Source organism: Meriones unguiculatus, chromosome 1 (assembly GCF_030254825.1).
Source record: "Meriones unguiculatus strain TT.TT164.6M chromosome 1, Bangor_MerUng_6.1, whole genome shotgun sequence".
In the NCBI taxonomy this organism is placed as follows: Eukaryota; Metazoa; Chordata; class Mammalia; order Rodentia; family Muridae; genus Meriones; species Meriones unguiculatus.
In genome coordinates, this window is record NC_083349.1 from 152,177,535 (window position 1) to 152,249,623 (window position 72,089).

Consider the following 72,089-nt stretch of genomic DNA (forward strand, 5'->3'; position numbering starts at 1 on the left):
GGGAGATTGGTGATGGTGGGTGGGGCACTGGAAATAGTATAGGAGATCTATGAGTAAGCCACCTATCTGATGTTCTGGTACCCGGTTTGGCCTATGGTCCAGCACTGAGTTGCTGCTTGAGTTTGTCTGCCTGCTCTTTTAACTGGCATGGCTTCTCTTTCAGTGTTTTGGAATAATAGTCTTTCCCCTCCCCCACCACATAGCTACTCAGTTTCTGAATTCTTTCTCTTTGTTAAACTTACCAGCAAGCTAAATAACCAAACTACATGTAGCCCAATTTGTGTTGGCTGAGTCCTGACATGGATCCTGCCCCAGGGTGCAGTACGTACAAACAGTGTTACTCTGCTGAAGAAAGCTGATTACTCTCTCCCAGCAGTTATAAATTGCCAATAGAAAGAAGAAAACAGAGCTTTCAAAAACACAGCTTTTCAGTTAAGGATCTTCCCCATACCTATACACTGTGGTTTTCTTGCTAATGTTCATCCACACTTTCAATCCTTATATTTTTACATTTATACCTTTTCTTCTTCTAATCCAGGATCTGTCCCCAATTCTCTGCTGAAATGACAGTTCTGGAATTGGTTTCTACATTACAGTTGGATTTTTTTTTAATGATTATGTGATATCTGGTAGCATTGCAAGGCAGTAATTCTATATTGTGAAATGTAAAATATAAACCTACGGAAAATTATTTGGTTTGTGAATAAATGATTCACCATCTATAAGAATAATGTAGTTCGAGGATAAGATTAAAGTTTCTGTAGGTAAACATATATGTCAGTGGTACAGTGCTTGCTTAACATGCCCAAGGCCATGGGTTCCAATTAGGAACAAATAGCACCAAACATCATATGCTAGAAAAATATCTATTACTGCAGGAAGAAAAACAAAAACAAGAACACAAACCACAGAACTGATGGCGACACTCTAGACAACAAAACTGCAATGTTTTAGTTCCCTGTAACTTCCTTGACCACAGTTTGACCCTGCTAGTGCCTAGCATTGGCACACTCCTTTAAAGTGATATCTGCTTTTCTGACTCTTCACTGATAAATAGATACATTTAGATTCCTCTAGGTTATTTTTGGTTCAATTTTTACCAGGTCCTGAGCCATATCATCAGTTAATAGAATCAGTTGTTAATACCAGTGACCATTCTAAACAAGTGTGTTTGTCTTTTTCTGATTTTATTGAAACAACTTGTCATTTTCTCTCATCTATCAATTCATTTTTTCCCCTTTCTTGGGCTGATTTTGCAAATAATGTACAGTATGAAAGACAAATGTTGTGCATACCCTGAGAGAATACAGATGTCAGGCTAGATTACTATACGGAGAAAACCTTTTGATCAAATAGATAGGGAAAACAAGATATACAATGACAACACTAAATTTGAACAATATCTATGTGCAAAACCAACCCTTTAAAAGATACTAGAAGAAAAACTCCTACCACAGGAGATTAACTACAGCCATAGGATATAAAATAACTTCACAGCAACAAAACCAAAAACAAGCTGATGTGGCAATCCTAATATCAAATAAAATAACCTTCCAACCAAAATTATAAAAAAATGGGAAAGGTCACTTTATACTCATCAAAGGAAAAAAATAATCACCAAGAGGATATCTCAATTCTGAACAACTATGCAACAAATACAAGAGCTCCTACATTTGTAAAACAAGCATTATTAAACCTTAAGTCACACAGTGATCCCCACACATTAATAGTGGTAGACTTCAACACCCTACTCTCACCAATGGACAGATCATCAAGACAGAAACTAAATAGATAAATAATAAACCTAACAGGGGACATGATCCAAATGGACCTAACAGAGAACTACAGAACTTTTCAACTAAACACAAAGGAATATACCTTCTTCTCAGTACCTCATGGAACATTCCAAAATGGAAGGTAAAGTCAGTCACCAAACAAGCTGCAACCAATACAAGAAAACTGAAATAACTCATTGTATCTTATTAAGTCTCTGTGGATTAAAGCTAGATTTCAACAACAATAGGAATAACAAACAATAGCAACAACAATAACAACAAAAAAACCCTAAACATTAAGGAGAACTGAACAATTTCCTACTCGATGACCACTGGGTTAGGGAGGAAATGAGGAAAGACATTAGGACTTTCTAAAATTCAATGAAAATGAAGTCACAACATACCCAGACTTATGGAAGACAATGAACGCAGTGCCTTGAGGAACATTCATAGCACCAAGTGCCTTCATAAAGAAATTTGATCGCACTCTAGCAACAACTTAATGCCACATTTTGAAATCACTAGGGGATAAAAAAGGAAGCAGACACACCAAAGTGGAGTAGATTGCAGAAAATACTCAAACACAGAGCTAAAATAAATGAATTAGAAACAAAGAGAATAATATAAAGAATCAACAAAACCAAGAGCTGATTCTTTGAGAAAATCAACAAGCTAGACAAACCCTTAGTCAAACTATCTGAAAGACAGAGGGACAGTATCTGACTCAACAAAATCAGAAATTAAAAGGGGGACATAAAAACAGACACTGATGAAATCCAAACAATCTTTAGGTCTGACTTCAAATCCCTGTCCTCCACAAAATTGGATAATTTAAATAGACATTAAATTAATAATGAAATGGACAATTATCTTGATAGATTACACTTACCAATGTTAAATAAGTATCAGGTAAACAAGCAGTCATTAAAATCTCCCATTCACAGAAAGCTCAGGGTCAGATGGTTTCAGCACAGGAATTCTGTAAGACCTTTAAAGAAAAGCTAAAAACAATACTCCTCAAACAAAATAGAAACAGAAGGAATATTGCCAAACTCATTCTATGAAGGCACAGTCACCCTGATACCTAAACCATGGAAAGATAAAACAAAGAAAACATATTTCAGACTGATTTTTCTTATGAACACTAATGCAAAAAACTCAATAAAATACTTGCAAACCTAATCCAAGAACACATCAAAAATATCATCTACCCTGACCAAGTAGGCTTCACCCCAGTCATGCAAGGATGGTTTAATATGCAAAATCCATCAATATAACCTGCCATATAAAGAAACTAAACAACCACCACCACCACCACAACAACAACAAAATAAACAAAATGATAATTTCATTAGATGCCCAAAAAACATTTGACAAAATCCAAACACCACTTCATGATTAATTTCTTGGAAAGATATCAAGGCACATGCCTAAACATTAATAAAGGCAATGTACAATAAGCCTAATGCCAACATAAAATTATGTGGAGAGAAACTTAATGAAATTTCCCTGAAATCAGAAACAAGACAAGGTATTCCACTTTCTTCTTATCTCTTCAACATAGTACCTGAAATGTTGGCTAGAGGAATAATACAACTAAAGATGATCAAGAGCTAACAAATTGGAAAGGAAAAAGTAATTATATCATTATTTGCAGGTGATATGCTAGGTGTACCTATGTGACCACTAAAATTCTAACTCTGCAAACTGATGAACACCTTCAGCAATGTGTCTGAAAGCAAAGTTAAGGCAAAAATATCAAAGTTGTATATAAATGGCAAGTGGGATGAGAAAGAAATTAGGAAAGTAATACCCTTCACAATGCCTTGGAAAACACGAAATATATAAGCAAGTGAAAGACCTTATGATAAGAACTTCAAGTCTCTGAAGAAATAAATTGAAGAAGATAACAGAAGATGAAAAGACCTCCCATGCTCATGGGTCGGTAGGATTAGCATAGTAAGAAATGTTCTTCTTACTAATAGCAATCTACAGATTCAATGCAATTCTCATCAAAATATCAAAATAATAATTCTCTATTTCATACGGGAAAAAATAGAATAGCTCCTCCCTACCATTTAACATTTGCCCAATTATTTTCATAACAGCTTTATTCCTAATTGCCAGAAACTGGAAACAATCCAGATATCACTAAACCAAAGAATAGATAAAGATCCTGTGGTACAATTACACATTTACACAATGATACATTTACACATTCACATTTACACAGCTATTAAAAACAAAGAAATCATGAAATTTGTAGGCAAATAGATGGAACTAGAAAATTCCTTTCTGAGTGAGATAACCTAGATATTGAAGGACACGGATGGTATGAATTCACCTATAAGCGGATTAGGGCCATATATTACAGGCTAATCATACTATAATTCATAGACCAAAAGGAGATAAGTAACAATAAGAAGGACCCAAGGGAGGATGCTTAACTCCCACTCAGAAGCAGAAACAGAATAGGCAGCAGAATTATTTGAAGACAGAGGACAAGTTAAGAGAGGGAGAGAAATGAGGGTGGATATCAGACCTGAGGAGAACAAGGAAAGGAAAACAGAGGGCTTGCAGACAGAAAAGAAAGTTTGGTCTGGGACTTCTATGTGAGAAGCTGAAGACATTTGGCAGGCTAGGCTCCTGGGAAGATATGAGCATTACTCTAGCAGAGACTCCTAGTAACAGGATTCATGGAAACTAAAAAGACCACCTTCTAACTAGACACAACTCCTATTAGAGAGGGGAATACCAATACATCCACAAAAACCTTGACCCAAAATTTGCCCTGACTACAAGATGTTCAGGGACAAAATAAATCAAAGATTGAGCTAATGTCCAACCAATGACTGGCCCAACCTGAAACTCGCCCCATGGGAGACAGCCCACCTCTGACATGATTAATAATACTCGGGAGCCTAGCATAGCTGCCTTCTGGTTGGTTCCACCCAGCACCTGACTGAAATGGACGCAAAGACCCAAAATCAAACATTTCGCAGAATGCAGGGAGTCTTGTTGGTAGAGTTGGGAAGAAGGATAAAAGTGCCCAGAGGGGACAGGAGAAGACCAACAGAGTCAGATAATCAGGGCCCATGTGAACCTGTTTTGGTTGAAGCACCAATGACCATGCATGGCCTGGACCTAGGCCCTTAACAATAAACATATTTGGGAAACATTCAATGACTAAGTTTTCCTGTTAGTTTTGATCATCTTCCTTACCACTCCTCCATTTGTAAAAGTGGAATTCTTGGCATGACAACTTCAGTTAACAAAGTTTATTTTTTTTTTTCAAGTTTTAAATTTCTAGAAATAACTTCTAGTAGACTCAGATTTGAGTTTCTAGCTCTTTCTGAGTACTTGGGAATTCCCAATTTTGTTTATTGGAATTTGTTTATTGTCTAAAATATCAAACACCCACAACTTGTCAAATGCTCAAGAGGAAAAGGATAGCTTTAATGGGACATTCATCTCAACCCTTTCTCAAGGCTCAGAGAACACTACAGAATACAGAGCAGAAAGACTCTAAGAGCCTGAAGTGGGAGATTGGAAACAGTGCTTCTCATACACATCAGGATAGCTGCATACACAGACCCATGTTAGCTGTGGCAGCATGAACAAGAACTATGTAATATCAAGCCAGACAAAATCTAATGCAGAGAGTGGAGGTGTGGATTAATCACTACAAACAAACAAACAAACAAACAAACAAATGAGAACGAGAGAGAGATAGCTGGAAATACTCTCGACATTGTAAATTTGGAAGCTCATACTTTTTGTGTCATCATGACCTGGTCAACTTTCTGTCTTATTTCTACTACAATATTCTAATGCATCAATGATTGTGGGCAATTCATCACTTGTGGTAACATTAATATTGTCATCAGAATAATAGGATAATAATAAACTGCCTTCTGTGTTTTGTTGGTGTTTGATGTGATAAATATAAACAATGCATTAGTCACAGGGCCTTTCGAATGGATTGTATCTAGTGTAAAATTTATATCACTCTCTGAAACTGATAATTTTACTTTTTGTTACTTCAAAATCTGATGAATATTTAGCTCCCTTATGATATTTTACCTTTTATTTAGTATTTTGGTTCTCACTCTACCTGTGTGTGCTCTAAATAACATCATATAATCTTTTTTTTTTCAATGCAGTTTATTCAGGAACCTTGAACAATCATCTGACCCTGGGGAAAGCCAGCCCACAGCTTAAATAGCCTCTGGGTAGCCAACCCCAGCGTGCCACGTGGGCAATGCAGATAGGTCCACATACATGGAAGCAAGCCAGATCCTCAGCCTTAGCCAAATATGGAGTTGTTTGTGACAGAGAGCATTCAACATCGGGAAGGTGGAAGGCAGAAACCAGCTCCATCTTTAAGGCACGGCATTCCGCAGCTCTCTACAGTTCCCCCTTTTTGTTTTAGATGCATCAGGCAAGAGTAGAGGTCTGATCTCTGATATTAGAAATAAATTGGGACTTTGTACCGATGTTCATTCAGGTGTTATCCACCCAAAGAGCATCAGACCCTTCCTATACCTTTTTCTCAGAGGCAGGACCTGGGGCATCAACCCGCATGCAATCAGACATGCTCTTGTCTGGGTTGAAAGCGGCTGACCCTGAGTGCAGTGCTTAGCCTCGCATACTGAGCATAACATTTTAGCTTTTTATGGTAGTCAACCATGCTTGGGGAGACTGTCCTGCTTCAATGGGTGTAAAGACCTGAATGGTCATGGCTGCATTACACTGTTGTGAGACTCTAATCTTGCATATACACCACAGGCAAATCAAGGAGACCAACACCAGAAGAAGTGCTAACGCTCCCATGCCTGCCCATTCCTTCAGATGATTCATGGCTGCAGCAATCCATGATGATAATCCTGTGGCTAGTCCTGTGTCCACTCTGGTAGAATTTACCGTGACAATGGCCACTCTCAGCTGCTCCATCGTAGTATCGAATTCTCCAGTCCAATTACCTAAAATATAGCTAGACAATTGTTATTAAACTGCAAAGATGGTGTTCCATAGTGAGATCAGTACATGGAGTAAATGATATGTTTGTGTGGTTAGCTCTCTTTAACAACTGATAATGTCACTATTTTAATCAACACAATATTACTTCAGCAGAAGAAATACATTTGATCCTACTGATTCTGTTATTTTAATAAAAGTAATTCTTTATCTATTCAGGCTGATCTTAACTACATATTTTCAGTGATTTGTGTATAAGCTAACTAAACATGAGATACATTTCAAAATCTCACTGAGAAATCAACCTGTATTCATTTATCTGATGATGCGTATTACATTCCTAATTAACACTTCTAGAAGTAAGTTGGTTTTACTTACATTTCAGATGAATAAAGCTGATTAGTTGACAGATGCCTTCAAGGATTTTATCTTGGTGGAAATGCATTTGGTTAGCTCTCCTTGGTAAGTTACATCAATAAATAGGCATATTTTCAAAGTACTAATTTATTACTATTGCATTTTTTCCTGGGGGAATAATGTTTTAAATAAATGCATTGATTAAAAATCTAATTTTTTTTCTTGCAGTGTTAACAAGTGTCACCATGAATTTGGCTCTACTAATAATAATGATTACAGTCTTGGCATCAGATTGTCAGCTTTTGGAGGAACGTTTCAACTTTTAAACCTAAACATGAAAAGAAAAAATTATATATATATATATATATATATATATATATATATATATATAGTGGCTTTGGGAAGATAAAATGAAATCAAATTATATTTGCTACTTGATCTCAATTTACGTTCTTATATTTGAACCACTATTCAGTCTCAGGAACCAATAAAAGTTAGTTATATCCTACAAAAGCAATGAAAATAGCAGCAATATATTGATTTCATGAAACAGGTGACCATGCAGGCAACTTTCTGATTGGCGAATCCCATTTCTTATGTATCCTTTTGTCCATCTCTAAAATAGCAAATCTAATGAATGAAGAAGCTGCCTTTCCTACTGTTAGTTAAGTGTAGAGACGTTTCAAAAAAAGTAAACCGTCCATTGCCAAGTGTGAGTTACCTCCTTTAACTTGTTGGCCAATCATGTTCCACATCCTCCAAAAAAAATTCTGCTGACTGTGATTTCTCTTAGTTGCTTTCCTGAATGTGATGATGAAAACCACATACTTCAGTCTCTAGAGCACAGAGAATCAAGTTGAGAATGACCAGAAAGCATTGTTCCTATGATTAGCTTCCAGAGTGCCATGCATGCTACTAGAAGATTAAAGCATCTTTAATCTATTAGATTACCCATCTTGTGATCCCTGAGATCTACCGTAATTACTGTCCACTGTCAGAATACACTCACTGGTGCAATAGTGGCACAAACACCATTGAAGTATACTCACCTTCTAAATGCTGTCCTCTGATAAGCATTTGTGGCAATGTGTGGGCTATAAACCTGTGGCTACACAGATAATAGGCCCTAGGGAAAAAACGAGCTACTTCATTTGTTTGTTTGTTTGTCTTCAAGACAAGGTTAATCAGCCTGGCTATCTTGGCTTTGCAGACCAGGCTAGCTTCAAACCCACAGAGATTGGACTGCCTCTGCCTCTCAAGCACTGGAATTAAAGATGTGTACCCCAAACTTGGCTTCAACTACTTGTATTATGTTAAATGGACATAGTATTAAACCAAGCCCTAATGGCTTGTCTTTACATTCATGGGTTATTGCATCTTTCAAACTTATTTGATAGATGGTGAATAACACAGCAGCCCACATCTGGTCAGAGAAAAAAAAAATGTACAGAGAAAAAAGACTATGGAATGCCCATCTTATATGAGATATTTATCACATGCCTTATTCCCAAGGTTCAGAGACCTATGTAGAAGAATGAGCAGGAAAATTGTAAGAGTCTGAGGTAGAGCAAACATGTTCCAGACACATGAGGGCAGGTGTGCACTGAGCTCATAGTGGATATGGCAGCATAAAAATGACATACATAATTTCAATCCAGAAAAACACCCTGTTTAATAAATAGAGAGTGGACAAGCTTGTCTTGCTCCTGCTTTTACAGGAACTGCTTTGAGTTTCTCTACATTGAGTTTGATGTCACCTTTAGTTTTGGTGTAAATTGTCTTTATTGTCTAGATCTGTGCTCCTTGTATTGCTAATGGACTTTTATCATGAAGGGGTATTAAATTTTGCTAAAGGTCTTTTTTCCATGTAAAGAGACGATCATGTGCTTTCATTTTTCTATTTCAGTCCATGACTATGCTGAATTACTTTTATATATTTGCATTTGTTGAACCATCTCTGTGTATCTGGGAAAATGCCTACTTTATCATAGCGAATAAGGTTTCATGTGTTATTGGATTCATTTTGCAATGATCTTGAGAAATTTTTACCCGTGTTTATAAAGGATATTGTTCTGTAATTTTCTTTTCCTCTTTTTTTTTTTAATCTTTATGTGATTTAGGTATCAGGGTAATTGTGCTCTTGTATTGTATTTAAGAATTAGTTCCTTCCATTTCTATTTTGTGGAATAATTTGAGGAGTTTTGCAGTTAAATCTTCACTGAAAATCTTGTACAATTGTGTACTGAATCCAATTAGCTCTGGATTTTTTTACTTGGAAGAATTTTAATGACTGCTTCTATTTCCCTAGGGGATATAGATCTGTTTAAGGTGCTTATCTGATCTTGATTTAACTTTGGTAGGTGTTATATATTGAGAAAGTTATTAATTTCTTTTAGGTTTTCCAGTTTGTTAGAGTACAGGTTTTTAAAGTATGTCCGTATGATTCTCTGGATTTCCTCCCTGTCTGTTGTTATTGTTGGGAATCAGACCTTCAGGCTGGGGAAAAGCAGCTGAGGTGCCTATTTAACTAAAGTGGACCTGGCCTCCAGGTTTTCCCAACCTACTGCAGCCTCTACAAGTTATAGGGCATGGCTGGCATGCCTGACCCTCTACCCTAAACTTTCCAGCCCAGGAGCTGGGATTCCTCTCCTCAAGAGCTCTTCACTGTATAATGATACACTTTGCATTTTGTCATCTCTCTCTTCCTGCTTTTTCTTTCTGCTCCCCACTTTTCCGTCTTCCTCTGCATGGTGACATTCCTGACATCCTCCTGTGAGATCAGTGAACCTTCTTGAGAGCTGTCCCAAGAAACCTGCCTTTATACTTTGGTTTACTTCCTCAGTGGACTTTTCAATTATGTCCCCATTTTAATTTCAAATTTTATTAATTTGGGATATTCTTTCTCTGTCTTTTAAGTAATTTTGCTAAGGGCTTGTCAATTTTAATGATGCTTCTCAAAGAAATAACTCTGTTTAATTGATTCTCATTATTTTTGTTTGTTTTTATTTTGTTGATTTCAGCTTGGAGTTTGATTATTTCTTACCATTTATATCGATGGTGTGTATTTTATTCTTTTTGTTCTAGAGTCTTCGGTATGCTGTTGTGTTACTATAATGAAATCCCTCCATCGTTTATCAGCTCTTAGTGCTATGAATTTGCTACTTGCCTTCATTGTGTCCCATACATTTAAGTATGTTGTGGTATTTTCAGTTTCACACATTACTAAAAGTTTTTAATAACGTTCTTAATTTCTGCTTTGACTCAGTTTTCATTCAGCAGTGACTTCAGTCTCTACAAATTTTAATACTTTCCATTATTGTTGCTGTTGATATCTAGCTTTAGTCTGTGGTGGCCAGATGGAATGCGGAGCGTTATTTTAATTTTCCTGTGCCTTTTGACACTTGCTTTCTGTCCTAGTATGAGGGCAATTGAGTGAATGCTCCATCAGCTACTGAGAAGAAGATGTATTCATTTGTATGTAGATGGAATGTGCTGTAAATATCTGTGAACTAAATTTTATTTATGACATTATTTAACACCAGTATTTCTGTGTTTAGTTTTTTGTCTGGATTACTGTCCATTGGCAAGAGTAGACATTGAAGTCTCCCACTATCACTGTGTAAGGATCAGTATGGATTTTAGCTGTAGTAGTGTTTCTTTTATCGACATTTGTGTATTTTGTGCATAAGTGTTCAAAATTGTAATACTCTCTTGGTAACTTTTTCTCTGTTGCGTATGCTGTGTCCTTCCTATCTCTTGAGCTTAGTTTTGGTTTGAAGTGTCCCATATTAAAATGATTACACCAGCTTGCTTCTAGGTCCATTTGGTTGGAATATCTTCTCCCATTCTTTTTCCCTGAGGCAACATTTGTTCTAGATGTTAAAGTATGCTTTGGGGGGAGGGGGTGCTACAAAAAGGATGGATTTTGTTTTGGCATCTATTCTGTTAGTATGTGTCTTATTGTGGAGGAATTAAGAGCAATGATTTTGGGAATTATCAATGAGTAGTGTTTATTGATTCCTGTTATTTTGTTGTTTTAGTTTGGGTGTTTTCCCCTTTTTTAATTTGCTGGTCTGACATTGCTTATTCCCTGTGTTTTGTTGGGTGTGATTAACATTTTCAGATCTAAATTTTTCTTTACCATCTTTTATAGAAATGAATTTATAGATAAATATTGCATTAAATTGATTTTATCATAGAATCTATCCATCTATTGTGTCTGATAATTTTGTTGAGTATAGTATCCTAACATAGCAATTCTTATGAGGACCTTCTGGAATTTGAAAATTCCATTGAGAACCAGGTGTTATTCTAATGGGTTTACTTTTCTATGTTACTTAGTCTTTTTCCCTATAGATTATAATACTCTTTCTCCTGTATGTTGAGTGTTCTGATAATTATGTCATGAGGACCATCTTTTATGGTGCGGTCTATTTGATGTTCAGGCATACTACATTTCTTAGGCATCACTGTAGTAAATGTGCTGGGTTGTGTCAAAGAAATATTGTCTTGGGTATTAATGATTATATTTTTTAGCTGGTTTGTAGATATCTGAGTTTGGGATGATTGTGATTCTAGGTACTGATATCCACTCATGTCTTTGTTAGTTGAGTGTTCCATTCCTTGATTTCTGTTTCCTTCTCTGCGTCTTAGGTATGGCTGTGGGTTGCCTGGTTGAAGTGCTTTCAAGTCCTTGCCTTGTCTGGCCCCTGGGAGTCCCAGGTAGAACAGGTTTCTAGATATTGGAATCTGACAGGGAATGGGCAAGAATGGAAGTTGTCTGAGAGAGTTCACAAAAAAATGGATAATGATAGATCTTCTTTAATGTTTGGAGGAGCCTCCAGGGAGTGGAGGCAGAAAGAGAGGGCAGGCCTTTAGAATCTGTTACAGGACTGGAGATAGAACATTTTGAAATGGAGGTCAAGAAGGAGAGTTGAAGTCACCTACTGATCAAGGCTGGTATGTCCAGTGAGTACCTAGGTGGACAGTACTTCACATCTTGTTGATTGAGACAAAAAGATGGGGTGAGGGAGAAAGGCTGGGTCCACTGTGAGGTTCTGCATAGTCCCCAGGGAATCAGATATCATTTTTACATTACTTTTATTTAGGTCTATATGTCTCAGTGTGTGTTTCTATGTACATGTAGTATAGATGAAGACAGATGCTAGAGGCCTTCAATTACCCTGAATTTGGAGTTACAGAAAGATGTGAGCTCTAGGAACCAAATTCAGTTTCCTTAGAAGATCAGCAATTGTTCTTAAAAACTGAGTTATCTATCCATTCCTCAGTAATGCTTCATGAATCACATAATATACTCATTAAAATTGTTTACCGTTTTTATATGTATTTATTTTTTAGCAAAATTATTTTCTGTTTTTATGTGCTTTCCTTACGTGTTTAAAACATTAGCACTCATTTAAATAAGAGATGTTTCAAAGAAAAGTGTGTATCTTCATCGTCTTTTCTCAAGGAATGCTTCACAGCTTCATTGAGTTATTCAGCTGATGATGCTGGTTTGTAACCTTGGTTTGTTCTAAGCCTCCAATCCAACACAACACTCAATTATCTTTTCTTTAAAGGTTCATTAATAACCTGATATGTGTGGTACTTTAGATCACCTGTAAATTCAACAGAAATACCTTGATGAGCATAGCTTTAGCCCATTGTTCAGTTATATAATATTATAATGTATCAGAGAACTAACTGCCAAAATCTGATCCACATTAAGAAAAAAAAAATGACCAGTGAGGAGGGGAAATAAAGAAATGTCCTCTTTATATAAGTAAAAAAAAATCAAAGGATTAATACTAATGGTTAGGAGTAAATGCAAGCGAATATCAAAAATTGGCACTAGATTGTTCTGTTAGGTGCAAATTCTGGCTTCATTCCTTAATAGCTATACAGACTCTGTCCCTTTTTTGGTGTGGTTGCCAACTACTATCTGAACACTTCCTTGAGTATTTGGTGAATTTATGTACCTAGAATATCCAGTTAGATTATTTCCAACACTGCATACAGTGACTTTATTGCTGCTCATTTGGGTTTTATTTGAAGGACATAATCACATCAGTTCATGTTACCTTGCTGTATTTTCTTAGTAAGTAGCTTCCATTTGCTAAGCATCTCACTTAAGATTTTATGGGAATTAGTCATAAAAAAAGAAACAAGCAAATTGGAAGGTAAATATTTAAACACGTGCTGATGTCTGCACTCAGACCTTTACATCATATATATACAAGCTGTTTCCTTTTTGCACACCTTCCTCACTGTTTCAAAGTTCTCTGTTGTCTTTTGAGTACTGTCCTTTGTCTTCTGAGAGGAAAGTTAAGACCAATATACCACAAAAACTTTGTAAAGTCTGATTTTAACAATAAAAATTACAAGACACGGCAGTGAGTTATTGAGCCTTGCTTTCCTGTAACAGCTGACTATTTACACATGACGGAGAGGAGATCGCTCTGCTTTCCAGGTGCTAAGTAATTGCGGGCAAATTATTTGAACACTATAAGGACGTCATGAGCTAGGAGGATCAGTCAGAAGCTCATGGTCATCCCGGGCTAGCACCATTGCTGGACTACATAGCTCCCTGCTTTAAAAAAGTAAATAAATAAATAAAATCCCAGAGGTAAATATTCCCTTTCTCACAATTCAGGAGTAAAAATGAGAATCACACCAATCTCAAAAGAAATCCTATGCATGTATACTCAGGATTAGTATCAGGCAATGCTTACTCAGAAGAGTTTTTGTTGTTGTTTGTGTTTGTGTGTGTGTGTGTGTGTGTGTGTTGCAGTTCTGAGACAGTTGGTTTTTGTTTTTTTTGTTTTGTTTTGTTTGTTTGTTTGTTTTCTGTGTAGTGCTGGCTGTTATGAAACGCTGTGTAGATTAGGCTGGCTTGGAACTCACATATCCACCCTCTGCCTCCAAGCACTGGGATTACAGGTGTGTGCCGCCACTACTCAGTTTACTCAGAATTGTTTAAACACAGAGATAATGGCTACAGGAAAATTACACATTGGTTTTCATGCACGTAGAGCATCAGGCATGCTAGCCAGTATCACCAACTCCTCCTAATTTTGAGACAGCATATCTCTAAGCTGACAGAGAAAGTTCAATTTTGTGATTCTCCTGCCTCAGCCTTCAGTTTAGCAAAGATTAGACAAATGTAACAAGATAACTAGTTTTAAACATCAAATATTAAACTGGTCTAAGTGCACTGCTCCACATATAGTGGCGGCTTTTATATTTTCACACCTCATGTGTTCCTTCACAGTTTCCCTGTTCCTTCCTCAAGTCTGTTCTCTCATCTCCTTTCTTATTTCAAAAACTGCACGCACAGTCACAACCACATAAGCACATGTATAATAATATACAAGCTAGGATTGGAATATGAGCTAGAACATGTGATATTTGTCTATGTGAGCCTGGGCATCTTCATGTAATACTTCTCGCATCCATTCATTTCCCTGATACTTTCATATTTTTTCCAGCTGAAAAAAAATTTCATTGTGTATATATAAAACACATATTAATTACGTTGTAGTTTTTGTTTCATAATGTATTGCTTGGTCTTTTGTTGTTATTCTGCTAATTTGTTTATTTAGTATGGTTTTTAATTTTTGTTTTTATGAGCTATGTGTCTATGCTGTGTTTTTTTCTTTCCTTTTTCAATTATTTATTTTGTTTTTTCTTTGTTTTTTGAGAGGAGGTAGTTGGATCTGGGAGGAGTTAAGGAAAGTGAAACCATGATTAGCATATATTGTATACAATTTCTTTCAGTTAAAACTCTATTTTTAAAAAGAGTTTGATGCAAAAAGCCTATTTTTCTGCACCTCTATGCACATTCAGGGAATGGCTGTGAGTTGTTAGATATTGCTCTATCTCAAATTCACTTTCTAAAGATTTAAGGGAAACTGTTGGGATTGGATGATGGAAAAGGGGTGCAAGAAGAGATGAGTCCATTGTTAACTGACTCACCTGACTGTTGATGACATTACTACCTGGTTAATACTGACTGGACCATTGTCCCTGGGCAGCAGACACAGATCAGGCTTCTGATTCAGAACTTGAGATGAATTTTCAGACTTCCTTAATAGTTCTCTATGTTAGTAAGTTTTATTTAACATGAGCCAAGTAACACTAAGATGCTGGCCATAAATTTAACAGTAAGAGGCCATCTTATTACAGGAGACTATGACAATTCCATTGTTCTCATATTAGAACTACAATGGACGTTGTGAAGCAAATATGTTCTAAATTGTCTCATATGTATATATGCGCCAATAATAAGACAGGAGATGGTGTTGTGTAATAAACAGATGAGCACTTATTAGATGTGCGCTAATTATAAATCCATTTTAATGCTAAAACATCGAAATAACTGATACTCTTCATAACTTTTTGAGTACTGTGGCTTAGAATCAATTAAACTTTTGAAAATCATATTTTTTTTGTCTTTTTTTCATGAAAACAACACTGAGAAAAATGTAACTAAATACAAGTAAAGTCTAGGAAGACAAACATCACGCATGTTAGTGCTAAAATAAATATAAGAATTTCTTATTTTCTTTGATGGAAGGCCATAGAGCTTTCAGGTGTTTAAGTTAGATATGTGTGAAGTACCATATCTGAAATTTGAAGTTATAAATTGTAAACAATATGCTTTGCTTCAGGAAACTGAACTTGCCCATATCTAGCAACTTACAGGATTCAGTATATCAGGCTAATATACATAACAGTTTGTTTTTAAAAATCTGAGAGAGCTGAAATGTTATTTTATATTCTTACAGTTTAAAATAATTTATAACTCTCAATTAATTATCATATATTATGACTCAAGCCTTAGTCATATGGTCCAACCTATCTTTTCAGGAGTCCAAGTGAATTCATCAATCTTACTAGAGAGACTAGTGTATTATCATTGATTTAGAAAGTATGGTCCCTAAAGTTCGGAACACAAATGTTTGCTATGCAGAAAAGGAAATATGCAAGCGAAAAAATAGGTATATGTAGGAGAGAGTGGTGAGAGTACTGAATGGCTGAGTGAACTAAAAAGGACTCACAGAGCACCTATGATTGCATCTTCAGATTTATACCCCATTGAATTTATACCTGTCTCACAGATGCACCCAAGTCTCATAGAAGAAACTAAGGCATTCTGAAATAAAGAAACATAACAGATTTTAGATATTTTCCTTTTTAATTAATTTATGTTTTATTAGTTACAATTTATTCACTTTGAATCTCAGCTGTAGCTTTCTCCCTCACCCCTCACAATCTCAACCCCTTCCCTCATTTCCTCCCAGGACCCTTCAAAGTCCACTGAGAGGGGAGGTCCTCCTCCCCTTCCCTCTGATCCTAGTCTATCAGGTTTCATCAGGACTGGCTTCATTGTCTTCCTCTGTGGACTGGTAAGGCTGACCCACCTGCTAAGGGGGAGGTGATCAAAGAGACAGCCACTAAGTTCATATCAGAGATAGCCCCTGTTCCCCTTATTAGGGTACCCACTTGGAGACTGAGCTGCCATAGGCTACATCTGTATAGGGGTTCTCAGTTATCTCTATGCCTGGTCCTTGGTTGGACTAGCAGTCTCAGTAAAGACCCCTGGGCACAGATATTTTGGTTCTATTGTTCTCCTTGTGGGGCTCCTGTCCCCTCCTGGTCTTTCTATCTCCCCCTTCTTTCATAGGATTCCCTGCACTCTGCCCAACTTTTGGCTATGAAACACAGCATATGCTTTGATACCTTGCTGGGTGGAGTTTTTCAGAGGCCATCTGCGGTAGGCTCCTGTCCTGTTCCCTGTTTTCTCCCTCTTCGAATGTCGGTCCCATTTCACTTTCTGAATGAGGATTGATCACCTTACCTAGGTTCCTTCTTGCTTAGCTTCTTTAGGGGTACAAATTTTAGTATGTTTATTCTATATTACAGATCTAATATCTACTTATAAGTGAGTATATATACCATGTGTGTCTTTCTGCTTCTGGTATCATCTACTCTATTTCCTACCATTTGCCTGCAAATTTTATGATTTCCCTGTTTTAATTGCTGAGTAGTATTCCATTGGGTAAATGTACCACAATTTCGGTATCCATTCCTCAGTTGAGGGACATCTGGGTTGTTTCCAGATTCTGGCTATTACAAATAAAGCTGACACAAATACAGTTGAACAAATGTCCTTGTTGTATACTTGAGCATATTTGGGGTATAAGACTAGGAGTGGAATAGCTTGATCTTGAGGTAGTACTATTTCTACTTGTCTGAGAAAGCACCATATTGATTTCCAAAATGGTTGTACAAGTTTACATTCCCACCAGAAATGGAAGAGGGTTCCCCTTTCTCCACATTCTCTCCAGCATGTGTTTTTGATCTTAGTCATTCTGATGGGTGTAAGATAAAATCTCAGGATTGCTTTGATTTCCATTTCCCTGATGACTAAGGACACTGAGTATTTCTTGAATTATTTCTCTGCCATTCAGTATTCCTCTATTGAGAATTCTCTGTTTACCTCTGTACCCCATTTATAATTGGATTACTTGATTTGTTGCTTTTTTAATTAAATTTTATTTTTTATATTAATTACAGTTTATTCACTTTGTATCCCAGCTGTAATCCTCTCCCTCCTCCCCTCCCAAACCCATCCTCCCTTCCTGATCTCCTCTAATTTCCCTCTCCAAGTCCATGGATTAGGGAGGTCCTCCTCTCCTTCCATCTGACCCTAGCTTATCTGATCTCATGAGAACTGGCTGTATTGTCCTCCTCTGTGGCCTGGGAAGGCTGTTCCACCATCCAGAGGAGGCAGTCAAAGAACTAGTCACTAAGTTCATGTCAGAGACATCCCCAGATCCCCTTATTAGGGAAACTACTTGGATACTGAGCTCTTATGGGCTACATCTGAGCAAGGGTTCTAACTTACAACCATGAGTCGTTGGAGTATTAGTCTCAGAAAACACCCCTGGGCCCAGATATAATGGTTCTGTAGCTCTCCTTGTGAGCTCCTGTCCGCTGCAGGTCTTACTATCTCCCCCATCTTTGATAACATTCCCAGCACTCTGCCCAAAGTTTGTATATGAGTCTCAGTATCTGCTTTGAAACAATGCTAGGTAGAGTTTTCAGAGGCCCTCCTTAGTAGGTCCCTGTCCTGTTTCCTATTTTCTCCTTCTTCCAATGTCTGTCCCATTTGTCTTTCTGAGTGAGGATTAATCATCTTATCCAGGGTCTTCCTTCTAGCTCACTGTCTTTAGGTGTACAGGTTTTTGTAGGTTTATCCTATATTATATGTCTAGTATCCACTTATAAGTGAGTATATACCATGTGTGTCTTTATGTTTCTGGGATGCCTCATTCAGGAAGATCTTTTCTACTTTCCACCATTTGTCTGCAAATTTAATGATTTCCTTGTTTTTAATTGCAGGGTAGTATTCCATTGAATAAATGTACCACAATTTCTGTATCCCTTCCTCTGTTGACGGACATCTGGGTTGTTTCCAGCTTCTGGTTATTACGAATAAAGCTGCTACGAACATGGTAGAACAAATGTCCTTGTTGTGTACTTGAGCATATTTTTGGATATATGCCTAGGAGTGATAAAGCTGTATCTTGAAGAAGCACTATTCCTAATTGTCTGACGAAGTGCCAGATTGATTTCCGAAGTGGTTGTACAAGTATACATTTCCATCAGCAATGGAAGAGGGTTCGCCTTTCTCCACATCCTCCCCAGCATATGTTGTCACTTGAGTTTTTGATCTTAGCCATTCTGATGGGTATAAGGTGAAATCTCAGGCTCTTTTTGCTTTGCATTTCTCTGATGACTAAGAACACTTAGCATTTCTTTAAGTGTTTCTCTGCCATTCAATATTCCTCTACAGAGATTCTCTGTTTAGCTCTGTACCCCATTTTTTAATTAGATTACTCGATTTGTTGCTATTTAACTTTTTTAGTTTTTTTTTTTTTAATATATTCTGGATATTAGCCATCTGTCAGATACAGGGTTGGTGAAGATCCTTTCCTAATCTGTGGGCTGTCATTTTTGTTTGTTTGTTTGTTTGTTTTTTGTTTTTTTTCTTTCTGATGACACTGTCCTTTGCTTTACAGAAGCTTTTCAGTTTCATTGGCCCAATTTATTGATTGTTGCTCTTAGAGCCTGTGCTGTGGTGTTCTGTTCAGGAAGTTGTCTCCTCTCTCAATGAGTTCTAGGCTCTTCACTTTTTCTTCTAATAGATTTAGTGTATCTGGTTTTATGTTGAGGTCTTTGATCCACTTTGGCTTCAGTTTTGTGCAAGATGGTAAATATGGATCTCTTTGCATTTTTCTACATGTAGACATCCAGTTAGACCAGTACCATTTGTTGTAGATGTTATTTTTTTTCCATTGTATAGCTTGGCTTCTTTGTAAAAATCTAGTATCTGTAGGTCTGTGGGTTTATTTCTGGTTCTTCTATTCAATTCCATTTATCCACAGTTCTGTTTCTGTGCCAGTACCATGCAATTTTTATTACTATTGCTCTGTAGTACAGCTTGAAATCAGGAACACAGATAACTCCAGAACATCCATTGTTGTACAGTGTTGTTTTTGCAATTCTGGGTTTATTTGTTTTTCCATATGAATTTCAGAATTCTTCTTTCAAGTTCTCTAAGAACTGTTTTGGTATTTTGATGAGAATTGCTTTGAATCTGTAGATTACTTTTGCAGGATGGTCATTTTCACTATTTTAATCCTACAGATCCATGAGCATGGGGGAATCTTTCCATCTTCTGATATCTTCTTCTATTTCTTTCTTTAGAAAATTAAAGTTTTTTTGTTTTTGTTTTGATTTTGTTGTTGTATGCAAGGGGTTGTTGTGTTTTTGTTGTAGTATTTCATACAAGTCTTTGAATTTCTTGGTTAGAGTTACACCAAGGTACCTTATGTCCTTTCTGGCTATTCTGAAGGGTATTGCTCCCCTTATTTCTTTCTCAGCCCAATTGTATGTATGTAGTATTTTGTATGTAGTAAGGCTACTGATTTTTTTTTTTTTTTTTTTTTTTTTTACTTAATTTTGTATCCAGTCACTTTGCTGAAGGTGTTTATTAGCTGAAAGAGTTCCCTGGAAGAAATTTTGGGATCACTCATTTATACTATCATACCATATTCAATGGTGATAGTCTGACTTCTTTCTTTCCAAATTGTATCGCCTTGATCTCCTTTAGTTGTCTCATTGCTCTAGCTTTTTTTTTTCCCAAGTACTATGTTGAATAGATATGGAGAGATGGGGCAGCCTTGCCTTGTCCCTGATTTGAGTGGGATTGATTTAAGTTTCTCTCTGTTTAGTTTGATGTTGACTATAGGCTTGCTTTAAATTTCCTTTAGTACATTTAGGTATGTGTCTTGTTTACCTGATCTCTCCAAGACTTTAAACATGAATGGGTGTTGGATTTTCTCAGATGCATTTTCAACATCTAAGGTGATGATCATGTGGTTTTTATCTCCTTCAGTTTGCTATATAGTGGATTACATTGATGGATTTCAGTATATTGAACCAGTCCTGCATGCCTGGAATGAAGCCTACTTGGTCATGATAGATGATATCTTTAATGTGTTCTTGGATTCAGTTGTGAGTATTTTATTGAGTATTTTTGCATCAATGTTCATAAGAGAAATTGATCTGAAGTTCTCTTTGTTTGTGGTTTAGGTACCACGGTGACTGTGGCTTCATAAAATGAGTTTGGTAATACTCCTTCTGTTTATATTTTATGTAATAATTTGAAGAGAATTGGAGTTAGCTCTTCTTCAAAGTTCTGGAAGAATTCTGCGCTGAGCCCATCAGGTCCTCGGCTTTTTTTGGAAAGAAACTTTTGATGACTGCTTTTATTTCCATTAGGTATATAGGATTATTTAATCTATTTACCTGATCTTGATTTAATTTTGGTAAATGTAATCTATCAAAAAATTGTCCATTTCATTTTGATTTTCAAATTTTGTAGTATATAGGCTTTTGTCATAAGACCTAATGATTGTTTTGATTTCTTCAGTGTCTTTTGTTATGTTTCCCTTTTCATTTCTGATTTTGCTGATTTGGATAGTTTTCTCTAGCTTTTAGTTAGTTTGGGTAAGGGTTTGTCTATCTTGTTGATTTTTTCAAAGAACCAGCTCTTAGTCTCATTGACTTTTTTGAATTGTTTAGTTTGTTTCTAATTAATTCATTTCAGATCTGAGTCTGAATATTTCCAATCATCTACTCCTCTTGGGTATGTCTTTATTTGTTTTTTCTAGTGCTTTCAGACGTGTTGTTAGGTTGCTTGTATGTGATGTCTCGAATTTCTTTATCACGGCACTTAGGGCTATGAACTTTCCTCTTAGCACAGCTTTCATTGTGTCCAATAAGTTTGGGTAAGTTGTACCTTCATTTTCCCTGAATTTCAGGGAGTCTCTAATTTATTTTTTCATTTTTTCTCTGACCAAGTCGTCATTGACTAGAGAGTTATTTAGTTTCCATGTATATGTAGGCTTTTTGTTATTTCTGTTGTTGTTGGGCTCTAGTTTTAGGCTGTGGTGGTCTGATAGGATACAAGAGATTATTTCAATCTTCTTGTATTTCTTGAGGCTTGCTTTGGGCCCGACCCTATGGTCAGTTGTTGAGAAGGTTCCTTGAGATGCTGAAAAGAAGGTATGCTCTTTGGGTGAAATGTTCTGTAGACATCTATTAGGTCTTTTTGATTTAGGACCTCTGTAAGTGTCATTATTTCCCTATTTACCTTCTGTCTAGATGATCTGTCCCTTTTTTGAGTGGAGTGTTGAAGTCCACCACTATTAAAGTGGTGGAACCAATATATGATTTCAGCTTTAATGTTTCATTTACAAATGCAGGTGCTTTTATATTTGGGGCATAGATGTTCAGGATTGTGATGTCCTCCTGGTGGATATTATCTTTGATGATAATGAAGTGTCTTTCCTCAACTTTCTTGATTAATTTTGGTTGAAAGTCTATTTTATTACATATTAGGATAGCTACCCCAGCTTCTTTTCTGGGTCCGTTTGCTTGAAAAACATTTTTTTTCCAGCCCTTTACTCTGAGGTAGCGTTTATCTTTCTTGCAGAGGTATGTTTGTTGGATACAGCAGAATATTGTGTCCTGTTTCCACAACCATTCTGTTAGTCTGTATCTTTTTATTGCAGAGTTGAATTGGAGAGTTGAAACCTTTGATGTTAATAGACAATAGTGACCAATGAATGTTAGTTCCCTTTATTGTGTAGTTGGTGGTGTTTCTGTGTTTCTATGCTTGTTTTCTTTTAATTTTTTATTGTGAAGTTATCTATATCCTGTGTTTTCTTGTATGAAGCTGATTTCATTGAATTGGAATTTTCTTTCTTTAGGGCTGGGTTGTTATGTAGATATTGTATAAGTTTATTTTGTTATGAAATATTTTGTTTTCTCCATCTATGTTGATTGAAAGCTTTGCTAGGGATAGTAGACTGGGTTGCCATTTGTGGTTCCTTAGAGTCTGCATGACATCTGCCCAGGCACTTCTGGGTTTCATAGTTTCTGTTGAGAAGTCTGGTGAGATTTTGATAGGTCCACCTTTATATGTCACTTAGTCTTTTTCCCTTGATGCTTTTCATATTTTCCTTTGTTTTGTTGATTTAGTGTTTTGACTATTATGTGACATGAGGAGTTTGTTTTCTGGTCTAGTCTATTTGGTGATCTGTAGGCCTCTTGTATGTTTATGGACATCTCTTTCCTTAAATTGGGTAAATTTTCTTCTATGATTTTTTTGAAAATATTTTCTAGACATTGTGGAGACTGGAATCTTCTTTTTGTCTGTTCCTGTTATCCTTAGATTTTGTCTTTTCATAGCATCCTTGTTTTCTTGGATGTTTTGTGTTTGGAACTTTTCCATTTATTTTTTCCTTGTATCAATTTCTGTAATTATATCTTCAGTGCTTGAGATTCTCTTTTTGATGTCTTGTGTTCTGTGGGTGATGCTTACCTTTTTGGTTCCTGATATTTGCTCTAAGTTCTCTAGCTCTAATCTTTTCTCTGTTTCTATTTTCTTTATTGTTTCTAATTCTGTTTTCACTTTTTGCACCATTTCCTTCATCTGTTTGAATGTGGATTCCTGTCTTTCCATGATGGCCTCTATTTTTGTTTTTGTTGTTCCTTTCCTCTTTTTATGCCTCTACTTGTGCCTCTATTTGTTTGGCTCTATTTACCTAAATTTCTTTGGGAGCTTTGTTTGTTTCCTCTTTATGTGCCTATAATAACTGAATAAGCCTAGATTTGACATCATTTTCCTGTGTTTCCAATGAATTAAAATATCCATTGATTTTTGGAGTTGCTGGTGAAGCCATGTTGTCCTGATTTCTGTTGGATGTGTTCTTATGCCGATCTCTAGCCATCTGCTTATCCTTAACCTTCACTGTTTGTTCCTGGAGTCTGTGTTTCAGACTGGATCGATCTGTCTCTGGTGTCTGAGTATTCTTCAGGAAGATGAGAGAGGTCCACAGGTTCAAGATTTGACATTGTTGTTTCAGCTGTAGATAAGGGAGGAAATTTGTAGGCGCATGCGAGCAAGCCTGGGAGTGTGTGTGGAAACGTGCCTTGAAGGACAGGGTGCTAGAATGTGCAGATGCCTGGACGTGTGGAGCTTAAGTGCAGGAGGCATTGCTGGTGCTGTTTACCAGTGCAATGCACGTGTGAAGGTGCCCTGAATACCTTAGTGCCCTACAGGCCTGTTGTTCTGCCTTCCTGGTATTCAGATTTGCGTGGGCTCCAGGAATTGTTACTCTGGATTTCACTGATAGACCCTCAGAACAGGGGTTTCACTGTTGAAAATGATGTCCCAAGGATCCCTATGTTGCCCACAGTAGGGGTGTAGAGGGAGGGATCTGATGTCTGGCTTCTAGTGTATAGAGACCCTAGACCTTGGGCTCTGCACCATTCACTTGAAGGCATACTCACCAGGTAGCAGACCTAATCAGAAAGGACAGGAGTACCCCCCAAAAAGTTCTCTACTCTCAGATTTGGGCCCATGGGGCAAATGAGAGTGTATGATATCTGTCAGCACACTGCTGTTCACTGGTGATTGGGCACAAGGCAGGGAGAACACTGCTGTCTCAGTTACCGAGAGCAGAGGTTCCTGGTTTAGCTAGCTGCTATCTGGAAGTAGCCTCAGACCTGGGATGCTTGTACTACCCCCTACTCCGCCATCTCAGTCACTGAGCATGGAGGTTCATGCTTAGGGCAACCACTGCTGCCTCTGTCAAGCAGGGAGGCCAGTGCTTGGGGCAAGAGGAAGTTCAGGGGGTGGAATACTCACCACTTTTAGTCTTTGGAGATGATCACAGGTGACCTGGATCCAAACTGTTCCAGCTCACGGGACTGTCTGCTCTCTCCCAAGAAGCTTTAATGTCCATGTTTTGGCTTCAGCCGCCCCTCCACTGAACAATTTTGGAGTTTTAGATCCTGTGCTCCTTAGACACGGTGCATGCTGTTTTCTACCATCTTGGACTCTGAGATTTTAAAAAATAGGTATGTGTGGCTTAAACCTAAGACTACTACTAAGACTACTAGCTTCAGGTTTTCACAGTTTGGAACCAAGAAGTGAACCATACTGCTTATTTTCATACTATAATAAAGGTATGAATGCAGGAGGACTAGAACTTTCCAAAACCATTATGGTACTGTGAGAAATAAGCAAGTATCTCTCCAGAGTAGAATCACATCCTAAGAGAAAGATCATAGCAGCATAATCATAGGTTTACAAGGGTGAGTGAATATTTCAGTTAGTATAGTCTTTTTTTTTTCAACATTATTTTATTTTATTTTATTTTATTTTTTTCAATGCAGTTTATTCAGGAACATTGAACAATCTTCGGACCCTGGGGAAAGCCAGCCCACAGTTTAAATAACCTCTGGGTAGCCAACCCAGGTGTGCCATGTGGGCAATGCAGATAGGTCCACATACATGGAAGCAAGCCAGATCCTCAGCCTTAGCCAAATGTGGAATTGTTTGTGACAGAGAGCACTCACCATCGGGAAGGTGGAAGGCAGAAACCAGCTCCATCTTTAAGGCATAGCATTCCGCAGCTCTCTACAGTTCCCCCTTTTTGTTTTAGAAGCATCAGGCAAGAGTAGAGGTCTGATCTCTGATATTAGAAATAAATTGGGACTTTGTACCAATGTTCATTTAGGTGTCATCCACCCAAAGAGCATCAGACCCGTCCGATACCTTTTTCTCAGAGGCAGGACCTGGGGCATCAACCTGCATGCAATCAGACATGCTCTTCTCTGGGTCGAAAGTGGCTGACCCTGAGTGCAGTGCTTAGCCTCGCATCCTGATTTAGGTATGCCCTGGTTACTCGCATGCCTCACTGGGTGCCTGTGTCCATTGATGCCCCTCACGCTATGACTCTCTTCAGACAGAAAAGGGATCTTGGAACTACAGCCACCATTGTTACTGCCATCTCATTGGCGGCTGTTGGAGCTACCACCAGGGCATTAGCCATGAGTCATACTGGGCAGACTACTCAGACCCAGAATAATCATTTAGCCAATGTAGCTCATGCCTTAGTTGTACATAAAGGAATTAATGCTCAACTAAAAGGAAGCTTGATGGTGTTCAATCAGAGGATTGACCTCTTGCAGGAGCAAATTGATACCCTATGGCAAATCGCTCAACCTTGCTGTCAATGAAAGTATGCTAGACTTTGTGTCACTAGCATACAACATGAGAATTTTTCCTGTGCTGCAAATCTGTCTAAACAATTGTCGAGCTATATTTTAGGTAATTGGACTGGAGAATTCGATACTACGATGGAGCAGCTGAGAGTGGCCATTGTCACAGTAAATTCTACCAGAGTGGACGCAGGACTAGCCACAGGATTATCAACATGGATTGCTGCAGCCATGAATCATCTGAAGGAATGGGCGGGCATGGGAGCATTAGCAGGCCTTCTGGTGTTGGTCTCCTTGGTTTGCCTGTGGTATATATGCAAGATTAGAGTCTCACAACAGTTAGTATATTCTTAAAGACCTCAGGTTCTCTATATATAAATTTAGGATTATAATATTTCAATAGCATAACAGATAAATAAAAACGTGTGGAAATATAGTTCTTTTGTATCTATCTGTACATCTGGAGCACAGATTGAGATAAATGACACAGCATTTGTATCAAACATTGTCAAAATAGACCAAGATAGTGACCAGAATAATTAGGATGAAATGTATTGGCCAAATATCCAAAATGAATATAATAGTTCAGCTTTGCAGAAAAACAAAAACACAGTAATTGTGGTTATAATCATGTGCCTGTTATACTTATAAGCCTACACATACATATACACAAGCTTGTGAACATATATACATGTGTTCTATGGTATCATGAAAATGCTACCTAAAGGAGTGGTATTTGGTTCTATTTAACCACATTCTGAATTTATAAGTATTCATAAGAATTCAATCATCATGACCCTTGATAAATATAAATTATGTTCACAGTAGATTTAGAGAATTTCAAGAGGTACGCAGGTTGTAATACAATGCATGACAGACTTTGTTGAAGGAATGTAAAAAGTTATGTTAAAAACTATTTTGTGATCTTTGTAAAATAGGAGAAGGAAACCATGCTGTTTAGAAATCTGACCTCAATGAGCCTGAAATGTACTTTCAGAATAAATTTCTGTGAACCAAAAAGAAAGCAAGACAAATGTCAGAACCCGGCCAGCATGAAATGAATAAGGAATAAGGCACCAGTATATTTGAATTATTGAAATATGAATTGTATGTGAAAAATCTCATGAGACAGAATATGTGAAGTAATACTTTAAAAAAAAAACAGACGTGCACCCAAGTTACTGGTCCAGACTTATGATAGGAAGACAATCGAAGAGACAGACACATTCATGTCTGAAGGAAAGTCCTGTGCACTGATCTTTTGTAATGAGCTACATGACAACACACACAAATGTTCCCGTGTAGACTATATACAGTTGTTTAAGCATTTTTCAGGATCTTGTAATAAAAATATAAGAAATATAAATTTAAAATTCATCTATTAAATAAAATCTGCAGTTCAATGATAACAATTTGGTAACATAATCTCATAGTTATTTGTGCTTCTCTTTAATCATACATTTTGTCTACTTGGGAATATAATTGAACTGTCACCACACACCTAATCAACAATCAATAACTATCTTTGTAAAAATATTTATGAAGTAGGCTAATGAATTATTACTTTTCAAGTTCATATTTTTTCTATTCTACACCACATCTTGCATCCCTGGAAAGATCTCAAGTGACTTTTTCCTCACTACTTTGATTTAATTTGAACCCAGTGTAAAATTCACATTGATAAATATTACAGCCATAAGCGTGTGAATTTTTAAAATCTATAATTCATTATTTTCTTCTGTATACTTTGGATCTCTACAGTAGCAGATATAACAACCTTCTAATATACTTCATGACAGCTTTTCACTTCCATGGGTTCCCGAGCAACGAGCAACTTTATCTTTGGAAAAACAGTCACTACTCATGAACTGCACAGGCCAGGGGCATGTATCAGACAAATGTTCAGGTTATTTCTCAGTAAAGAAGAGTTGCTAACACCAAAAATGTGATGAATTTATTCTAAGCGAGCAGGCATTGTTACATATGTGTGCTTATCCACCTTTCCTACAATCCTCACAGTGACTTCCCTGCTTCAGTCCCCTGCTTCTAAGTCCCCTCTGTGTCCCACGTTTTCCAGGATGTAATGAAACCTAATGATGTTCCAGACAAAGAATTTTCACTGTAAGAATGAAAGAAAAATCTATTTCATTTAGAAATTGTAATAAAAATCACTGTTAGAAACAAATAAAACAATCTCTTTATTGTCATACATACAGGACAGTTTGTGTAAATCACAGACAAGTTTCTCTTCCCCATGAACTCCTAAGAGCACTGTTTAGAAAATGGATTACTGTCTTCTACATTTCTGTGCTTTTACCCTATGAGAATGACATAAGTGAGATTCAGAAAAATGGAGTTGAATGAAGAGAAAATAAGAGAACTATGAATGATTTAAAATATGTAAATACCATAAGCTTATCATCTGAAATAAAATCTTTACAGTTATAATTATAAAATGATTTGTTGTATCCATGTATACATAACTTACATGTTCTTCAACTAATTTATAGTACACCTCAGTTAGCAGAATGAACCTCTACTCTTTTTAAGATGAATATTTCAGGTACTTTCTAACTCACTAACTAAACCAGTAATGAGTAGAAAATGCTACTATATAGAGAGAGATCTAATCAGAGCATAACAAAAGCATGGTCTAGCCTCATCTTTATTGAACACGTTCTCAGTGTAGAACATTACAACACTTATGTTATGCTTATGTTGAGTTAACACATTCGTTTTCCTTCTAAAACTCACTCTCCTCTGCCTGTGGCTAATCTCAATTTTGTGTAGATTAGTATGTAGAATTCTGGAATACAATGTGAAACACCGAATTTGGTCACGCTTCCTTTCAATGCTAAGGGCTTCTCTTGCTGAAATAGATCATCTCCTTCAGACAATGCAGCTGGAGTGAGGATCTGTGACTTGTCAGAATAGAGAATATTACAAAGAATGGATTAAGTAGTTAAAGGCAAGCTTAAGGTAAACAGGATAGAAAACTATAGATATGTTAGAATGAAGTATTTTGTTGGGAATCTAGCCAAAATACACAAAACTTTTATAGCCATCCTCCTCGTAGGAAATCCATTTTTTATTTCAGTACATGGACTTGCTCACTGTTGCTGCAAATGTGAAAACTTGTTCACAGCTAATTAGGTGCAAAGGCATCAAGGAAGGAGCAAATATGGGACAAAGAAAAAAGTGGATGCAACTGAACTTATCAATCCAGAGGGACACCAAGCCAGCACAATTAAAATTCATTTGATTAAGATGAAAAATTATTATAAACTTGTGGGCTATTAGATGCATGAAAGAACATAATGAAAATGTAGAAAATGAGTGAAATAACAAATAGAAAAATCATATCAAGACAACAAGAGTTTATATTTAGGATCACAAGGGATTAAATTTATTTTTTGTAGCACTTATGGGAGAGGTCTCTTTATGAGAAGGCAAAATCATTTTATTTTACTAAATGAAATCCTCCTAGTATTGACAGAGTCAACCTCCATTAACACTGCCATCCTTCCAGAGCTACTAGTTTACTGCTAAAATAAAATCACTTTATTCTATCACTTTGATAGAATCTTTAATTTCTATAATAACTACGTCTTTCATTCAAAATATCTTGCAGGCTCTGAGCTAATTACTGAATCAGCATGCATATTAAAATGGTAGTGCTGTTAAAGATAAAAGAGAAGGAGCATGTGAGAATATAAGAGAGAGCCATCATGGAGAAAGAGGGGCAGAGGAGTGTTACTTAGAATTGAAGTGGTAGATTGGTTATTAAGATTAATATATTATATCCTGTCCGTTTTTCATTCATTCAAAATACGTGACCACACCATTCAGTATAAAATGAATTGTGTTAGCCCATCTGGATTATACAAAGCAGACACAGTGTTTGTTCCTTGTTATAAATGCTCTAACAAGGATTTATAGAAATATACAAAAATTAATGTTAGTATACATTGCTTTCCTAATTGCTATGACAAAATACATAGTAGAAGCAATCTAAAAGAGATTTAATTTTTTGAAATATTTTATCTATTTTATTTTATAAATATTTTGTCTACATGTATGTCAATGAACCACTTTTATGCCTGCCGCTCATAGAGGCCATGGTGGATATTAGATGCCCTGGAAATGGAGTTACAGATGGTTGTGTGTCATGATATGGATTCTAGGAACCAAACGTGAGTCCTCTGGAGGATATGTCAGTGTTTCTAACATCTGGACCATGTCTCCATCTTCTAAGAAAAAATTTGTTTTTGTCTTAAAGTTTATGACTGAAAGTAATCTCTCACAATAGGAAGCCATAACAGAGTGAACACGATGTGGCCATCATACTGCGTCCACCTCACAAAGCAAAGAGCGCCGAATGCTGGTACTCATTTCTTTTTATTTATCAAAGACCACACACACATCACAGGATGGTGCTGTCCACACTCAGGGTAGGTTTCTTCTCCTCAGCTAAACCTCTCTGCAAACATCGTCTTAAAGCTTCCAGAGATGTATCTGTTAGTATATCCCAAATCTAATCAACGCAACAATAAACATTAATTATCTGAGTTTTATATTGGAAATGATGATGCAAAAGATTTCCATGTATATAAAAGAACAGCCAGTAGTTTTAGAATTCCATAAAACTCAATGAAGACTGGAAGAAATTCTTCAAAAATAGTAGAACAGTTCTCTAACTTAAAGTTCTTCAAGAGACTGAAACTGAAAGAATGTGTCAGTATAGGTGTGTGCATGTGTGCATGCATAGATTACATAGCTAGGGAGGCAAAGACAAAAGAACAGAAAGATAAAAGAAAATTTATTTTATAGAATTCGTTCATGGCATGACTGTAGATAAGGCTGTTGCAATGATAATCTTCATATTAAATAAACAACTAGAGACCCAAAGATAACAGGCTGCAGACTAGCAATTTTTCTCTTACGTGGGCTAATTCTTTTACCTTAAAATCTTCAATGATAGTCAATTTATATTATACAGACTAATCAGAAAACCTACTGATTAAATTATAAAATAATCTAAAAAAAGAAAAACCTTCACAGTATCATTTAGTTGTGTGTTTGACCATGTGACTTAGTACTGTGGAACACATATTGAAGCATAAAATTAACCATAAAGATAAAAGGATTAAACCCCAGAAACAAAATTGTGATTTTTAAAATACAAAGACCGATTTTAGATTTTGTAATTGTTTACCTTTAAATGGAAGATACTGACTAAAACACACATTGCTTGTAAAGCCCTTTCTCCAAATGTTGCAAAATTTTTTCTTTGCATTTTAAACTTTTTATTTTTTAAATTATTATTATTATTATTTATTACAATTTATTCACTTTGTATCCCTGCTCTAGCCCCCCTCCCTCATCTCCAGGTCCCATCCTCACCTCCTCTTCTCCTTCTATACTCCTCCCACATTCCAACAGAGCCAAAATATCTGGGCCCAGGTGTGCCTGCAGAGACTGATGAATCAATCGACAAAGTACCATGCATTGAAAGGGCCTATATCCCTTGCCCAGATATAGCCCATGGGCAGCTCAGTATCTATGGGGGTTCCTTAATAAGGGGAGCAAGGGCAGTCTTTGTCATGGACCTTATTGACTGCTCTTTGATCACCTCCCTTTGACAAGGAGGTCTTACTGGACCACAGAGAAAGATGATCCAGACAGTCCTCATGAGACCTGATAGGCTAGGGTAAGATGATGCAAACTTTTTAAGATTAAAAATTACTCCTAGTAACAGGGACTATTTCTAACAGGAACTCGATGACTGGCTCTTTGGTCTCCCCACCCCCGAAGGGAGGAGCAGTCCTGTTAGGCCACAGAGGAGGGCTTTGCAGCCAGTCCTGAAGATACCTGATAAAACAGGATCAGATGAATGGGGAGGAGGTCCCCCCCATCAGTGGACTTGGAAAGGGGCACGGTGGAGATGAGGGAGGGAGGGAGGGAGGGACTGGGAGGGAATGAGGGATCGGGACACGGCTGGGATACAGAGTTAATAAAATGTAACTGATAAAAAAAATAAAAGAAAAAGAAAAAAAAAAAGACACGGGCTGGTGAATAGTTGCCTTATTTAATCCAACATGAACGATGCAGGAGCCATTGAGGGGGCAAAACTGGGATTGGCCATGACACCTCATATATCTTTCTTAGAGAAATACATGTCAGTTAGGTGAAAATGAGAACACAAGCCTGTGACCATAAAAGCACACCTGGTAATCTGTCACAGAATTGCAATGTCTCTGTAAATTCTGAGAGAATCTGCAAAAGAAGCTAGGTCAAAGTGGCACTTTCTTTCTTGACCCATATTATCTGTAATTAATCAAATCTATATAGAGGCAAGAAATGCATCTCACTGACAATGTAAGATACATGTTATATAGAAGAAAATAAAGAGAGAAATAAGAAAAAAAAATTACTCCTAAAAGGCAAACAGGGTAATGTTCACAAAGCCAGTTTATATAACCTGGAAGGGAAGTTGAAAGTTACGCCATTGCAGTCCACTTTTAAAACTTTCAATTTCAACTTCCCTCCAAGGGGAGTTTCTTAGCTCTCCTGAGTACCTAACACTTCGTCAGGGATGGCTGTTCCTGGTGATTTTGCCATTACTTTGATGAACAACAGTCCACTTGGGGATGCCTTTGGATTGTATTTCCGTACGGGGACACTTACCTCCTCACTGTTTCCTCCTTCTGCATCCATATGAGCTATAATGCCTCTTCCTTAATCTTGTATACTCTAAGTTCTAGCATGTCTTCTAGTTACAGTTCCCAGTGTCTGGACTTGGAAGGAAAGATCTTTTTATAGCTGTGTTCTATGTACTTTTTGCCCTGATATTGAGTCTCCTTTCCTCTCTCCCTTATTTTTCAGGATGCCTTCATGTCATAACCATAGGATACTTTCATTTCAAGTCTGACTCTATCATTCCTTTTGATGGTCTCCCTAAAATCATTCCTTTTTTGGATTCTATGGTACCATTAATCCTCGAAGCCTTTTTGTTTTGTTTTTTTTTTTTTTACTGCAATATGTCTTGTTCTCAGTAAAAACTTTACATACAGTCTCAATGGTGCAAACTTGGCACATTTGATTTCCAAATTCTCACATATTGTGGCAACTTCTGCCATCATCCAGAAAAAAAATCTAAAAATCATGTATCCCTAAACCTTCTTTGCTCTCCACTCTCATCCTTCCATTTGATCACTTGGTTCAGTTTTACAGAGATTCAAATATCTTTTGTGTATGCAATAATGTTGGGTCAGACATTGGTTGTCCCCTACCTCAAATTCTGCTCCATCTCCAATCCCTGCACATTCTGTATGCTGGGTTGGTGCCCCAATCCCTCCAGTGGAAGTTTTGCTTGGCTATGGGAGATGGCTTGTTTAGGCTTCATATCTCTGACAGGTAGGAGTCTTAGCTAGGTTTATCCTCATAGATTCCTGGGAGTTTCCAATGCCCTAAATTTCTAGCTATTCCCAGAGATATCCGGGCCTCAATCCAGTTGTCTCTCTCAGTACTCTCTCAGAGAGAAGTGAAGAAGGAATGAATGGGAGAAGGAGTGGTGAGAGGGAGTGACTGGGAGGAGAAGATGGATGGGAAGCTTCAATCAGAATGTAAAGTGAAAAACTAACTTAGTCAAGAAAAAAGAATGCAATATTGCCATGTGCTGTTTTTACTCAATGATTTCTCTAGAGAAAGGATTTGGCCTGCCTGCTCTAGACCCAGGTATGTTTGTTTAAAAGTTTCTTCCAAAATTTCTGTACTAGGTAAGGCTGTCTCTGTAATAGGGAAAGGGAAAACAAAGAAAAAAAGCCCATGAAAAGACACTGTGTGCCTCAGAAGAGCTAAAAGGTAAATCATTCCCGACAGAAGTTGTAAATGACAAGTGTAATCACTTGTCTGAATAGTCCATCTCCACCATTCCTTGGTTTTGTTACTATCTTTAGTTACTGCTAACTAAATCTGACCTAAATATGTAAACACTTAAGTGTTTGCTAACTTTGTAAGATTTAGCTATTTGGAAAAACTGAGTCATAAAAAAGTACACTATAAAAAGTTTCAAAAGGGAGATTTCCTGTCTTACTGAATTTATGGTTTAAGGTTCATTTTGATACTAAATGATTTTCAATTCAAAATTATAAATTTTAAGATTCAAACTTAACAGCTATAAATTATAAAATCTTAATATTATAAAAGCTACTAACTTACTATAAACTCTTAAAATAATTAAAACATACAAGGTAGCAGTAGTCACCTTGTAAATGCTTAAATTCTTTATTGTCCCAGAACCATATCTATAGTCAGACTAAGTACAAATGTGATTAATTTTCAGGGACAAGCTTTGACCTATTGTACATGGTCTCAAAATTAAGCCTGATGAAATTAACTAAAACCAAGAATTTTTAATGTGAAATAGTATTCAAAATCAGGCACTAGATAATGTTCTTTGAGCCCTTCAAAGAGATCTGTTAAACGTGCATGTAAAGTGTTTAATGAAAGAAAGGAGCAGGAAAAGGCTTCCCGTGACAAGCAGAAATACCAATTTTGGACAACAGTCCTAAGACCAACTCCAAACAGCCCTAAAGGCTTCAAATATATACCCAAAAGAAGAATCCCCATATGGTCTTTAAATTTGTCATCTCTTAGTCTTTATTTCTTCTCAGCAGAGTTCCACTCAGCTGACAGATACTATCCTGGAATTAGCCTTGGCTCTACAACTACTCTGAAATCATTTTACCTCCCTAGCCTCAGTCAAACCAAAGGGCCATTTATCTAGTGATTTGGAAAAAAGGGAGTCACTTTCCTCAGTGAAAAATGTTACTACATAAACAATTCTGATCATGTAAGAGAGCAGAATAAGGACCTATATAGTAGGTAGCATACCAAATCTGACCCTTAGGAGCTGACCCCAATACAGGACTTTAATTATGGTCTCTTGTGACCTTGTGGCTTATGACTCTGATCTCTATTTCCCTCATAGTAATTGGTTGCTTCCCATCTCTTTTTTGTTTTTGTTTTTTGATTATATAATTAACTATGTGATTTCCCATTACAAGTTGACCACTTGCTTTGAAGCAAAACTCTAGATTTCCTTTATCCCAGCATCTCCATTCAGATTAAAGTAGCTAGAGAAGCACCATTGGCAATAAATAATCACCAACTAAAGGCTGAAAGAGTTAAGTCACAAGCCTGTCCCAGAAGGCGGTGTGGCTAGAAATATTTTAGGGTAATGACTTCATTCACAATTGAGCCAGGGAGAAGAAATGTACATTTTTTCCGAGAAATCCTTACAGGCTGGTTGAATGCTGCTAACCCCATATGTCAGCTCCTCCTCTGTCTGACAAAATCCCTACACTAACAACTTCGCTGTTCCAGCATCTGAACGACACATACCACACCTCCTCAGCACACACACATGCATACATACCTCATTATTAACTACTAAAAATACCAATAATCTCTTTATCTGGGTGTGATTCTCCACTGCCCAAGGTAGCCAGCTTTTTTTGTTGTTGTTGTTGTTTTGTTTTGTTTTGTTTTGCTTTGCTTGTTTTGTTTCCACTAAACCGTTCTCTCCACTGAGTGGCTGTGTTCAGTGGTTTCTTGTTCCCATATTTACAGTGTTTCTAAAACTAATTCAATCGTAAAAATAAGAATTTCACAAATTGCAAATAAAGAACTCTGAGAATTTCATGGTTCTCAGAAATGTGGAATATATCCATTGGTTTCTAGAATTTCTAGACCAATAAGGAGTTAAGAAGTCAGTCTGTCAAAACAAGGACCTCAGGAAACTATGTCAAGAAAGAAAAGGAAGACTCTTGTATACAAAGAAATAAGCTTGTTTGTGATTGGTTTGTATGACATCATTTGGTTTTCTTTGTTTCTCAAGTCATCTGGTAATGTTGTGGTGCTGATGCTGTCAGAGTCTTGAAGAAAAGGTGAGGGACCAGCATTATGATCATGGTGGTTGCCCTATACACAGGGACCACAACAGGGAGCTCTCTAGATATGGATGGGGGAAGGAGGAATGACAGTTGTGACAATGGAGAGGGTACAAATATGCTATAGGCCCTTCAGCAGCCTCTATGATGAGGCTTGGATATGAAGGAGAATTTCTAACAGAAGGAAGATGTTTCTGAGTATCAGATTTACTGAGTGGCTACCTCAGGAGTTCTGTGGTTCATGACCCCTTGGGATGGGGGTTGTCCAGCAACCCTTTCTAAGGGATCACATGTCAGATATGATACATATCAAATGGTTACATTGCAATTCAAAACAGTAGCAAGATCAGAGTTATGAAGTAGTAAAAAATAATAATTTGATGGTTGAGGTGTTAAGACAACATGAGGAACTGTATGAAAAGCTCACCAGATTAGGGAGGTTGAGAACTGCTAGGCTTAATGAACCAAGCGCTTGTTATTTGGGTGATGAAATGGCAGGACTATTAATGTCCTTATCTCCCAAATCTTAAGGAATAGAAGGTCATATCTGACTTTCTCCAAACCTTTCTAACCATTAATAGGCATCTTGCCTTGGAAGTCAAGTTTGACTATGGGTTGATTGAACCACAAGAACAGTGAGCAATATTACAGTCCCCAAAAGTTTTATTTTTAATTGATACACATGCAAATGCATGTAAGAGGACATTACTAAAACTAAAGATTAGAACAGTAAATACAAGCATAAGGATTTTTGTGACTTTGTATTTGTAGGGCTCAGCAAATCAGATAGTAAGCAGTTACTTTATAAGAGATATGGTTTCATCAATTACTTTTGACGTCTGAAAATAGCCCCCAAATCCATCAGGGTCTCTTACTTGCTGAGTAGGTGCTGTAGATCTGAACCAAACTTGAACCTAGGCCTTGTCTAGACTTCAATAAGAACAACTTAAATCTGTGCCCCAAAATGAGACTGGACTTTAAGATGCTATTTTAATGATTTAAAAACCTAATTTTTTTCCCTTAAATAAATCACTTTTACACCAATTATCTTGAACTACTGGTAGGCTTTTCCTCATTGTCAGGCTAGATTCATTAGTCCCTTAATGAACACAATTCTGTATGGATTGAACAAACACAGTAAGTCAAATACTGTCTGATTCTGTTTTATTTTGTTTTGTTTGAGACATAGTCTCACGTATTACATGCTATCATGCTCACTAGGTTGACCCCTTAAAACCTTGAATGTAGCACATCTCTCTGCTCCTGAGTTTGGATTAAAGGTGTGTACTCTGTACCTGGAATAGAATTTAGAGCTTTGGCCATGTAAGGTGAGTGCTCTCTCACTAGAACCACATCTTCAGCATAAATCAAATCTAATTCTTCATCACCAACTCAGCTATGATGAGACAAATTGTTGAAGGGACTGCCCTGAGACAACCTGAAACAAGTGTTTCTTTCTTCTCTGATTACTTGTTGTTAAATACTGATGTCATCACCAGTATTAAGCTCGGACACTCTACTGAATTATACTATGACACAGAATATATCACTGTATGTTATTCCTCAACTGCTGCCACTATTAAGAATTCTAATTTACACCGAAGACATCGTTAGAGCTTCAGATTTCACAGTCTCTCTTCAGCCATACAGTGAGGTCCATCTCCGGGTTGTTTTTGCGACTCTCCTGAAGCTGCTACTGCTTTGCCTATTGACTGAGCCAGGCTTTGCTGGTGGCATAAGCACTTTGTTGCAGTCGATGAAGCTGATAAATGAAGTGCCCTTATGTAAGCAGGAACTATTAATAAAACTGTTCTTAATGGGGGTCTGACAGCCATGCCAGCCCCTGTACTGACACATGGGAGAAAAGAAAGGACATATTCATCATTGCCCCTCATCAATCCAAACACAGGTCTCACTTCATGGACAAACACAAAAGCAACATTTCTAGGTTTGCTATCCCAGTCAGAACATTTGCTCTTTCAAACATATGCAATGGGTCACTTAAAAATTAAAGGAGATGCACATACCTGTGCATGTATGAGGCAACAAGAACCTAGTGCTGGAACTGTCAGCAGTTCTTTCCAGCAGAGAAAAAAAAAAAGAAAAACAGGATTTACACAGTGCAAAAATTACTTGGAGATTTGGTTGTCCCAACTGTTATTTAAATGATAAATTGAATTACATGGTGCACATAGTTTTTTAATGTGCCTTGGATTATAGATCAGCACTAAAAGATAAATTCTTAATTTAATAATGTGTTGTGAGATTTTTCTTCATGAACCTTGTGTGTTTCCTTCAAAAATACTTAGTCAAAAAGTTCATAAAAATAGTCTCCCATATTATCCCTAAACAATTGTTAAATTAAGATGAATAATATAATCTGTTATGCTTTAAAAAATCTTTTACCTTTCTTATGTTTTCCACTGGCACATTCTTTTCTCTTTTTAGTGATATAGATTATTTTCTCAGACAATATATCCCTTTAACCACCCCCCTCCTGTATATTTTCCAGTTTCTCCTCCCCTCCCATTCAGATCCATTCTCTTTCTGTCTTGCCTTAAAAGAGAACAGGCTTATAAGAAATAACAACAAACATAACAAAATAAATATAATAAAATAAAACAAAAAGCATTACATTAAATTTGGACAAAACAACCCAACAGAAGGAAAAGAGGCCAAGAGAAGGGACAAAAATCAGAAACCTACCCATACTGATACTCAGCAGTTATGAGGAGATGAGGGAGGGAGGGTGGTATTGGGAGGAATTGAGGGAGTGGGATACAGCTGGGATATAGAGTTAATAAAATGTAACAAAAAATAAAAAATAAAAAATAATAATTAAAAAAATAAAGAATGAAAATAGGGTAATTTAAAAAAAAAACATTAACTGAAAACCTCCTTTATACCCAGAGGACCTGCTGACTCTTAAAGACCCTGTGCTTGTTGTTTCAGTTTCTGTGAGTTCGTATGAGATCTGATCAGTTGATTTAGAGGTCCTTGCTCTCCTGGTATCATCCATCCACTATGGCTCTTATACTTTTTCTGCCTCATTTTCCATAGGGTTCTGTGAGCCTTTATGGGAAGGGTTTGATGGAGCTGTCCCATTTGGAGATGAGTGTTCTAAATTCTTCTGCTCTCAGAGTAATGCATGTCTTTGGGCTCTGTATTTTCCCCTGTGCTCCAAGAGAAAGCTTCTCTGACGATGGCTAAAGTAAGTGCTGATTTATGAGTATAGCAGAATATCATTAGGAGTATTTATTATCTATCTATCTATCTACCTACCTATCTATCATCTATCTATATATCTATGGTTTTAATATGAGACCTCTGTGCTATGTAGTCTCTAATTTTTTGTAATCCAAGCAGTGTCAGGTAGGGGTTCCATCCATGGATTGGCCTTCTGTCAAATCAAACATTGGTTGGTTATTTCCACAAGCTTTGTGCCACCATTGCCTGAGCATATCTTGCAAGAATAACAGCATAGTAGATCAAAGGGTTTGTAACTTGTTCACTGTATTTATTTCTCTTTTTGTAGCCTACAGAGTACCTTTCTTTACCAAAGACAGTAGAACATAGGGGTGACAGTTGCTTGCAGACACAATTAGATCACTTCATGTGCAAAGAATACTGTGGGCATTCTCTTCAGCAATGGGGTCTTGATGTCAGTTTGTTAACTACAACCCATTATCTTGCCAACAGGCTGAATTTTTAGGGATTTTTCCTGGGAACTTTTGGCCAATAATTCAATTGGATGAAACCCAGTCTAGGTACTAGAAGCTTTGCTTGGTGATAAGAGATGGCCAGATGGAACTCTGTCTCCCTCAGTATTTGGGGACCCATTAGGATTGCCTTTTACATTTTATAGAGTTGCCACTGCACTAGGTTTCCATACCACAACACAAATATCCCAGTTCCAGCTGTCCTCCCTATCCTTCCCCAGATAATCCTCCTGTCTCCACCAACCTTTAGTTTACTCATAAAATTTATTCTATTTGTCTCTCCCATAGAAATTTATCTATCCATGCCCCAAGTCCCTTCTTCCATACCCAACCTCTCTGAGTCTGTGGAGTGTAGCTTGGCTATCATTGACTTAACAGCTAATATCCATATATAAACATATACACACCATATTTATCTTTCTGTGTCTGGCTTATCCCATTCAGCTTTTATTTTCTAGTTCTATACATTTGCCTGCAAATATCAGGTTGTAATTTTTTTGACAGTTAAGTAACACTCCATTGAAGGAGTGTGTTACATTTTCTTTATCCATTCTTTGGTTGAGGCATTTTGAGGGTGTTTCTAATTTCTAGCTATTATGGATAAAGAAGCAGTATTCATGGTTGAGCAAGTGTTCTTGTTGCAGGATGGAGCATACTTGGGTCTGTTCTCAAGAGTGGTAAAGCTGGATCTTGATGTACATCAATTCCCATCTTTCTAAGCAACTGCCACACTGATTTCAACAGTAGCTGTATATGTTTGCACTTGCAGCATTACGCCTTTTCCACATTCTTGTTAGAATGAGCTGTTACATGTTGTATTGATCTCAGCCATTCGGAGAGCTGTTAGATGGAATCTCCAAGTAGTGTTTCCTTGTATTTCCTTTATGGCTAAAGATATTCAACATTTATTTAACTGTTTCTCATCTTCTTTTGAGAATTATCTGCTTAGATATGTACTCCATTTTTAATTGAATGATTTGATTTTTTATATTTAGTTTCTTTATATCTAGACTTCTTTTTAATATTTTGCACATTAGTCCTCTATTGGAAGTGGCGTTGATGAAAAAAAAATTCCTATATTCTATGTTTATGGTTGTGAACCTAGCCTTTTATGGCTGAGCCATCAAGAAGGGGGAGTTAGTATGACGTGGAGAGGATAGGAGCCCCACAAGGACCAAATATATCTGTGCACAGGGGTCTTTTCTGAGACTGACATTCAACCAAGGACCATGTACGGATATAACTAAGAACCTCTGCTCAGACTTAGCCCCTGGTAGCTCAGTAACTTACTGGTTTTCCCTAGTAAGGGAAGCAGGGACTACTTCTGACAGGAACTCGATGGCAGGCTCTTTGACCTCCCCACTCCCCAAGGGAGGAGCAGTTCTGCTAGGCCACGAAGGGGGCTTTGCAGCCAGTCCTGAAGATACCTGATAAAACAGGGTCAGATAAAAGGAAAGGAGGTCCTCCCCAATCAGTGGACTTGGAAAGGGGCAGGGAGGAGATGAGGGAGGGAGGGTGGGATTGGGAGGGAATGAGGGAGTGAGATATAGCTGGGATACAGAGTTAATAAAATGTAACTAATAATAATAATAATGATGAAAAAATTCCTATTCTAAAGTCTTTTGTCTGAATGATAGTGTCTTTGCTTTTTATAAGCATAGAGAAAGTCATAGTCTTTTCCAAAAAAAAAAAAAAAAATTGCCAGTAACTATAGTTTGGAGTGTGGATTAAGGAGATATAAGAATAAGAGGAAATCAATAACATAGGGCTGACACTTTCCTCTTCTTAATCCTTTTTAAGTGTGTAGTTGTGGAAAATAGTGCTCCATTCAAAGTGGTTGTTGATGTCTGTAAAGGTGAAGGCTGACACTTGTTGCTGCTAAAAAATGTTTAAATACATCTTCTTACAAGTTTCCCACTCTTTCTAGGTGTAGGTGAAGGATCTCAGGTGCAAAAAATTATTATTATAAGTCTTGATTTTGCTAACGCTCCCATGCCCGCCCATTCCTTCAGATGATTCATGGCTGCAGCAATCCATGATGATAATCCTGTGGCTAGTCCTGCGTCCACTCTGGTAGAATTTACCGTGACAATGGCCACTCTCAGCTGCTCCATCGTAGTATTGAATTCTCCAGTCCAATTACCTAAAATATAGCTAGACAATTGTTTAGACAGATTTGCAGCACAGGGAAAATTCTCATGTTGTATGCTAGTGACTCAAAGTCCAGCATACTTTCATTGACAGCCAAGTTGAGCGATTTGCCATAGGGTATCAATTTGCTCCTGCAAGAGGTCAATCCTCTGATTGAACACCATCAAGCTTCCTTTTAGTTGAGCATTAATTTCTTTTTGTACCTCTAAGGCATGAGCTACACTGGCTAAAAGATTATTCGGGGTCTGAGCAGTATGACTCATGGCTAATGCTGTGGTGGTAGCTCCAACAGCCGCCAATGAGATGGCAGTAACAATGGTGGCTGTAATTCCAAGATCCCTTTTCTGTCTGAAGAGAGTCATAGCGTGAGGGGCATCAACGGGCACAGGCATCCAGCGAGGCATGCGTGTAACCAGGGCATACCTAAATTTACTAGCATTCCAGCATTGGGCAAAAAAGCAAGTATCATTACCACAATTACTTGGCTCTATCTGGCTAATAATAAATAAAAATGGGGGATTTAAACAAACAGGTGTGGGCTTATAGGAAATATTATGCGAAGCCTTAACCCCTCATTGGATCATCCTGCATCAGTTCTAGAACTAGCAGTGGTGGTGTCCGAGGTCTGAGTAGGCGTTAGCAGGCCTTCTGGTGTTGGTCTCTTGGTTTGCCTGTGGTATATATGCAAGATTAGAGTCTCACAACAGTGTAATGCAGCCATGACCATTCAGGCCTTTACAGCCATTGAAGCAGGACAGTCTCCCCAAGCATGGTTGGCTACCATAAAAAGCTAAAATGTTACAATCAGGATGCGAGGCTAAGCACTGCACTCAGGGTAAGCCGCTTTTGACCGAGAGAAGAGCATGTCTGATTGCATGCGGGTTGATGCCCCAGATCCTGCCTCTGAGAAAAAGCTATAGGAAGGGTCTGATGCTCTTTGGGTGGATGACACCTAAATGAACATCAGTACAAAGTCCCAATTTATTTCTAATATCAGAGATCAGACCTCTACTCTTGCCTGATGCGTCTAAAACAAAAAGGGGGAACTGCAGAGAGCTGCATAATGCCTTGCCTTAAAGATGGAGCTGGTTTCAGCCTTCCACCTTCCTGATGGTGAGTGCTCTCTGTCACGAACAACTCCACATTTGGCTAAGGCCAAGGATCTGGCTTGCTTCCATGTATGTGGACCTATCTGCATTGCCCACATGGCACGCTGGGGTTGACTACCCAGAGGCTATTTAAGCTGTGGGCTGGCTTTCCCCAGGGTCAGATGATTGTTCAAGGTTCCTGAATAAACTGCATTGAAAAAAAAAAAGTCTTGATTTTGCATTTGTTGTGAAGGACGTATCAAACTGAATTAAAGGAAAATTGAATCATCAAAATGGGTAAGAAAATTTATAGAATTTTGAAAAAGGGCAAGGCTGGATGAAGAGAAATTATCAATTTTTATGGCTTTTGATAGTTTGACTGAGATTTATTTTAATGCTTGATCATTTAATTCTGGTGATAGCAAACATTATATAGAGAGAAAAACTCAAGTCAGTTCCACCTATATTTTCTACATAGAGTTGCTTATTACATATACTGAAATTCCGTCTATGAATCTAAATACTCATCTGCAGGATGTAGTTGATGATGGCAATATGTAAACACTGTTTTATAAAAAAGCTCAAAAATAGATGCCTGTAGTTTCGACTTAATAAAACATTTTTACACATTAACTAAAATTAAAGATGCTAAGACATTTCCAAGGGATAATTTGCAAAATTCTTTGAAAATTTGTCCATAAATATGCAGAGTTTACCATGGGTGGAAGTTTCATTTCTAATGTTAAACCTAGAAGTTAAAGGGGTTAATCAATTTAATGACATTCAAATAACCTACCAACAAACCATGCTGAAAGTTTTATTGACCTGTGATTGTGCAGGGCGTGTCTGCCATAGAGAACTGAGAGAGTGGGGAAAATCCATGGGCAGCTGACCTTTCTGGTCTTCTTGCACGTGTGTCCTGTGTTTGATAATGTGTATCACATACTCTAAGTTGCAGCAAACTTTCTGAAGGAGAAAGAGGATAGGCATTTGAAGTCTGGGCTCTACAAAACTGTTGAGTGAACACTGTCACTGAGGTAGATCATAAAGCATTGTCATTATTTATACAGTTGAGAAAAGTATAATAAACCCAAAAATAACAATTTCTTATTTGTATATTTTTGAAAACACATCCATAGCCATTTATGCTCTTGAAAATCAATTAATTATAGAAAAAACACTGGATGTTATCATAGTATTAGAGATCTTTATTTTGTTTTGGATTAGGAGTGTTTTATGTACCTGTATATGAACATGTGCAAGGGAATGTAGGTGTCATGGAGACCTTCAGAGGTTGTTGGATGCCCTGCACCTGGAGGTATATCTGTTTGTGAGCCAGACATGGGTACTGGGAACAGAATTCAGGTTCTCTGCAAGAATATTACCAACTCTTCACTGCTCGCCCATCCCTCTAGCTGGAAAATAGTGTTGATACGGAAAGTACGGAAACAGGCCGGTTCAAAGTCAAGAAGTGATTTGCAAACATTGTGCTAATAAAACATTTGAGTGGCACAGTAGGTCAACATTTACATAGTATGCAATATTTGCAGGACTGAGGTGACAAACCTGGCATCTCGTTAAGATCATCAACAGATGTCTGGTGTGTGTGTGTGTTTGTCTGTTGTGTTTTATAAATTTTAATTCAGCGTTTCTCTGCCCTATGCTCAAGTCTGCACATTCTGAACGAGGGCTCAGTCTGTATTACTTTTTGACAGTTTCTACAGGTTCTGGCATGGGTGTGTGCTTGACAGAAACTACAGAGGGATTATGGAAGTTTATTGAAAGGAGTACTAGATATCTCTAGATATCTGTACAAATGTGGCGTTGTAAGCACCAATGTGTAATTGACTTCATCATAGAGCTGTGGGATTAGGTGTTGCTTTTCATGTGCAATGAAATTATATTCACTACACATGTTTCAACACATATCTCTGTTAACAAATACACTTACATTTTCAAAGTTGTCAAAGGAGGGGCATTTCTTCTTTCTTTGTTTTGTGTTATCCACACTTCATTTCCTCATGTCATGTAAATGTAATTATGGGGGGGGAAAGATGCTATATTGAGAAGTAAATCATATCTGACACCAGGCTAGCCTCTTCCATGAGCTTCATAGCTAATCCCCAGTGGTGTTTGATTAACATTTTCTGTTATCTTCAACTCTTTAAAGCAGTATCTTCCTTGACTTTCCAGCGAGCAACTTCCATTACAATTTCAGAACGTTCCAAATTCTTGAAATCCACAAGATTCCAACCATCTGTCTTTGCACATGTTCTTCTATGTGACAACTCCCTGTTAAATATCACTTTGCACCTTAATACTTCAGTCTTGAAAGTTGGGGGGTGACTCAGGAGAAGAATCTAATTATCACATTCCTTCTACTGTCTGCAAACTGTTTCAGAGAAGGGCTGTGTCTTATCCATTTCTGTTTCATTACCTGGTATAGTTTCTCACATACAGCATACTTTGATAAGTAGGTGACAAAAGAGGAGTTTTAAATGTACTTTAAATAAAATCAATTACAGCACGCCCTATCAAGTGCAATATAAATCGCATGTCTTCAATTTCATGTGTGTATCAGGGTGCATGTTTGTGCATGTGGGAGCACGTTGTATATGAACATGGGTAGAAACCAAGGGGCAACCCCAACCTTCTGTGCTGTTTAAAGATGCTGTGTCTTTGTTTTCTTTTGAGACAAAGGCCCTACTGTCCTCTCAATAAACCAGCAGGCTAAGCTGGCTAGTCAAAGAGCCACAGGAATCTATCTACCTGTATGTGCTTTTCCAACATTGGGATTACAAATGTATGCCACCAGGCTTGTGTCTTCATTTTTGCTTGTTTGTTTATATGTGTTTTGCCATCAAACTCAAGTCTACTTGCTTGCAAGACAAGTGCTTTACTGACTGGGCTAATCCCCCTTCCTTGTGCCTTCAATTATTGATGAACAAATTAACAGATGATAATAAAATTTAACAGTTATCAAATCAATATTAACACAATTGAGAAATATGTAATTTAAATTTATTCATCTGAAAGTAAGTTTGCACATTGTTGTGTACTTAAAATTGGCATGAAGTAAAGCCTGGCAGCTTTAATATAAGGATGTTCAGAGCATTATAGAAACACAGTTTCAGTGTGTATGGTTGCATACATGGGGACTGGCAAAAAAAAAATAAGATAATTAAATGGCTTCACATTACAAGTTGCTTCTGACAAAATAGTGATATAGAATTATATTTTCGTTAATTAAAGTACTGCTCTATCTCATACCCTCTGCATGAAAAGGAGCAACGGGTACACTTTGCGCACCCAGGTTCTTCATGCTTGCATTGTCAAGGGCAGCAACATTTGTGTGTTGGCAGTCTAGCCATGACTCTTTTTAATGATGCTATTTTTTTCCCACTGATCTTTCGCAGTATAACACTAAGATAGAAGTAAGGACAGAAGGGCTGTTTCTTCAAGTGAAGTCAACGAGTATTTATTCAGCTCACTTTATTCGTTAAGAGTACTCAACTGACTACAGCACTTTGTCTGCATATTAGTCAAGGAGCCTGACAGCTGTTCCCCAAGGACAAGGAAAATTTGATCTAGAAATAGAATTTGATAACATTTGACACTCATTGATGCTCTAGGTGATTTCTCTCAGGAAAGATCCACAATCCTAGGATTCCATTATTCTTTCCTGGGCAATTTGTATCATTATTATTTAACATTTGCTTTGATTAGAAACAAAGTATCCCATACTGTTAAAATCACTAAAAGCAACATCCAGCCTATTAGAGAATGTAGCTTAGAGCTTTCTGTTCTCTGCTGTTTTGACAAGGTGGCTGACAGCTAATCCTGCTCTCCGGATGCTTGTGCTTCTGTCTTGCTGTTCCCTAATAAGGTCAGGATTCCAAACGGTGTCTCCATGTTGAAGGGGACCCGTCAGAATTGATTGCTCTGGGTGACTGGTAAGTCAGAGACAGCCTTGAAGGTGTCCATGACATGTTTGTCAGAGTTTGACAGAAGCATGGTTTTCAATAAACTCTTAGCTTCTGTCTGGTGGTTTGTGTGTTTTCTTAACACTCTGGTGGAAACAATGAGTTTTTCCTGCCAAATACCACTACTTGACAGTGATTTTTACAAACCGTTGTTTTGAAATTTTTCAAATAATAATTAGTAAAATGCTCTCTCTCTCTCTCTCTCTCTCTCTCTCTCTCTCTCTCTCTCTCTCTTTCTCTCTCTCTGTGTAAATAGATGCATGCATGCATATTTACGTAGCTGGACAGTATGGAAGAAAATGTGCACATGTTGTGACCAGAGGTCAAGTAAGGCCTTCTCCAGGTCTAGGATTTAGCTCCTTTGAGACAGTCTCTCCTTACCCTGGTACCTGACAAGCAAGCTAGCTTGGCATCCAGGGAGCTCTTTGGTCCCTCTCATCTCTCCCTCTCATCATCACTAATTTTCAAGAGTGCACCACCATAGAAGTTATTGGTGCCTTCTGGAGATCACACTTGGGTCCTCATAGTTCAAAATAAACACGTCACCAACCTTGGTGACTGCAGTCCCAATAAAAGAATCCTGAAATGTTATGGGGCCTCTTCATTGTGCTCTGGTAGAAAGGCAAGGTGGTGAGAAAAAAATAGATTACTGAAATCATAAAGTTAACCCAAGACATAGCTGTGACTGGACGTTGAGGGTTTTTTTGAAATAAATCACTCTATTTTTTATTAATTTATTTTTTACCCAGGAGCTAATTCGCCCTGTAATCCAGAAATGAATACAGCACCACATATTATAATCCATTGCATGTTACCTTCTGGTCCTTATCACCATTTTATTTAAGTACTTGTTTATGCATTTTTTTCATCCTTGCAAGAAAACATATTTGAGGAGAGAACTTTTACTCTGATCACCACTAGAATCCTCATAGCTACAGGGCATTGGTTTATTTTCACAGCAGGAGAAGGGAAACAAAGCAAAACACTGTTACTTAAATACAGCTTTCCACTGGGCCCCTCTACCTGATGGAGCCACCTGTCTGGATTCAGTCAGTCTAGCGGGCTCTTGCTTTGATCTTCTGTCTACTCTCCCTAATTAGTCTTCTGTCTTCTTTGCAGCCTTCCTCTGACCAACTGTGCCTCATCACAAGTGGTGCACAGTGACTCAGATCTGCATCAGTATTTTCACTTGTGTTCCTTATGTGGAATGATCTATAGTAGCTGTAATGTTAGTTTACTAAGTATAGAGCAATTAAATTTGAAAAAATAACACATAGCAGGTAGACATAAAACATTTTCAAAATCAGGCAGTCAGATCATATTGAGAAAGCAGTCCAAATAGGGGTAATGTCAGCAAGTTGGATGGTTACAACATTGGCATATAAAAGTAGGAAGTTGGTATGAGGCTGAAGTTCCATATTGAAACTCTCCACAGAAGGATGAGCTTCTGATTTCTTGTCCCCACTGAAAACATTTTTATGCCATAAATGAAAAAAAATAGTAATATCTACTGTAAACTTTTTTTCCCAGCTGATCCAACAGCCTCAGTTGTTTACTATTTTCCTTTGTCCTCAGTACAAAGCTAGGATTCAAGCCCAGCCCAGCACAAGGAGCCTCTGGGGATGTTTAAAGTAAACATGTTTTCTTATTCTCAAAATCTTCTCTCACCTAGCACAGACAACAAGAGACAATTCACCAATACGTTGCACATTGCAACTAGCATGATGAATCTATACTACATAAAAGATGGGTAAATTAAGATCCTCACACTCAACAGTGCTGTAGCTGAGGCCTGACTATCAACTTGTTCTTTTCTCCAAAAGCGTTAACATGATGCAGTGGTGGGGAAGGTCTCTGTGGGCCTGCAGGTCTGTATTCACAATCTGCTTGTGCTGGAAATTCAGTTCTGTCAAACAAAGTCAGACCTGTTGTACCTCTTGTACCTCCTGTGCTGCCTTGTTATGAATGGTGTACATCAAGGGCCTGATGTACGGGCTCGCTTACACAAGACCTCTTTTATCTTCAGTACAAGAAACAAATGAACAAAAGAATGAAAGAACGAGTACACAGCCCACTTTTCGCTTAGGATCTCCCCTTCACATTTCATTCAGCAGTTTCTGAGTTTTCATTACCAGAGGGAACCTTTCTACAATTAGTGCACCTCACCAGTCAGCAATTCTTCCCTAAGGTTCACTCACTGCTTAACGTAAAAGGTCTCTCATGCTCATCTCACACGGAAGCCGCTTCTCTATTGTCAGCATTGTCAGAAGCTCTAAAACTCTTTTTCTTTTGAAGTCTTTTCGTACCAGCTCAAGTTCATGATGCTGTGGAGAAAGGCTGTAGGTTTTATTCTGTCTTCATCCTCATTATTATGATTTTTTTTCCTTCCTGGAAGGCCACAGTTTGCCCTCTATTTGCAGCCTCTCTCAGATGTGGCTGGCTCAGCTAATCTCACAATGTGCACCTTGTCTGGTGCCGATAGCATAGGCAATCAGTTGTTTGCCTTCTGCAGTCAGAGAGTGTGACCACCTGATTAGTCCATGCCGTTGATGACTGATTTCCACATTCCCCATCCAGGTCTTCTACACACTGAGGAGCACTGTGGCCTGAACACAAGCAAAAACATGCTGCGTGAAACCAGGAGCTTCCACCAGTCCTGAGGAAACAGAGTCATTGGGAACCTTTCCAACCTTTCCTTACTCACATGCGTTGTTTCAGAAAGCATCTTGAGTTCACTGCAACACTACCCTGACTGTGTCTGATTTTGTCAAAGCATCCTCATACTACTCAGAGGTTGAGAGGATTAACATAGGTGAGTCAAGTTGTTATTGCTTAGACCAAATGCCTAACATCAATTGCTTAAGAGAAGAAAGATTATTTTGTATTCGGTTTTCAGTTCCTGAGGTATCAGTTCCTGTCTGGCTTGTCTAGGCATGCTCTCATGCTGGAAATGTGTGAGGAAGCAGCCTTGCTCTTCTCGTTAACAACTTGGAAGCAACAAAGGACACCCAGGGACAAGTACATCTCTCTAGTGCATGCCTGCAGTGAACCACCTCCTACAAGACCTCAGCTCCGTGGTTGCACTGGGTTCCAATTATCCATTTAAAGTCAGTATTTACTAGTAGATTTCTACATTAAAGCCTCCATGATCCAACTGTTATACAAAATGCTCTTCTATGAACTTCCTTCACTGGGAACCTAAGCTTTTAATACATGGCTCTTTGGGGAGGAAGGATACTTTATACACCCTTCCTCAATATGCAGATGACCTCAAAAGCACATCCTGATTCTGGACTGATTCTCTTTCACTCTTATTATCCTCACTCCTTCACTTTAGTGTCCAGTGATCTGTCTTCTCTTGTTTTCTCAAGGTATCCAGCAGGGTGAAGGCAAAGCAGAAAAGCAGAAGAATGGGCTTGTTCCTTTATTTACTCTTGTCTAAAAACTGTTACTTGAATGGCTGAATTCTCTCTCTCTCTCTCTCTCTCTCTCTCTCTCTCTCTATATATATATATATATATATATATATATATATATACACTCACATGCATAAATTCTTTTAAAGATTTTTAAATTGATTAATTAACAATCTGTCTAGATGTTAATTTTCACTTTTGGTAAAAACAAACTTTGCTTGAATATTTCTGTTTATTGCTTTTCAAATAACACCATTCTGTTTATTGTAACTTAAATAACTAGAATTTACTGATTACTATGTATATCAGACACCGGGATGAGTGTCTTTTAAGAGTTTCTTTTAAGGCTACTACCATCAATATGGATGAGCAGAATAATAGTTAGGATATTGATAGACTAATGGTGTAAAATTTAAAGCTGATACTCCCCAACATGATGGCTGTACATAGTTGCTCAGTCTATAACTTTTTCTTTAGTGACTGTTAACAGTAAGATAAAAACATAGTTATGTTTTCTTGTGGATACAATAAGTAAACCTGTAAAAAGTATATATACAACCCTTTCCATCAAAATACAAACATATTTTTTAACTTTTTATTGGTTCTCTAAATCCTACTCATCTCCCTTCCCCTCATACCTACCCTCCATTTTTGCAATAGAGAAGAAAAATAATTTCATTGTGGAATCTGTAGTGTGTCCCATAGTACACCCCTTTGTCCATCCTTCTTCGTTTGCAAAGGTTCATTGCAGTGAACTGTTGGACTGATTTGAGGCCTCTGGTTTCTGCTAGTTAATCAATACTGGAACCTCACTGGGATTCCCACCAGAAATAGATAGCAAAAGGCAAGAAGTGGGCTATTCATATCTCTCTTTCCTGTGTTTCTACACAGCAGACAAGTGGAAGAGCAGCCCTCCCACACTCACACCAACAGGACCGGCTCACCCTCACCCCTACTCCCAGTGTCAGCTCTACTATGCAATGCAGGCAAGGTACGGGGCCCACTCTCCCAACTACTGCAGCTGAGTAGGGGTGAGGTCAGCTCTCCTGCTCTCATGTTCCCAGTTCCAGCTCTCCCACGTAATCCAGGCAAGGTATGGGAAGAGTTTTGCACAACCCTCAGACATCAACATGTCCCCAGGTGGCAGCTCAGACCAGGGACATCCACCTAGCCTTTGGTGATGACAGAACTCTGTTGCTGCATGGTGACAGACCCAGAAGTAGCCCCCAGTGGTATTACGGTCCAGGATCTCATCATCGTCAAATCACTGGCTACTCACATCAGGCTGTTCCTCCCTACCTTCAACCCTCCAGTTCTGCCTCCCCTCATTGTGTCTACATTTTTTCTGTTTTTCCTTCTCTTTCATTTCCCAACCATTTGCTTGCTCGTCTTGGTGGTGGCTACGGTCTCTGAGTATCTGGGGCCTTCTCAGGAATACTGTGCCCTGCTCATGCATTATGGCACTAGGCAGGGGTCATCTCAGGCACGGTCTGCTCCCGCCAGGCCTGCGTGGCTGGCTCCTCATTGGTGGTTTTCAGGTTAACTCCTTGTCCAGTCCACCTGGCTATGGCCCGTTTTTTTTGTCTCAGATTTGATGATCCTCACCCTTCTTGACTGAGAGGCCCTTTATGAGGGTCACCTGAGTCGGGCTCACCTCTCCAGGGGCTCTCAGTCCCAGGCAGGGTTTTCCTAGTTGCCAGCTTGCTCCCAGCCCTGGGAACCCATCCAAGCCCTGCCTGGCACCAGACTGGTGGTCATTTCAGGCTGGATCTGTGTCTGGACCCTCTAGCACCAGACTGGTGGGTATCTCAGGCTCTGTTTTTGTTTTTGTTTTGTTTTATTTTGTTTTCAGGGAATATTAGCCTACTAATCATTCAGATGTTCAGAGTTCAGAACACTGAGTGTAGCTATAACCTCTCTCCTCTCTGACACCCACTGACTCACGTGATACTGCAGCCATACTTGCAATGCCTCTGGGGCAGGTAAATACATATTTTTAAAAAATTATTTAGACATCAGACAATATTGATAAGTATCTGTGCAGCTTGTTGGCAATGGCAATTAAGGAAAGTAGTCCTTAGATTATACCACTTTTGAATGGTAAATAAAAATTCAAACTGTCTGAGCAGAGCTTAGGGTCATAAGCATTCTATTTGGATTACATTTTTAGTCTTTTTCCTACTTGGAGATAGACATGATTCTGAGAGATCCCCAGCCCCTTAAAAAGTGTCTGGTCTTTGTACAGATGTTCATTTAGGTGAGATCAGACTTCTACTCTTGCCTGATGCGTCTAAAACAAAAAGGGGGAACTGTAGAGAGCTGCGGAATGCTATGCCTTAAAGATGGAGCTGGTTTCTGCCTTCCACCTTCCCGATGGTGAGTGCTCTCTGTCACGAACAACTCCACATTTGGCTAAGGCCGAGGATCTGGCTTGCTTCCATGTATGTGGACCTATCTGCATTGCCCCCGTGGCACGCCTGGGTTGGCTACCCAGAGGCTATTTAAGCTGTGGGCTGGCTTTCCCCGGGGTCCGAGGATTGTTCAATGTTCCTGAATAAACTGCAATGAAAAAAAAAAGTGTCTGGTCATAGGGTCTTAGATTGGAAACAATGATACAAGAAGATAAACAAGGACTGAAGAATTCAGTTCATAGCACCGACATTGAGCAACTCACATCTGCCTGCCGCTCAATCTCCTGGGCGTCTGACACCCTTGCCTCCCCTGTACCCACATGCATTACACACAGATAGACATAAATAAAAATACAAGTGTGTTAAAAGAAGAAAGTCAAACATAAAAAAGTAGGTTTTTGCCGAAAGTGGTACATTGGAAGAAATGCCAGGAGAGTTATTACCACGTACAAGATATACTGAGGGGATGTCAGTCAGTTTCACATCTGCCAATACCGTCCAGCAAATGGGAATAGTATGTGACAATGATAACCTTTTATCTGAATGGTAAACAGGGACATGTTTAGACTCACATAAAGGAAAAATCCCTCTGGATTTGATATTTCTCATCATAAATCAGGGCTCCCAGTGGAAAAATGTCCTATTATATTTAGAAGAGAATTCCAAGGGAGGGGGAATCCATAGCTGCACATGTGCCCATTTTTTCCTTGCATCCAAGAGCTAAATATGAAATGTTGATTTTTTTTTCATTTTAAAAATAAAACCATTAGAAATACTTTTGTCATTTACCACTTTGTTAAAATAGTTTTAGGTATCAAGTTCCTTTAAAGCTGTAGTGTGTTCGTATTTCTATACAGATGGCCTTATTCTTTCCACGAGTATGCTGCTATTTGTGTTAGAAATGCATTTGGTTGAGTTTACAATTAGAATTATTACACTTTCATAAATTTCAGAACAGGTTCCCACTGAGAATCCTGACACTTGTGTAGACTCCCATGGTGAGAAGGGAAAACTCTCCACTGAGGCTCTCTGTAAGTAGGAAAGGGCTGTGTTAGCTGGGTATGCGGTCATAAAGCACGGCTCTGTAAATTGCAGAGGACTTTTTGGTGGCACATGCTTCTGCAAGGGCAGCACTTGTAGAGGACTACCCAAATTCCAAGTTTAGACTATCCTGCTGACTCTGTGCTTACATAACAAGTGTTTGAAATATGGTCAATGTTTATTTCCCATTACTATTCTCATGGAGTGAGAACATACTAGAACGGAGGCAATAGACATGCAGTAATTTTCCTCCCTCCAAGTTGTGTGAATCATATATTTTCAAGAACAGGGCCCATCCATTTAAGAGAAAAATCCAAGAAACAGAATTATCCAGGCATCGCCTGTTGTTGCTGAGGCTCAGTATTAGTGTCTTCTCCAAATCCTGATGAATTCACCGGAGGTCAGAAGCTGAGTGTCCCAGGCAATACTCCAGCAAATACTCCAGAGCTTCGTGCCTTCTGGGTCCACACGGTATACATTACAGTTTTTTCAATTCCAGGCAGTTTCATTAGCTGAAAATAGAAATGTGTCTTTAAAATAATCAGATATATGCAATGCAAATTTTTGTATTGCTCAAATAGAAATAGCTCAAGGAAGTGGGATTCTTAACAAAGGAAGTCCAACTTTAGAATATTCTAAGGCATCTTTCATTGAGATCATTTTCTATTTTGCTCTGTAGATGTCATCCATAAGTATGCTGTTGACAATTTCATTACTGATAAATTTCCTTCATCTATTAAATCTGTGAGACAATGCACAATGGTTTGTTTGTGGTTTATTAACTCTGGACATTTTGATATATATGTGAAGATCTATGAAATTTTGCCTAAATGTGAGACATTGTTACATTTGGTTTTAATGATTCTCCCAATCAGAGTAAATGAAAAAAGTCATTACTAACTTTGACTGTGAGTGACCCAAGCTTACATGGAACAAAGACTAATATGGTTAACAAGAATTCCCATTTGAGACTTGTTTCTATGGATATGGTGTCCATTTATCCTGCCTTGTTGTCATTATTCTTAAACAAACTCCACTCTTCTCATTACCCAGTGTAGACTCACAGTATTGTAAAATGGGTTTCTGTGAGCTTTTGACTCTCCTAGCTTCCAGTTACGTTTCCCAGATCTGCAGCCCTAAGTGGATGCTCCCAGGACATTCTGGGAAGCGCAAATTGTGTCAGGTTCTGAGCCTTTGTCCTCCATTCTGCAAACTCAGCTTTTCGGCTACATATTGAACTCCTGTTTCTTCTTAAAAATATTCCTTCTGAATATTCTCATCCATTCTCTACAAGCTACTTACTTTCTATAACTGTCCAATAATTTCTTTTCTCAATCATCTTTATTTTCTTCTTTTTAAGATTTTACTTGCAAATTGTATATTTATCTCTAGCATTGACCAAGTCATAAATACAACTTGATTTTTCCTTTGTCTTACCTTCCTAGACAAGTAAATAGAAATTTCCATTGCTTGTACTTTTTATTTTCTAAATTTCTTGTCAATTGAAGCTTCAAGGATTTTTTTTAATAATTATTTTTAATTAATTAATTATAATTTATTCACTTTGTATCCACCTCCAACTCTTTCCCTCTTCTCCCCCCAGCCCCATCCACCTTCTCAGTTTTCCCCACTTGCCCTTTCCCTGGTCCACTGATAGGAACTAGGACTCCTCCACTTCTATCTGATCCTAGCTTATCAGGTGTCATCAGGACTGGCTGCATCATTTTCCTCTGTGGCCTGGCAAGGCTGCATCTCACTAGGGAGGTGATCAAAGAGCCAGACACTGAGTTCATGTCAGAGACAGCCTCTTCCCCCTTTACAAGGGAACCCTCTTGGAGACTGAGCAGCCTATGGGCTTCCTTTGGGCAGGGTGTCTAAGTCTTCTCCATGCATGGTCCTTGGTTGGAATATCAGTCTCTGCAGTGCTCCCTGAGCCTAGAATTTTTGGCTCTGTTGGTCTCCTTGTGGAGTTCTTATTCCTTCAACGTCTTTCTATCTCCCTCTTCTCCATAAGGTTTCCTGCATTCTGCCCAAAGTTTGGCTATGCGTCTCAGTATCTCCTTCAATACCCTGATGGGTAGAGTCTTCTAGAGGCCCCCTATGGAAGACTCCTGTCTTGTTCATTTCCTTTTCCTACTTCTGATATCCATCCTTGTTTGCCCTTCTCAGTGAGGTTTCGGCCTCTTCCCTAGGATCCCCCGTGTTGTTTAGCTTCTTTAGGACTATAGATTTTAGTATGTTTGTCCTATATTGCATGTTTAATATCCACTTATAAGTGAGTATATGTCATGTGTGTCTTTCTGCTTCTGAGTAAACCCACTCAGGATGATCTTTCCTAGTTCCCACCATTTGCCTGTGAATTACATGATTTCCTTGTTTTTAATTGCTGAGTGTATTCCATTGTGTAAATGTACTACAATTTCTGTATTCATTCTTCAGTTGAAGGACATCTAGATTCTGGCTTTTATGAATAAAGCTGCTTTGAACATAGTTGAGCAAATGTCCTTGTTGTATGGTTTAGCATCTTTTGGATATATGCCCAGGAATGGTATAGTTGGATCTTGAGGTAACACTATTCTGATTGCTGATGGGAACATAACCTTGTACAACCACTTTGGAAATCAATCTGGTGCTTTCATGGATTTCTTAATGTAAATGTAAGTATTGTTCAGTTGATTATTTCCTCGATGCTAATTCTGCAATATATTCTCTACAAAGCAGATAATCTTTTTGAAAAATGCTTCAGTTTAAAATCTCCAGAGATCTCTGACTATGTAAATAATAATTTTAAAACACATATGATGGTGACCTCACATGAAATGAAATAACAACAAACAAACAAAAAGGTCCTAGCACTCAGCTTCTCAGTTCATTTACAAAAGGAAACAAATAATTCTTAAAACTTTTACAATGGCCTGTGTGTCAGCAAGCTGTCAGTGATACCTGGTCACATTTTACACATTTTACCTGATATATAACATGATGTAACCACAAATTGTGTGTGTGTGTGTGTGTGTGTGTGTGATCAATGGCACACAAGACCTAAGGTGTGGTATGGTTGCATTCTAATGCAATTTTATTTACAATAGCAAGCTCTTACCCTTGCCACAAGGATTGTTCATATGATGCCCCCACACAAGCCTGCACACACACACACACACACACACACACACACACACAGTGGCACTAAAGGGTTTCCTTCATTGCTTGCTCATCTCATCTGCTGGCTTGTTGATCCCTTACATGCACTACCCTTCCTTGTACCTCAGGCCTTTGCAGTAGTTGCTCTGCTGCTCTCTGGAATGTGAGCTGGGATTTACTTGCAGTTCCTTAGGACCTCTTCTGTACACTAAGTTTGCCTATGTCACCCTGATTTACATGATATTTCTGTACCCTCTCTTCTTTGCTGATATTCTTGTTCCTCTTCTTGTATTTTCCCCAAAGCACACACATATTCAAGTCTCATTTGTCTGTTTCTATGCCTCCCTCTGTGCTGGATGAGCAGAAAGTTGTCTTTGTGGCCACTCTTCTATCTTAGAGTAGCTTTTAGAATGGAATAAATTCTCAATAGCTATTTGTTTATCTTCCCTTAAAAATTATGAAGTGTATGTTGAGGTCTTTGATCCACTTGGACTTTAGTTTTGTACAGGGTGATAAATATGGATCTATTTTCATTTTTCTGCATGTAGAAAAATGGACCAGAACCATTTGTTGAAGATGCTGTCTTTCTTCCATTGAATAGTTTTGGCTTCTTTGTCAAAAATCAAGTATTCATAAGTGTGTGAGTTTATTTCTGGGTCTTCTATTCGGTTCCATTGATCCTCCTTTCTGTTTCTATGCCAATACATTGCGGTTTTTATTACTATTTCTCTGTATTAGAGCTTGAGGTCAGGGATGGAGATACCTCCAGAGGATCTGCTGTTATACAGGATCATTTTGGAGATTCTGGGTTTTTTTGTTTCTCCATGTGAAGCTGAGAATCTTTTTGTCAAGGTCTGTAAAGAACTGACTTGGAATTTTAATGGAAATAGCGGTGAATCTGTAGATTGCTTTTGGCAGGATGGCCATTTTCACAATGTTAATCCTACCAATCCATGAGCACTGGAGATCTTTCCATCTTCTGATATCTTCTTCAATTTCTTTCTCCAGGAACTATTTCTGACAGGAACTCAGTGGCAGGCTCTTTGACCTCCCCATCCCCCAATGGAGGAGAAGTCTTGCTAGCCACAGTGGGAGAATTTGCAGCCAGTCCTGAAAATTCCTGATAAAACAGGGTCAGAGAAAAGGGGAGGAGGTCCTCTGGAATCAGTGGTCTTGGAAAGGGGCATAGAGAAGATGAGGGGGAGATTGGGAGGGATAAGGGAGTGGGATACAGAGTTAATAAAATGTAAGTAATAATAAAAATTAAAAAAATAAAAATAAAAAAAAATTTGAAGTGTAAATTTAAAGAAACAAGAAGACATCAGATGCTTGAAATACTCAAGAAAAAAAGAACCCAAATGGAATCAAACAGATGCATTCGGTTTCAGGCAGCAGTATAAAAATTACACGTTAAAATAGAAGAAGTAAACTGGTCTAGGTGTCACATGGCTGTAATCCCAACACTCGGGGAGGCAAAGGCAGGCAGATCACTGTGAGTTGGAGGTCAACCTGCTCTACAAAACGAACCTAGGATAGTGAAGGCTACACAGAGAAGCCCTGTCTTGAACAATAAAATAAGTAGAAACATAATTGTGAATTGCATTTCACTCTGAAGTCAGCAGTATTTGAACTTGGTTGCTTGTGGTTGAGCATCCTGCTCTGGAGTTTGCTTTTCCTTCAAACTTTTTGTACATGTTATGAGAGATCTCTCCCTTGTGGAATAGTACCAAGCCTAACACCAGCACTTCAATTTTTCCTTCTCAGGCAAGGATCTTTAAGATTCAGCAAATTCTGCAATCCCCAGGCCTATTGAAGTACATGTCTAAGGTTCCTATGAACTGCAACAAATTCTGCATCATCATTTTCTATGTATACATACTCACAATAAATAAATATCCCTAAGTTAGGACTGGCACAGGTTGACAACCACAATACTGACATATGATTCCCATGAAAACATGGTAATATGTATATAATATATAAAACATAATAAATGTCCTGAGAGTGTTAAATGTATACTCTTTCTTGCTCTCTCCTCTTCTGTTTATCTGTTTAAAAAATATTCAAAAAAAAAAGCTATTTTGACTTGCTGAGGAAGTTAGACTTCACAGTGCCTGAATACTTAAATAAAGGTGGGGGAATGCACAGCACTGGGATGTAGCTTTAGGCAGCAATATGAGGGAACTTTAAATAGTGCGTTGTGTGGCTCTGGAAGCTGATCCAATCCCGTGTGATGCACGGTGAGTGGGTAAGTGATATTTACTGGAACATGCAACTCAAAGCCTGCACATTATTTATTCTGTACTTTTCCACTTAATATGCATATGCTTTGACTGTGGATGCCTGCAGGTAGCTGACCCTTTGAAAAGAGGAGAACAAGAACCCTACTACTGAGAACTCAGATAACAATATTTTGGGCTTATATAATTTTTTTTTTAATTTTTTTTCTATTTATTTATTTATTTTTTCAATGCAGTTTATTCAGGAACCTTGAACAATCCTTGGACCCTGGGGAAAGCCAGCCCACAGTTTAAATAGCCTCTGGGTAGCCAACCCAGGCATGCCACATGGGCAATGCAGATAGGTCCACATACATGGAAGCAAGCCAGATCCTCAGCCTTAGCCAAATGTGGAATTATTCATGGCAGGACATTCTCCCCAAGCATGGTTGGATACCATAAAAAGCTAAAATGTTACGCTCAGGATGCAAGGCTAAGCACTGCACTCAGGGTCAGCCGCTTTGGACCCAGAGAAGAGCATGTCTGATTGCATGCAGGTTGATGCCCCAGGTCCTGCCTCTGAGAAAAAGATATCAGACGGGTCTGATGCTCTTTGGGTGGATGACACCTAAATGAACATCTGTACAAGTCCCAATTTATTTCTAATATCAGAGATCAGACCTCTACTCTTGCCTGATGCATTTAAAACAAAAAGGGGGAACTGTAGAGAGCTGCGGAATGCTATGCCTTAAAGATGGAGCTGGTTTCCGCCTTCCACCTTCCTGATGGTGAGTGCTCTCTGTCACGAACAATTCCACATTGGGCTTATATAATTTTATGATTTCAAAATTTTTAATTTGTTCTTCTCTGTCAGCATTTAAAAAAATGTAAGATAGATGTACCACAATTTCTGTATCCATTCCTCCACTGAGGGGCATCTGGGCTGCTTCCAGCTTCTGGCCATTACAAATAAGGCTGCTACAAACATGGTTGAGCAAATGTCCTTATTGTGTACTTGAGAATCTTTTGGCTATATGACTAGGAGTGGTATAGTTGGATCTTGAGGAAGCCCTATTCCTAGTTGTCTGAGGAAGCACCAGATTGCTTTCCAGAGTGGTTGTACAAGTTTACATTCCCACCAGCAGTGGAGGAGGGTTCCCCTTTCTCCACAACCTCTATAGCATGTGTTGTCACTTGAGTTTTTTATCTTAGCCATTCTGATGGGTGTAAGGTGAAATCTTAGGGTCAGTTTGATTTGCATTTCCCTTATGACTAAGGATGTTGAACATTTCTTTAAGTGTTTCTCTGCCATTCTGTATTCTCTATTGAGAATTCTCTGTTTAACCCTGTACCCCATTTTTAACTGGATTACTTGATTTGTTGCTGTTTAACTTCTTAAGTTCTTTATATATACTGGATATTAGTCCTCTGTCAGATATAGGGTTGGTGAAGATCCTTTCCCAATCTGTAGGCAGTCATTTTGTTCGGATGACAATGTTCTTTGCTTTGTACATCTACACAATGGAATATTACTCAGCAATAAAAAAAAAAAAAAAACAAGGAAATCATGAAATTTGCAGGTAAATGGCGGGATCTGGAAAAGATCATCCTGAGTGAGCTATCACGGTATATATATCACAGTATATACTCACTTGTATAGACATATAATATAGGAAAAAATCTACTAAAATCTGTACACCTAAATAAACTAATCAAGAAGGAGGACTCTTGCTAAAATGTTCAATTCCTATCCAGAAAGGCAAAGAGGATGGACATCAGAAGAAGGAGAAAAAAGGGAACAAGTCAGGAGCCTGACACAGAGGGCTACTGAAAGGTTCTGCTGTGCAGACTATCAATGCAGATGCTGAGACTTATGGGCAACCTTTGGGCAGAGTGCAGGGAATCTTAGGAAAGAAGTTGGAAACAATAAGATCTGGAGAGAACAAGAACTCCCCAAGGAGAGCAACAGAACCAAAAAATCTGAGCTCAGGGGCCTTTCCTGAGACTGATACTCCAACCAAGGACTATGCATGGAGATAACCTAGGACCCCTGGACAGATGTAGCCCATGGCAGTTCAGTATCAAAGTGGGTTCCATTGTAATAGGAATAATGAATCTCTTCAAAAAAATGTAGGCTAAAATGTGAAAACATTTTCTTTAATTAATTTGTTCTGTCTTTGATACACTTAATGCTGCTGAATGACAAACAGATTTCTGAATCATTTTCCCAGTGTGGTTTCAAACTTTTTGTACCTCTAAAACCAAACTGTTCATAGTCGCTGTAGTTGGCTTGCTCACTAGACCTTCCAGCTAGAGATCATTTTGTTAGTGTACTGACAGGCCCTTTTGTTATTGTTTCCTTTAATGGAATTTCATTTAGTGAACAGCTGATCTGTGTTTGAACAATCCTGTATATATATATATATATATATATATATATATATATATATATATATACATATTTTTTTTTCATTTAAAAATTTTAGAATGACACATGGGATACTTTTCAAATTGTGTTATATTTGTGGTTATGTGTGCAAGATCTGTGCCTTCCTTGGCTCATTCCAAGAAATAAAAAATGTGAAGCAGTGAGCTGGCTTACTAGGTAAACTGGGACTTTCTTGAATTAGGATTGTTGCTCAGAGCTAGAGCTCTGCCGTCTGCCATGGAACATGGAGACTGATACCATTCTTGCTAGAATCTTCCTACATTTTTGCTTAAAAGCCAAATGTGTTTACTTTGTCTTTCCTTTCTCTCACCAGCCTGATTCCAGTGATATTGCAGTGTTACTATGTACTTGTGAATTGTTTAAAAAATGGCCATAAATAGATGATACAATGTAGAAACAGCTGCAGATAAAATATGATAAATTATTTGGAAAAAAAATCTACTGAGCGCATCTGAAAGACTCTAACTAGCAGTGTTTTCAAAGCAAAGACTCATGACCAAACCTTTGGCAGAGTACAGGGAATCATAAGAAAGAAGGGGTGTTAGTCTGATGGGGAAAGGATAGGAGCTCCACAAGGACCAAATATATCTGGGCACAGGGTCTTTTCTGAGACTGACATTCAACCAAGGACCATGTATGGATATAACCTAGAACCTCCACTCAGATGTAGCCTGTGGTAGCTCAGTAACCAATTGGTTTCCCAAAGTGAGGGGAACAGGGACTATTTCTAACAGGAACTCAATGACTGGCTCTTTGGTCTCTCCACCCCCGAAGGGAGGAGCAGTCCTGTTAGGCCACAGAGGAGGGCTTTGCAGCCAGTCCTGAAGATACCTGATAAAACAGGATCAGATGAATGGGGAGGAGGTCCCCCCTATCAGTGGACTTGGAAAGGGGCACGGTGGAGATGAGGGAGAGAGGGAGGGACTGGGAGGGAATGAGGGATCGGGACATGGCTGGGATACAGAGTTAATAAAACGTAACTGATAAAAAAATAAAAAAATAATAATAAAATTAAAAAAAATTAAAAAAAAAACAAAACAACAACCACAACAAAAACACACACAAAAAAATATTATTTTATTTTTAAATGTGTTTCAATTTTGTGGGCGTAAAATGCCATAGTGGGAAATGACATGGGGCTCTCACACCCAATTAGCATAATAAAGCAGGATGTTATCAGGAAAGAAAGTAGAGTTTCTTGAGTGGGCTATTGGATTGTGTAGTCTGACTTGACTAGGGCGATGTGAAATGTGGGAAATAAAGAGTCAACAGAAAAAGACGAACACGTTTCCAGATAAGGGGGTACAGTAAGCTCTGTGCTCATTGCCCTCCCTTCTCTCACAGCTGTGATAGACACTGTGGAGAACAGTTGAGCAGCTACCACATCATGCTGTTCCTAGTGCCTGAGATCTGTTTTCATAGCTTACAAGAGGTTTAGGCAGCAAGTGGTATTAAATCTGTTTGTATAGTGAGAGCCGAAGCTAAGACCAGTTAATCACATAATCCAGGCCTCCAGATGCCAGGACAACTATTCATAATGCAATATATATATATATATTGCTTTAAGCCTCTATTTGTCAAGTAACATCAGGAATTAAATGCAATCATCTTTTGTTTTAAATTAAAATAATATTCTCATCTTTGTAGATGATATTGACACATTTTATAATGTTGTTTCCTAATATTTACAAATGTACCCTTCCATAGGATATTAATAAATGGGAAAGTATATGTTAAATACATTAAAATATATGATTGTTACATTATTTATTTCCATACACTGTAATAGTCTATATTTTAGAAATGACATTTTCATAGGCATGGTAACCAGAGTTATATTCTCTTCAAATTTTCATTTACTATAGGAAAGGAAATGGATCATAACATCCAGAGGAAGAAGCAGACCCATGGTTGCATTGGTGCTTGGCACCCCTGGTCACTCATTCTCTGCATTTTATCCATCAATAGATCTCTTTATGGTTTGTACATGTTACAGAAAGAAATTTTATTAATGGGCAATGAAAATTACATTTACTTATGATGATAAATATTGTTAAAAATTACATTAGTTTAGAGCTGGAGAGATTGCTCAGCTGTTAAGTGTTTAGGCTCAAAATCAAAAGGACAAGCAAGATAAAAACCAACTCTTTCTATGGCCAAAACACTAACTGTACTATTTTCAACAACAACAAAAAAAGACTTAAATTGAAAAGAAGACCAAGAATCAAACATAATTGCAAAAAAAAAAACCCAAACAAAAACAAAAACAAACAAACAAACACATATGCTGGTTGAGATGACTCTCCGTGTTTCTCCAGGAACTCTGTCCTCCAATGACAACTCTTCTGGAACTTCAATGTGAGCAGTTACTACTATTGTTCCTCTGAGATCATTTTTCTCTCCTGGTAGAACAAAGTCAGTCTTCTCAAAGGCTATAAAAAGGGCCAAAACAACAAGAGTAGTCATAGGGGACCTTGTCTACAGAAGCACCATCTGTGTTTGTTTGTTTTTTTGTTTGTTTGTTTTTCCAAATCATGGAGAAATGGACAATGGTCATTTTGCTTAGTCAGTAAATATCTTCATTTGTATATATTTATGTGAGAATTCCAGGACAGCAGCTGTGACTATTGAGATTGGTTAACTAACTAATTAGAACTTCAGCTGAATGGAAAGGTTGAAATTTTGTGATTTCAATGACAAATTATTTCAGTGACAAATTGGGACATCCTTAATCCCATTAATAGCCACTTATCACCATGCTCTGTGTGTGACATCTCCATGACTGTTAGGTAGATCTTTTGGAATGTGCAACTCAACCAATAAAATACCTAAGAATGCTATTTCATTGCATCTGAGGCTATAGTTGAATGTTTTCTGTTTTTCTATAACCCGCCTACCCAATATACCAACCAATATATTTGAAAAGTGTCTTGATTTATGGGGATATTTTTGCTGTTGTTCAGTTATTAAAAACATGGTAGAATCCATAGTTATGTTGAAATGTGGTATGTGATAACCCTGAGTCTATGTCCCTCACATCTGGTTCTGGATTGAACCACCTAATTTGATCCTGTGAAGTGAAAACTGTTTCTTTGTCATCATGGACACATATTCAAGGTGGGACTGAGACTCATTAGAAGTCACTCACTCTTTGGGTGGATGACACCTAAATGAACATCGGTACAAAGTCCCAATTTATTTCTAATATCAGAGATCAGACCTCTACTCTTGCCTGATGCGTCTAAAACAAAAAGGGGGAACTGTAGAGAGCTGCGGAATGCTATGCCTTAAAGATGGAGCTGGTTTCTGCCTTCCACCTTCCCGATGGTGAGTGCTCTCTGTCACGAACAATTCCACATTTGGCTAAGGCTGAGGATCTGGCTTGCTTCCATGTATGTGGACCTATCTGCATTGCCCCCGTGGCACGCCTGGGTTGGCTACCCAGAGGCTATTTAAGCTGTGGGCTGGCTTTCCCCAGGGTCAGATGATTGTTCAAGGTTCCTGAATAAACTGCATTGAAAAAAAAAAAATAAAAGAAGTCACTCACTATGCTAGGATTTCTATAGATTCAGGATAGATAAAACCGTCTTGTAAGCATTCTCAAAGCTCATGCACAGGCTTTACACTTGGGAAAAGGTGAGGGCAGAGCTCACCACTCTTAGAAGAAAGCCTGCACAGGTCACTTTATTCTCTGTGAATAGATGCAATCAGGCATTATGAGTGTTTTTCTTTAATTAACTTACTAATTGAGCTAACTAACCATAAGAAACATGTTACTTTAAGGAAAGCAAAATATACACATTGTTAATATTAGATAGTTATAGATAGTTAATATTGCTGGCACTGATAGGTACTTCCAAAAAGAGGAGTGGGAGCCACTGGCCCCATGACAAAGAGAAATAAGGAAACTGACATCCACAAAAGAAAACAGGTAGAGGTGCAGTTGTTCTGAGATGGCCTACGCCTGACCAGGGTTGATGGTGTTTGTTGATGGTTTTTCTCCAGAAACTCTATCCTCCAACAACAACTCTTCTGGAACTTCAGTTGGAACAGTTACTATTATTGTTCCTCTGAGATTATTTTTCTCTCCTACTAGGACAAAGTCAGTCTTCTCAAAGGTTATAAAAAAGGCCAAAACAACTAGATTAGTCATAGGGGACCTTGTTTACAGAAGCAACTTCTACTTTTTTTTTTCTCTAAATCATGGTCTGAATCAAAGTGTAAACAGAATCTCCTTTCTTCTATTACATCTATTCTGCCAACTGCTGTATGAGTTTCCTGTGTTTGCTTAGTGAGAGCAGCTAGAAGCTAGAAACTCACTGCTTCTCCTGGGTGATCTCACACCTACCTCATAGTCATCATGTACTCAATACTCACTGCACAGCTCAAGTGGGTCTAGAGTTAACGCTGAGCCTCCTGAGTGCTAGGGATAACTGAAGGCAGTCACTATACCTGGATATCACCATGTCTTTGAAAATGATTTTATCATTGCAAAACTAGGAAACCTGGACTAACAGGGTCAATGTTAACAAACCAGCAATGATGACGACCTTACACGCTCAGTCAGAGAAAGGAAACATATCTCCTCTATATATCTTGTCTCTTTCCCACCCCACCCTTCTCTCGTTTGTCTGGGAGATAATTTTGTGCATGTATATATATATACACACTTATTCATCCAAAACTGTATTTCAATAAAGTCTCCAAAAGGGTAACAGTACAATGGGGTGTCACTCAAGGTTTCTGATGCTGTGGTGAATCTAAAACATTAACTTGAATGGCCTGTGTAGTGCCTATAGAAATGTAACTGGTCATACACCTGAGATTAATTCTTAGTCTCTATGATTCAGGGATTTTTCTCATCAGGTTAATCCATAGAAAATGAATTTCACTTCAGCCTTGTGGACCTGACAGTGCACATATAAAAGTACTCCCAGATTAGCCATGCTAATTAATGAAAATAGCAGTTCAAGATCCCAAGAAATTACTGTGAAATCAGCATGAATTAAGGGGTAGGAGGAAGACAGATAGCCAATGATGGCTTCCTCCAAAGGACTCTTAGATCTTGTGATCCATGTCTTTCCTCTGGGCAGGAGAAGGAAGCAATGGAAGGTTTATGATATAAGGGAGTGCCAAGGCTACATTTATACTTCTAAGAACAATCATGCCAACTGCTTCTGATCACCTGACCAAGACAATGGGTTAGGATTTTATGTGTCAAAACAAGTCACAGCTGACCTACATAAGGACTGTGGCCGTACTTAGAAAAGGAGACAGACATTTTTTTCTTTGGTGGTTGTTTACAGATGAGATGTTTGACAGTCATTGTGTAAGTTAAAAATGAAGGCACATGATAAATAACAGGGTATTTAGGTCACAAAGGCTGTAGCCTCACTAACTGGTTTCAAATTCTGACTCTATTTCTTTGATAATAGCCAGCAGGTTAATGGGAATTCATGAGTCAAGAAATGTGTAAAGTGTTCATCATGTTCCCTGACATATTTTAAGAACTTTCTGTCATTTTGTATAAAAAGGACACAGTTCGGAAATATAAGGGAAGTAGAAATAGTGTCAGATCATATTCTGGGAATGGAATGGAAAAATCAGAGAATCAGAGACACAGTTGAGCATGAAGAAACTTGTAGAGAAGATACAGCTCACCCATTTCCTAGGAGGGAAGGCAAGGTTTGTGTGATGAGGTACAGAAGTCAACCTTCTCTAGCAGGACTGGAAACTTACAAGACAAAAAGTCTCCATTTTTGTACTTGGGTATGTATAGTATATATGTTACTCTGATGTAGAAATGTGATTTATTCCATATCATCATTGTTTAAATAAGAAAAATAGAAAAAAAATTAAACATTGCATACCTATACTTTCTGTATTCTACATCTAGACTACAATCTCAAATATTATATAAAACATAGAATTAGCTAATTGTTTTGATTTTCTGAGTTTTCATATGTTTGACATAAATAAATAAGTAAATAATAGAAATGAGATTTTAAAAAATTATTTAGGACCACTAAATCTTTTAAGTTTAAAGATTTATTTGGGTTTTCTCTCATAAGGAAAAATATCTTAAAATTAATGCCCACAGGTCTGCAATTAAATTGACCAAACAGTTCTCACTGATTATATTATATCTGTGCCCAGCAAAATCACAAAGCAAATACTGCATCCATGTGCCAGTACGTTGACCCTTATCCTTTGTATTGACACTTGGCTTTTGCTTTGGCAATCAAAGTCAGAGATAATCTCCTTCCAAAACCATGATTCAGCATTTGACTCAAGCCATTATGATTAGGTCATATTTTCAAAGTAAATATACATGTCGTATTAAGTGATTCAAAATAAATTGTTAGGGCAGGTTTTGAAATTTCAGGTCAATATTTACAGTGAGTGGTCTGCAGTCCCTCCCCTGGTCACTTGTTATGCTCGTACTCTACAAATCATCTGCATTAGTATGCAGGAATTTCCTGGGAATCAATACATTTGGTTATATTTTTAGTCCAGATGATACCTATGATATCCAAAAACCACCAGATCAAAAGCCACTATGAATCAAGAGTTATCATTAAAGGTGCAGAGAGTAGAAATCTGAAAAATCAGAATATTAAAATATTGTCCTAAAATATGGATTGAGAGTAATGTCATTAACGGTACAGAAAAAGAAATCTGAAATTCAGAATAGTATACTATTGTCTTAAAATACATATAAATAAAAATACTAGGGAAACTGATTCGATCTTGAATGGACTATAAGCATGAAAATAAATGAAATGTTTACTAAATTCAATCAGTTATAGTAGGAACAAAATAACATCATCGTATTACATAAGCTGAGGTAAAAACTAAATTGAGTGTATATTCGTAAATATGTGTGGAAACTTTTATACCTGAGCCTAATTGAGTGATCATGACTATTGTGTCTTCAGTAGTCTCAAGTAAGAGCGGCTGTTGTTTCTTAAACCCTCTCCATGGTGTCAGTAGTAGAATACTGGTGCTCTCAGCCATTTGGCCCCCATTAAAACACATCTACTCTTGAAATGTGATGGGAGCCACGGCTCACCTGTCAGTTTGCTGAACTGACTGGGTCCCAGTAAAATTTAGTCAAAAAACAAGCAAACAAACAAACAAACAAACAAAAAAAAAAAAACAGGCATTGTGGAACCATAATGGCCCAGGGTAAACAGAGGAAAGATCCAGCAAAGCTTCAACACCTGATATCTTAGATGAGGTCAGCAGGCTGCAGGCTTTCCCCTCTCTCCCAACTTGACACCAGAAAGTTTGCTGCCCTACTGTCAAACCTAGGCCTCACTCGTTGTTTCACCTTATAAGTATCCCCCCTCAACCTCTAGCCCCTGAATATGCAGATGAAGAATCTTCCAATTGACCGCTACAATGGTCACAAAAACCTCTCCCCAGTGAGCCTGCCCACCTCTGCAGGGACCTAGATACCCTTCTTTGCCCCCAATAAACAGAACCAGTTCTCTGAAGTTATTCTCCTGTGTTTGTGTGTGTGTGTGTGTTTGTGTGTGTGTTTTACCAACACAATAACTGCCAACCAAGTTCCTGCATTGCACTCACCTGCCTCACCTAAGTTTCCCTCCCTCCAGCCTATTCCTGTGCACAACAATCTGACTGTCCTGAATGAGAGAAGCAATCACTGAGCAACAAGCCATGAGGGCAGTTGTTTTTATTCACGATTTATTAGAGTTTTAAAATGTATAAGTCATTTAAGAAATTTTAATTGCAGCGAATTTAAAATGATGGCAGTTTAAGCAGTTGGCACAGTAAATGCAATTAAAATGGGTCTATAAAGAAAGATAATTGTTATGTTGCACTTTATGGCTAATATCCACTTAAAAGTGAATACATAGCATGGATGTCTTTCTGGGTCTGGGTTACCCCACTGAGGTTGATATTTTCTAGCTCCATCCATTTGCCTGCAAATTTCATGACATCTCTGACATTAAGAGCTAAGTAGTATTCTATGTGTAAATATTCCACAGCTTCTTTTTCAGTTAAGGGACATCTGGATTGTTTCCTGTTTTTATCTGTTACTAAAAAAGCTGCTATGAACATAGCTGAGCAAGTGCCCTGGTTGTATGGTAGAGCTTCATTCTGGTGTATGCCCAAAAGTGGTATAGCTGCATCTTGAGTAGAGCTGTTACCAATTTTCTGAGAAAGCATCAGACTGATTTCCAAAGTGGTTGTATGAGGTGCACTCCCACCAGCAATGGAGGAGAGTTCCCCTTTCTCTGTGTCCTCACCAGCATGTGCTGTCACTTGAGGTTTTGGTCTTTGCCATTCTGACAGTTGTAAAATGGAATTTCAGTGTCATTTAATCTGCAGTCCAGTGGGGACAAGGACTAGCCATAAAATACAGGATAACTATGCTACAATACACATTCCCAAAGAATGTGAAGCTAAGTAACAAGGAGAGTCCTAGGAAGGATGCTTGAATATAATTCAGGAGGGAAAATAAAATAGGCATTGGAGGTGGCAGGAGGGAGGGAGGGAGGGAACTTGGTAGGAGAGAGGAGGGGACCAGGGATGGGGATTAGGAGCTGGGAGAGATTATGAGGTGAGAGAACAAAAATCAGAGGTGAGGTGCATCTCTATGACTAGACAGAGACCTGGGATATGGGAGGTCCCAAGAAGTCTATAAGGGTCACCTTGCTGAGACTCCTAGCAATGGGGGGTATGGAGCCTGAAGTGGCCACTTCCTATACCAGGCTGGACTTCCAGTGTAGGGATAAAGACAGCAAACTATCTGCAAAACCTTTGACCCAAAATTAGTCCTACCTACAAGAGAAACAGGGACAAAGAGCGAAGATTTATGGACTGACCAACTAAATTAGACTCTCCCTATTTGAGACCCATCCCTTGGAAGAGAACCAATCCCTGACACTATTAATGTTAATCTGATGATTGTAGAGGAAGTCTAAAATAATTTCTATGAGAGACTTCATCCAGCTGCTGATGGAAACAAGATTCAGAGACCTATAGCCAAACATCAAAAAGAATTTGGGGAGTGCCATGGAAGATTTGGGGAAAAAATTGAGGGAGAGAGAGGAGTCAAGGACTCCATAAGAATACCTACAGAATCAAATAACCTGAGCACATGGGGATCACAGAAGCTGAACCACCAACCAAAGAGCATACATGGAGTGTTCCTAGGTCCCTTGCACATATGTAGCAGATATGCAGCTTGGTCTTCATGTGGGACCCCAGCAACTGTAACAGGGGCCCCCTATGACTCTGAGGTCTGCCTTAAGATGCTGTTCCCCAAACTGGGCTTTCTTGTATGGCCTCAGTTGGAGAGAATGAGCTTAGTCCTGTGGCTACTTAAGGTGCCATGGTGGGTTGGTACCCAGGGGGAACTCCAGCTTATTTCAGGAGAAGAAAGGGGAGGATGAGGGAAGGGTATGTGGAAGAGGACTAGGAGAAGAGGAGTAGGGGCTGCTATCAGGATGTAAGTGAATTAATTAATTAATTAATTAATTAATGGAGGAGAAACAAAGATAATTGTGAAATGCCTATAGCTAAAAGCTAAGATATTAATATCACATTATTTCACAGTATGTGAATAGGGATAAACTTTTAATTTCTATTTGTATTAATTTGTTTTGTTATTCGATAACACAGATATTTTTAGACTTACATATTCAAATTCAAATTAAAAAACTGTAATGTGGGAATGATTGTATATGGTACACATGCGCATAGATACATGCATGAGCACACACACAAAATCATTGCAGTTAATTCAAGTATATAGGTGTCTACAACACTTTCAAATCTTTTCTTCAAAATTGTTGTCATGTCTTCAGCTTTATTTAATAATTTGAGCAAATTTTGAAAATAGAAGTTACATTACGAATCAATCTTTAGGGAGAGCTGATATCAAATATTTTATTTGTACAAAACAAAGGAAAAAATGTTGGTGTCATAGATAAGATAGGTGTCCATACCTGATGATCCCATGACCTGTTGGATTTTTCTCATATCCCAGTGTCCTTTTGTTAACTAACCTCACAAGGCTACAACAGGAATACAAAACTTCTTAGTAAATATTTCTTGCAGAAGGTTTTATTTTTGTTGTTTTGTTTCTTTGTTTTTTATAATATACTAAAGTATTTGGAAAAATTCAAAATTTAAATATTAACAGTGCTTCAAGCTCTTGTTAATACACAGCCTTTACTTACTCATTGTTCCCATTCACCAGAATGTACAATGTCAAATGCCTGACAAGCTCAGGAAATAATAGGGAATAGTAATATCAGTTAAATAGGAACAATAAAACATACCTAAAAGGATAATTATTGTGCAAACTAAATGTAATACTTCCATATATTTGTATAATTCCACTAAAGCTAAACAACCATGATTTTTTTTAAGTAAGTGAATATTCTACAAGTCAAACTAAGCATATCTAATATGAGAGTCAATGTTAGGTGGTTTCCATGGTTAACACATCAGCCTTTTGTGTGTAATCAGTTCTTGGCATCTAACCTCAGGTGACTGGAAAGCACAGCAATCAAAAGCCTTCCTCAACTTTATATGACTATACTTGTGAAAAAGCATTGTGTATGACAACACATATAGTTAATACAGACATTCACAGGAACACTGACGTCTTCATAGGAAATTAAGTCCACCGAAGTACTGATAAGTGAAGAATGGAAGGCAGAGCAACTATGGTACTCCTTTTTGGTGGCATATACTTGCAGTTATATATTGTTTCAGAAAGACTTT

The 72,089-nt window shown here is 38.0% G+C and overlaps 1 non-coding gene across 1 annotated transcript; it reads right to left on the minus strand.

The window, feature by feature from the left end:
- Nucleotides 1-51,918: 51,918 nt before the first annotated feature.
- On the minus strand, nucleotides 51,919-52,047 carry LOC132651754 (small nucleolar RNA SNORA17). Its single transcript, XR_009589324.1, has one exon. It is a non-coding gene; the product is annotated as a small nucleolar RNA SNORA17 (small nucleolar RNA).
- Between the last annotated feature and the right edge of the window lie 20,042 nt (nucleotides 52,048-72,089).